The 71,444-nt window shown below is 33.2% G+C and overlaps 7 protein-coding genes across 11 annotated transcripts; 4 read left to right on the forward strand and 3 right to left on the reverse strand.

The window, feature by feature from the left end:
• Positions 1-18,853: 18,853 nt before the first annotated feature.
• Positions 18,854-20,181, forward strand: LOC107413794 (L-type lectin-domain containing receptor kinase VIII.2). The gene has a single exon (XM_016021839.4). It carries the CDS (start codon positions 18,962-18,964, stop codon positions 20,027-20,029), a length of 1,068 nt encoding a protein of 355 aa, XP_015877325.3. The 5' UTR covers positions 18,854-18,961; the 3' UTR covers positions 20,030-20,181.
• Positions 20,182-26,408: 6,227 nt separating this feature from the next.
• Positions 26,409-30,699, forward strand: LOC107413805 (proline transporter 1). Its single transcript, XM_048470134.2, has 7 exons — positions 26,409-26,875; positions 27,422-27,646; positions 27,761-27,855; positions 28,144-28,333; positions 28,998-29,122; positions 29,959-30,174; positions 30,268-30,699. The coding sequence occupies exons 1-7, from the start codon at positions 26,779-26,781 to the stop codon at positions 30,643-30,645; spliced, it is 1,326 nt and encodes a 441-aa protein (XP_048326091.1). The 5' UTR covers positions 26,409-26,778; the 3' UTR covers positions 30,646-30,699.
• Positions 30,700-32,525: 1,826 nt separating this feature from the next.
• Positions 32,526-34,994, reverse strand: LOC107413796 (uncharacterized). 3 transcript variants are annotated; one of them, XM_048471071.2, is made up of 3 exons: positions 34,839-34,994; positions 33,654-33,909; positions 32,526-32,794 (listed from the first exon to the last, which is right to left on the reverse strand). In XM_048471071.2, exon 2 carries the CDS (start codon positions 33,903-33,905, stop codon positions 33,672-33,674), a length of 234 nt encoding a protein of 77 aa, XP_048327028.1. In that variant the 5' UTR covers positions 33,906-33,909; positions 34,839-34,994; the 3' UTR covers positions 32,526-32,794; positions 33,654-33,671. The 3 variants fall into 3 exon arrangements, with proteins under 3 accessions (XP_048327028.1, XP_060675613.1, XP_060675612.1); XM_060819630.1 differs by lacking the exon at positions 34,839-34,994 and adding an exon at positions 34,603-34,751; XM_060819629.1 differs by lacking the exon at positions 32,526-32,794 and adding an exon at positions 32,815-33,050.
• A 21,685-nt stretch (positions 34,995-56,679) lies between these two features.
• Positions 56,680-60,309, forward strand: LOC107413789 (syntaxin-81). Its single transcript, XM_016021835.4, has 7 exons — positions 56,680-57,008; positions 57,103-57,186; positions 57,302-57,406; positions 58,001-58,141; positions 58,410-58,652; positions 58,782-58,913; positions 59,558-60,309. The coding sequence occupies exons 1-7, from the start codon at positions 56,931-56,933 to the stop codon at positions 59,699-59,701; spliced, it is 927 nt and encodes a 308-aa protein (XP_015877321.3). The 5' UTR covers positions 56,680-56,930; the 3' UTR covers positions 59,702-60,309.
• A 423-nt stretch (positions 60,310-60,732) lies between these two features.
• LOC107413790 (O-fucosyltransferase 19) lies at positions 60,733-64,600 on the reverse strand. 2 transcript variants are annotated; one of them, XM_025071299.3, is made up of 8 exons: positions 64,042-64,600; positions 63,859-63,931; positions 63,681-63,751; positions 63,421-63,509; positions 62,964-63,096; positions 62,629-62,861; positions 61,652-62,128; positions 60,733-61,400 (listed from the first exon to the last, which is right to left on the reverse strand). In XM_025071299.3, the coding sequence occupies exons 1-8, from the start codon at positions 64,426-64,428 to the stop codon at positions 61,172-61,174; spliced, it is 1,692 nt and encodes a 563-aa protein (XP_024927067.3). In that variant the 5' UTR covers positions 64,429-64,600; the 3' UTR covers positions 60,733-61,171. The 2 variants fall into 2 exon arrangements, with proteins under 2 accessions (XP_024927067.3, XP_015877322.4); XM_016021836.4 differs by having other exon boundaries at positions 64,039-64,600.
• A 1,338-nt stretch (positions 64,601-65,938) lies between these two features.
• LOC107413795 (large ribosomal subunit protein eL33w) lies at positions 65,939-68,412 on the forward strand. Of its 2 annotated transcripts, none has more exons than XM_048470310.2 (5): positions 65,939-66,082; positions 66,203-66,238; positions 66,331-66,559; positions 66,656-66,698; positions 68,169-68,412. In XM_048470310.2, exons 1-4 carry the CDS (start codon positions 66,051-66,053, stop codon positions 66,695-66,697), a joined length of 339 nt encoding a protein of 112 aa, XP_048326267.1. In that variant the 5' UTR covers positions 65,939-66,050; the 3' UTR covers position 66,698; positions 68,169-68,412. The 2 variants fall into 2 exon arrangements, with proteins under 2 accessions (XP_048326267.1, XP_015877326.1); XM_016021840.4 differs by lacking the exon at positions 68,169-68,412 and adding an exon at positions 67,681-67,939 and having other exon boundaries at positions 65,942-66,082.
• Positions 68,413-68,534: 122 nt separating this feature from the next.
• Positions 68,535-71,383, reverse strand: LOC125421390 (large ribosomal subunit protein uL10). The gene is made up of 5 exons (XM_048470308.2): positions 70,470-71,383; positions 70,309-70,377; positions 69,639-69,737; positions 69,163-69,555; positions 68,535-69,024 (listed from the first exon to the last, which is right to left on the reverse strand). Exons 1-5 carry the CDS (start codon positions 70,725-70,727, stop codon positions 68,881-68,883), a joined length of 963 nt encoding a protein of 320 aa, XP_048326265.2. The 5' UTR covers positions 70,728-71,383; the 3' UTR covers positions 68,535-68,880.
• Between the last annotated feature and the right edge of the window lie 61 nt (positions 71,384-71,444).

Genomic DNA, 71,444 nt, shown 5'->3' on the forward strand with positions numbered 1-71,444 from the left:
TTTAATGAGGACAGTGTTAGGATTGTAAGATTCTTACTAGAAGGTAATGCTTACAAGATTACACTTGGGAATAGTTTAAGGATGCTTTCAATATGGAGTTTTATCTTTCTAATTTTAAAGAGGCTAAAAGATTAGAGTTTGAGAACTTGACTTAAGGATGCATGTTTGTCACTGAATATGAGAAGAAATTTGGAGAACTATTATATTTTGATCTTTTTATGATTCATGATGACTTCATAAGGAAACATTGACTCTTAAATGGCTTAAATGAGTGTATAGCATTGTGTGTCTCAGGAGCTCATTACCCTACCTACCAGTCCCTTCGAGGCAGCTTTACAATTTGAGGGATAAACTCCTATGCACAGACCTTAATATCGACCTTTGAAGGGCACTTTTTTAGCGCCCTTAGTTAAGGGTTGTCCAAGAGGGGCAGTTACAATTAAAGACCACCTAGTAGTTATGGCTTTCAAAGATGTAGTCAGGGTGCCAATAGTAGTGGAATTTAAGGGAGTACACGAAATCATGGAATTATCCATTAGTCTTCTTGCAATGGTAATGATTTTTGCCATTCTGAGTAGTACAATGGTCAGTAGGGTGGCCGATCTAGTGGGCCATATCATGCCTTTTATAGCATTTATGGAAAATTTCATACAAAGGTATACAGAGTGGTGAAAGGTGTTTCCACTATGGATGATGTGCTCATTTTACGAGGTAATGTCATTTCATTTCGGAAGTGAGATATGAGAGGTATTAGGTCCAGCTACCGGCATCAACAAAACGGATCCTATTAGCAAGCCGATTCTAGCTACTCAGAGCAGCAGATTAATGGTGCTGGCATGTAGGGTGCTTAAGTCAAGCAGTTGACGCTACTTCTTCCAATAGTAGGACATCGATAGCATTTAAAATGTTCAAGTAGTGGTTAGTTCGGACGACCATCAGTCAAAGGTAGAGTCTTTTTTATGATGCAATAGAATGCTTTAGCCACACCTATGTATGGTTACATGTATAATATCAATTCTTAAAGTTGATGCCCATATTCTTGTTGACCTGAAGCTGCACATTGCTTGGTATCATGTAGTCTAGTAGCACAGGTGAGTAGAGATTGTATTCTCTTATATTCAACCATAGAGGTTTCCACACCCACAAGAAAGTTCTTATGGTCGACTCAGGTATGGAAAGAGTGTGTGATCACCATTATTGACCAAGAGATGAAGGCAAATTTTATTCTAGAGCTTCAAGAGTTAGATATTATTTTAAGGATGGATTGGCTTGCTGCCAATCATGTTTCAGTGGACTGCTATAAAAAGGAAATTGCCTTTAGAAAACCTAGATTACTTAAGGTTGTATTCCATGAGTTCTTCCATCTGGGTTGATTTCCGTTATGTCTACTCATCATTTACTTTGAAAAGGATGTAAGGGGTACTTAACCTATATCCTTGATACTTAAATTAGTGATGTTAAACTCGAGGATATTCCTATGAGATATGACTTTCTGAATATGTTTCTTGATGATCTTCTAGGTTTGCCTCTGGAAATAGAGATAGAGTTTACTATTGATTTGGTCCCCGATATAGGTCCTATCTTGTTACCACCTTATAGAATAGCCCCAATTGAGTTGAAAGTTCAATTAAAAGAGTTAGTGGATAAAGGTTTTATTAGACCTAATATCTCACCCTAGGGCGCATAATCTTATTTATGAAGAAAAAGGATGGTTCAAGCAAAACAATGTCGATGATGAATCAATATCCTTTACCACTCATTGATGATTTATTTGATCAACTTCAAAGTATTAAGGTGTTTTTCAACATCTACTTGAGGTTAGGATATCATCAGTTGAGAATTAAGGAGTTTTTTGTGATGTATTTTGGATTGACCAATGCTCCTACAGCTTTTATAGACCTTATGAATATGGTTTTTTTGCCTATTCTTGGATTTATTTGTCAGAGTCTATATTGGCGATATCTTGGTATATTTTCGAAGTTATGAGAAGCATTTAGGGTTGATGTTGCAAACCTTGAGGGAGCATTAGTTGTATGTTAAGTCTAACAAGTGTGAATTTTTGTTAGATAAAGTAGGTTTTCTTTGACATATTATTTTAGTAATGGACATATATGTGGACTCATATAAGGTTAAGGAATGAAGAATTGGGAACAGCCTACTAATATAATTGAGGTACGGAGTTTCCTTAGATTGGTAGGTTATTAACATTACTTTGTTAAAGGTTTTTCCAAGATAGCTACACCCCTTCATTGTTTGACCACGAAAGGAGTTAAATATGAATGGAATGACAAGTGTGAGCAAAGTCTCCTGGAGCTTAAAAAAAGGTTGACTTCGAAACCTATCCTAATACTTCCTGATGGTAATGAGGGTTTTGAAGTATATAGTGATGCCCCACTACAAGTTTCAGAATATATTTTGATGCAACATTATAAGTGGTTGCTTATGCTTTTAGGCAGCTCAAAAAGTATGGGTTCAACCATCCTAAACACATTTTGATGTTTGCTGTCATAGTGTTCGCATTGAAGGTATGGAAACTATAGAGCTATTTATCAGATTTTCACTAATTATAAAAGCCTTAAGTATCATTTCAAGCAAAAAGAGTTAAACTTAAAACAAAAAAGATGAATGGATTTACTTAAGAACTATGATTACACTATTGAGTACCATTTCAGTAATGGTACTGTAGTAGCCAATGCTTTTATTAGAAACAAGTTCTTTGGCTCATATGTAATTAGTACAACTTCCTTTAATGGTAGAGTTGAGAAAGTTAGGATTTGAGTTGAATATGGACACAACGGGAGTTCTCCTACCTAGTTTTCATGTTTGATGGATGCCCATCAACCGGATTGGTGATGCTCAGTTTTATGATCCTCAAATGCTAAAGTTGAGATATAAGGTTAAGAAATGATCAAGGATAGAATTCATAATTAAAGATGATGGAACTTTGGTTATAGGGACTAAACTTTGTGTTCCCATAAATAAAGAACTCAAAAAAGAGATTCTTGATGAAGCATACAGTTCGACCTATGATATTCATCCCAATGGTACTAAAATGTATCATACCTTACTCAAGTATCATTGGTTAAATGTTCAGTTTACCAACAAGTAAGGGCCGCTAGACAAAAGCCTTCATGAATTCTATAGTTGTTACCTATTCCTAAATGGAAATGGGAACAAATGACAATGGACTTCTTATTTAAGCTTCCTTGCACTCAAAAAAGATCATGATGGTATTTGGGTGATTGTTAATCGATTCATGAAATCTGCACACCTTTTACCGATTTGTGAGACCAATATCTTATAGATATTGGTCGAGCTCTTTTTAAAGGAGATTGTGAGTTTACGTAGAGTTCCTTTGTCTATTGTATCAAATAAGGACATACGGTTTACATTCAGGTTTTGACAAAGCCTACAAGACGCTTTAAGTACTAAATTGCAATTTAGTACTTTTCATCCTCAAACTGATAGACAATCAAAGAGGACTATATAAGAAGATATGTTGAGGTATTCTATTTTATTGTTTAAAGGAAGTTGGACGACTTACTTACCTTTGGTGGCGTTCACCTATAATAATAGTTACCATTCAAGTATTGAAATGGCCCTTTTTTAGGCATTGTATGGAAAACAATGTAAAAGACTTTTTTACTAAAATGACGTTGGTAAATGGAAACTCATAGGCTCTGATTATGTATAGATGACAGTAAACAAGGTCAAAATCATTCATGATAGGTTGAAAGTGGCTCAAGATAGATAGAAAAGTTATGCAGATGTAAGAAGAAGGGATCTCGAGTTCAAAATTGAAGACAAAGTGTTTTTAAAGTTGTCACCTTGGAAAGGTGTGGTACGTTTTAGAAAACATGGAAAGTTAAGTCTTAAATATATTTGACTTTATGAAATTACTGAGAAGGTTGGACTAATGGCTCGTAGACCTGCCTTGCCTATGGATCTTTAACATATCCATGATGTTTTCCATATGTCTATGCCTTGTAAGTATTCACCTGATGCTTCACATGTGTTGGAGACTCAACACTTTAAGTTGAGAGAAGACTTGACATATGAGGAACAACAAGTTGGGATCCTAGATTAAAGAAATCGAGTGCTTCGTACTAAGACTATCCCTCTAATGAAGATGTTGTGGGGGAATCATGCAGTTGAAAAGATTGCTTGGGAGCCTAAAGAGCAAATGCGATCAATATCTACATCTCTTCCTTTGACCCGGGAATTAAAATGTCAAGGATTACATATTCATAAAGAGATAGATTGTAATGATCCATCCCAATTAGACACCAAGCTTTGAGTTTTTGAATGGTTTGACTAAGTTTAATCAATTGGGACTTATAGGAAGGTAAAAAAGTTGACTTTGGTAAGCTTAGAATTTTCTTTTGACTTTGGTACTATTATATAGAACTCATCGATATGAGTTTTGAGGACGTGTGGCACATGAAAAAAGAGTTACAGTTTGAAAGTTATGGCTAAAATAGTGAAGTCATATTTTCGTAAATACAAACTCGTGACATCTCAACGAAACTCGATCTAATTCAATTCAACTTGACCTATTTTGAGATTTTTTAATAAATTTCAAGATTTCTAAGGGAGCTTTTCAAATATAAGCAATTTTGGCCACAAGATTACCATTTTCATGTTTTCTCTAATTTGCCATCTTCAAACCTTCATATCTTACACTATTGACCTCCATTTACTTCATTGTTAAAATCGTTGGAAAGCTTGTGAAGCGAGGAATATATTGGTACCAAGCTTTCACCAGCTGGTGATCAAAGTTGGCTAGAATTTGGTCAAGAAGTTCCAGTAGGAACCATTTTTTGATTGCCAGAATTTGATAAGTTTTGACGATAAGTGAAGGTTCTTTCCACTAGTCCTTAGCCTCTAAATCCATTTTTGATGTTATGTAAGCCTAAAAATATCTCTATTTCATCAAATCTCAAGATTTAGTTTTGAGGTCAAACTTTCTTTAATTTTTACAACAACCGATTGACATCTTTAGTATTAATCGAAGGTAAATCCAAATTCTACATCTCTCGGGCTTTTTATGTATAATTTTTTGAATTTTGATTGAGTTTTAAGGAAGACCCATTTATGAGTTAGAGTGTTTCAGTTTTGGAACAATTAGTTAACTATGGAGTGTTTTTTATAGCAATTGATGGTTAATATAAGTTCTAACTAATGTATAAAAGAAAACTCACACCTTAATTTTAAGGAATTGAGAAGATATGGAAAATACTCAATTTGGACATATAAGGACATCAGGTTTATGTAAACTTTGAAGGAATTAGTATGTAAATTCATAGTTGTCAAGTTTTGAGAGCAATATTAGGGTCTTGTGCACACAGACACAACAATTAACATTTTGTTCCTTAGTTTAACAGTATATTTTGATATTATTTTAGGCACTGAAGTGGGTTGAAGGTGATTCGGTGGCTGTGGATCATGTTTGAGCTATCTCTGTGAGTGAATGCTTAATTTCAAAAATATTTTGGGTTACGATCATGCTTTTACATCATTATGTTTATATTTTGGAAACATGAATATACAGATATATATATATATATATACATATGATTTTAAAACATGTGATGGATGATTTATTTTATACATGGTTTGGTATTTTTTTTATGTTGTTTTATTATTTTAAAGAGAATTTCAATGGTATTGATTAAAGAGCTTGTAAAATGATACATTTACCTTATATATATATATATATATATACATATGTATATTAATATGTTTTTAATGAAGATGAGTAACGGGTGAACAATAATATTGGGTTTAGTTGGGTTGTCTACAGTGAATATATTAAAGACTAGATATTGGCTATGGCCAGAATATATATATATATATTGCCATCCTCGACTACAGCGAATGATGATGTGGTTCTACCACAATTCCCTGAGGATGCTGAAGGATCGTAATGATGTTTTCATCCCTTCCCCTTGTAATGCTTTAAAATACCAAGGGTCAATTAACGACACTAGATATATAGTATGGTACAAGAGTTTTATGAGATTGATGTCTTGTATGCATGTACATGGGTAGATGGATTATATGCATGTACATGGGATGAATAGATTGTATGCATGTACATGAAATGGATGGATTATATGTATATACATTGGATTGATGGCTTATATGTTCCTATATGGAATTGATATCCTCATGGATTGGATTATCTAAGGATTTCGATGATGTTAAATGTGTTTTAAAATGTCTTCAAGAATTTTAATAATGTATTATATAATATTTGAAATTTTTATGGAATTCGATGGTTTTCAATGAGTTTCGAAATTTCTTATATTTTATTTTTAGGGACATACTTATGTTAGAGTTTGGTGTGGTTTTAGATTCACTTGGCCAAAAGTGTTGTACACAAGGTGTTAGTCTTGTGCACAACCTTTAATCCAGTTTTTGGTTTGATGTTTAGGTGATTTTTGTGTTTATTTTTTATATGGTGATATTTAGGATTGTTAGGGTTTTTGTTTTGAAGGAAGAAGAAGAATATGAAGAAGAAGAGAAGATATTATAGTAGGCCACACAAAACTAGACAGTACACTAATTCATATTTGCTTTTAATTTATTTGTTGCATATATAAATACAAAACTTGTCTCATACATATGAGTGTGTGTGGGACCAAATGGAAGTTTTTAAAATGCAAAATTTACACATTTTCCACTCAAAATTATGGTACATAACCATTCAACCATCAGCTTCACATGTGAGTGCATAATTATGACAAGAGTTGGTGAGATTTTGAATTTCAAAAAACTGTCTCTACCTAATCCTATACTACTACTTTGAGCAGATGGAAGGCTGGGATATCTTCATCCAAATTGCTTGAATTTTGGCATGTGACATGTTTAAATATCAAGGATGAAATCTGGAAAAGATCAAGTCCAAAAGAATTGGGTAAGGCCTCCAATTCATCTCAAACCCGTAGACCATAACTGCTGGAAATCGCAGCAGTTATGGTAACTTGCAACTTACATATCTTGGGCTTCCCAAGGCCTTTTTGAGTCATTCTTTTTTCCATATTTTCATCTACATATCTATTACAACATGTGAAAAAATCATAACCTCCTTCTAAAAGCTCAGAGAATTCCACTCCCAAAAATGGACCTATATTACATAGCCATTTTACAAAATAAAATCAATACCCAACAAAGAGACAATTCCTAAGCTAAATACAATAAAACTTAGGCATTCAAAAGACATTACAAGAAACATAAAACATAGACATAAATATTGGATTAGGTCATTCAATAAAATATTTCTTTTAAAGAAATAAAGAGGGTACGAACCTTGGCGGATTTTGGTTTGCACAAGGTGGCAAGATTACTACCTTTTCAACACTTGTCCTTGGTAATCTTGCTAGAGACATTAAGGAGAGTCCTTCATGCCTTAAATCTTGTCTTTTCAAGTGGCTTTATGAACACATCTGCAAGGTTCTCCTCCGAATTCACATACTTCAAAGAGACTTCTCCAAAGTCTTCAAACTCCCTTAAGGAATGATATTTTACCGGAATATGTTTTGTTCTTCCGTGTTGTACCAGGTTCTTGGCTATTGAAATTACTGAAGTGTTGTCATATTTGATGATGGTTAGACTTTCTTGAGTATGACCAAAGTCTACCATCAACTTCCTTAATCAAATACATTGGTTTGCACAAGATGAGCAAGCAATGTATTCGGCTTCCATGGTGCTTTGAGCCATTGTGCTTTGCTTCTTTGCATTCCATGAGAAATGACCACTCCCAAGTGAAAACAAGTAGCCCGAAGTATTCCTCATATCATCAATGCTGCCTGCCCAATCACTATCTGAATAGCCAACAAGCTTCAACTCACCCTTTGTTTCATAACAAACTCCATAATCACTAGTGCCCTTAAGATACCTAAGAACTCTTTTGGCACCTTTAAGATGAGTTTGGATCGGTGCTTGCATGTATCTTGAAAGCACACACACGACATACAAAATATTCAGTCTATATAAGCACACATAAACCAAACTACCAATTAAAGATCAATAAAGAGTAGGATTTACCTTTGGTGTAACATCCTCCTTTTGGTACTTCTCTCCTTGGATCATTGGATTGCATTCTTCAAGATTAAATTTCTCCAAAAGATCCTTGATATACTTTTCTTGTGATATAAATATTCCTCTTTGGCATTACATTACTTCCACACCAAGGAAGTAATTCATGAGACCCAAGCTAGACATTTCAAACTCCTTCTCAAGTTCATAACTTGGCTTATCCAAATTTCTTGGGTCCTCACCGGTGACCAGCAAGTCATCCACATACAAAGAAACCACTATCATGCTTCCTTCAATCCTCACATACAAAGTGGGTTCATTTTGGCTCCTCCTAAAGCCATGTCCAAGCAAGTAGCCATCTATCCTTCCATACCAAGCCTTAGGTGCTTGCTTAAGACCATATAAGGCTTTGTGAAGCTTATAAACCTTATCTTCATCTCCTTCAATCACATAGCCCTCGGGTTGCTTCACATACACTTCTTCTCGCAATACACCATTCAAGAATGCCGATTTCACATCCAAGTGAAACACACTTTATTGCTTGGTAGCCTTAAAAGCAAGGATAAGTCTAATGGTTTCCATCCTTGCTACGGGTGCAAACATCTCCCCATAGTCAACTCCAGCTTGTTATGCATAACCCTTGACCACTAACCTTGCCTTGTGTTTGCAAATGGTGCCATCCAGATTGTATTTAATTCTAAAGATCCATTTGACACCAATTGCTTTCTTGTTTTTTGGTTTAGTGACCAAGGACCAAGTCTCATTCTTCTCAATCATCTCCATGTCCACATCCACTGCTTCCTTCCACTCTTTCTTCATCAAGGCCTCTTGCATACATGTAGGGTCACCACGTGCAACATTACACCTTTCATAAATCTTGGAAAAAGATCTTTCCCCTCTAACACCATCATCAACCTCCAAATCGGCTCCAATGATTTGTTGGAATTGATCATCATCCTCCTCATTGTCTTCATCATTGTCATTTTCATTATTGTTGTTTTGAAAATTTCTTTCTTCATTTTCTTCTTCAAACTGTGGCTCATCGTCATTCACTAATAGCTCCTCCTCACTTCAATCCCATTTTGCATTTTCATCAATCTTCACATCTCTTGTTACCATAAGCTTTTTGGTCTCTAGGTTATAGACCCTAAAACCTTTGGTAACCTCACTATATCCCACCAAGACACCAACATTAGTGTTTTTGTCAAGCTTATCTCTCATGTGTGAGTGAACATGGAGAAAGCACACACTACCAAACACTTTAACATTCTCTAAAGATAGTTTCTCTCCAAACCACAACTCATAGGGTGTCTTCCCTTCAATGGATTTGGTGAAGCATCAATTTTGAATGTAGGAACTAGTATAGATAACCTCGGCCCAAAATTTCTTTGGCATTTTCTTTTCATATATCATACACCTAGCCATCTCCATCAATGTCCTATTCTTCCTCTCACATACACCATTTTGTTGTGGTATGTATGGTGTGGTAAATTGATGAATTATTCCATTTTCTTTGCAAAAATCTTTAAGAGCTAAGTTAGTATATTCACCACCATTATCGGTCCTCAAGCACTTCAAAGTGAATCTACTTTGATTTTCAACCAACTTCTTGAATTCTATAAATTTTTCTAGAACTTGTGACTTATGTGTGAGAAAATAAATCCAACACATCCTAGAGTAGTCATCAATAAAGGTGAGAAAGTATTTATGACCATTCAAGGAAGACACACTCATAGGACTACACACATTCAAATGAACAAGTTCTAACTTCTCCTTGGCTCTCCATGCACCAATTTTAGGAAATGGCAACCTAGTGGACTTTCCAAGTTGACAGACTTCACACACATTTTTCACATCATCTATCAAGAGCTTATCATTCACCAAAGCATTAGTATTCTTCATTGCACCATAACTAGAGTGACCAAGCCTTTTATGCCAAAGTTGAGAAATGGACTCAATTTTACCTTTCAAAGCTTGTTCACCATCTAGTAAATTCAACCTATAACTTTATCTTTCAAGGCAACTTTAAACACCTCATTTCCAAAAGCATCCGATATCAAACAACCATCACAACCAAAGTTCAAAACATATCCCTTTTCAACCAATTGTACAACACTCAACAAGTTTTCACATAATGAAGGCACATACAGAAGAACATTTTGGAAAAGTTTTGTACCTTTATTGGTGTTAAACGAGATGTCTCATTTTCCTGCTACATCCATAAAGCTTCCATTCCCAATCTTCATCCTTGTCTTGTAGGACCGGTCAAGCTCCACAATGTTGGTTTCTTCAAAAGTTATGTAGTGTGAACAACCACTATCTACCAACCAACCAAAACCACTACTTGTAGTTTTAAGGCATATAGCCACAAATAAGGTCTTGGCCTGCTCATTTACAACATTTGCTTATTGCCTTCGTTGCTTGCATACTTTGCCAACATGTGTTTTTTTTCCCACATTTGTCACAAGTTGCATCCGGTTTCCAAAAGCACTTGTTTGGTGCATGTCCATGCTTCTTGCAATGGGGGCATGGTGGATAACCCCCATGATTTTGTTGTTGTCCTCCTTGTTGTTGTCTTGCATTGTTGTTGTTGTTGTTCTTCCTTTATTCTTATTGTTGTTCTTTTTATTCTTCTTTTTGCTTTTACTAGATATAAACTTTCCAAAGACTCCTCCTTTCTTATGGCTCTTCCTTGTTCGATTGCTTGGAGGGCATTGATAAGTTCACTCAAAGTAATCTCACTAAGATTCCTTGATTCCTCAAGGAAAAAATCTTAGCTTCAAACTTTTTGGGTAAGCTCACCAATACCTTCTCTACAATCCTTTGGTTGGTCAATGCTCTCCAAGGACTCTAATTTGGTTCACAACCTTTAGCAGTCTATCGGTAAAGTCCTTAACTAACTCATTTTCTTTCATTCTAATTGTTTCAAACTCTCTTCTTAAGTTTAAAACTTGCATTTGTCTTATTCTAGTGTTTCCTTGAAATTCTTCTTGCAACTTTAACCAAACGTCTCTAGCAGTTGTACAAGATATGATTCTAGTGAAGATAGAGTCACTCACTAAAAAATGAAGGGCTGTCAAGGCCTTGAATCCTTTAGCTATCTTGGTCTCATATGCAAGTCTTTGTGCTTGTGTGGCATTTGCTCTCAACTCCTCAACTTCATAACCTTCTTCCATCACATCCCAAAGTCCAAAGGCTTGTAGGTAGGCTTTCATTTTTATGCTCCAAACGGATTAATTATGGCCCTCAAATTTTGGTGGAGTGGGAGGTGCAAAACTTTGAGAAGCCATGACACAAAATCGGATTTTTGAAGAAAATGTCTCTTGGGTTGAATTTTTGGTGAGTTTTCTAGCTAGATTTTTGTACCACTTCAAACCAAAAATGAAAGGAATGAAATGGAGGGTTCTCTCACAAGAAAATAGGATAGAAAGAAAGCTCACAAGGTCCCTCAATGGTTCAAAACAAAGCTATAATACCATGTTGGAGTTTGATGTGGTTTTAGGTTCACTTGGCCAAGAGTGTTGTACACAAGGTATTAATTTTGTGCGCAACCTTTAATCTGGTTTTTGGTTTGATGTTTAGATGATTTTTGTGTTTGTTTTGTACACAAGGTATTAATTTTGTGCACAACCTTTAATCTGGTTTTTGGTTTGATGTTTAGATGATTTTTGTGTTTGTTTTTTGTATGGTGATATTTAGGATTGCTAGGTTTTTTTTTTTTGAAGGAAGAAGAAGAGAAAATGTTATAGTAGGCCACACAAAACTAGACAGTACACTATTTTATTTTTGCTTTTCATTCATTCGTTGCATATATAAATACAAAACTTGTCTCATACATGTAAGTGAGTGTGGGACCAAATGGAAGTCTTTAAATTCAAAATTTACACATTTTCCACTCAAAATTATGATACATAACCATTCAACCACCAACTTCACATGTGAGTGCATAATTATGACAAGCGTTTGTGATATTTTGAATTTCAAAAAACCGTCTTCACCTAATCCTATACTACTACTTTGACCAGATGAGAGGCTAGGATATCTTCATGCAAATTGCTTGAATTTTGGCATGTCGCATGTTGAAATATCAAGAATGAAATCTGGAGAATACCAAATCCAAAAGAATTGGGTAAGGCCTCCAATTCATCTCAAACCCATGGGCTATAACTGCTGGAAATCGCAGCAGTTATGCCAATTTGCAACCTACATATCTTGGGCTTCCCAAGGCCTTTTTGAGTCATTCTTTTTTCTATATTTTCTTTTACATGTCTATTACAACATATTCAAAAATCATAACCTCATTATAAAAGCTCAGAGAATTCTAGACCCAAAAATGGACCTATATTACATAGCCATTATACAAAATAAAATCAATACCCAACAAAAAAACAATTCCTAAGCTAAATATAATAAAACTTAGGCATTCAAAAGACATTAAAAGAAACATAAAACATAGACATAAATATTGCATTAGGTCATTCAAAAAAATATTTCTTTTAAAGAAAGAAAGAGGGTGCGTACCTTGGTGGATTTTGGTTTGCACAAGGTGGCAAGATTACCACCTTTTCAACAACTTAATGGGTTTTGTGAAAGTATTTTCTAAAATAAAGGAACCTCTAAAAGAAAGGAAACAAGGTTTTGAGAGAAATGGATTTTTGGATATATCTATATGTGTGTGTGTGTGTGTGTGTGTATTTTCCTATATATTGATATTCACTTATTGAGCTTGTCTCATGTTGTATATGTTTTCAACCATTTTCTTAGGCTATTTCTAACAAGTACCACACCGCTGCCAAAGTATATATTCATATTCTTTTTTGCTATTCTAGTGGACTTGTACTTAATATATATATTCTCCTTCCTTGTATCAAATACTTGTACTTCTAAAACTACTCTAGTAGACTAACATTGGAGTTTATACTTGCTTATGATATTTAGAAATACATTCAAAGTTATAATAGGCAATAAGGTTGTTGTTTTTTAATAGTATTAGAAGTGTTCTTATCCACAAGTATAATTGGGGTTACGTCCAACTAACAAAGAGGTTTTATCGAATTTTTGGTAGAAAATTTGGAAAGATTGTCCTCAGGCAGGACCCTTTGGATGTCCAAAAATGAGCTCGCGGATGGCCTTGTCATTGTGATACTCTTCCTTGCTTTGACCTGGCATACTATCACTGGTCCATTCAAATATTATAACCATTTAAACTTAGTTTGTAGTAGGATGTGCGAAAAACCCATTAACCCACCCAATCCAGCTTAACTCAATTGAATTTGGGCTAGTTACCTGTTTAGTCAATCAATTTTGAATTGATGGATTTTTTACCTTATATCCAACCAACCCATTTGATATATAGATATGTCTATATATTTTCTAATTTTTTTAACATAAAATTTTAATTATCTATCCTCAATTGAAACCTTAATCTTTTAAATCTCTTTTTACCACACAAAGCTTAGATTCTCATTAACAAAATCCAAAACGTAGCCATAGCTTTTTCTCTTCTTAGTCTTCATAACTTTTTCTCCCAATCATCAACAAAAGTCAAAATGCAAATCAATAGAACATAGCCATCACTGCTTTGCACCTATTTTGGCAATTTAGATCGGTCATCAACAAAACAATTTTCATAGTTCATACCTCAATAAAATGATCTTCACATATTTTTTTCACGTCACACCTCTTCTTTTTTGCTTCAAACCTTTTTGGCTATGCAAATCAACCATCAACAAAGTGATCTTTGTACCTCAAGAAAATGAGATTCACACCTCTCTTGCCAACAACATCTCTTTCTTCTGCCTGTCATCTCTTTGCCAACCCAATCAAACCATCTGAAACCGACCAAGACATGATTGATTCAAATTGATACCAACTTGACTTGGTCAATTTGGTGATCAAATTCAACCTAAAACTCAACCAACCCAACTCATAAGCACTCTTAATTTGTAGGGCCCACTAATTAATGCGTATTTCATAATCATATTTAATTATTAATTACCATATTTAATAAGGCTTACCATATAATGTAAACAAATAAAATTTTAATATTTCATTAAAGTAAGGAGGAGTGTCTCCACCCTTGTGTAGAGGTAAGCATTTTCCTTACTAATATGCTTTCCAATACCCAACCATTCCCCTTATGATTGCTTACAATTATTAATATTTTTTCGAGTATACATGCCTCATTTCTTCTTAAAACTCACATACAGTTACCACTTAACTGTTATATTTGTTTCTTTTTAAGATAAAAATTCAAATGAAGCTTTCAAATAGGTTTATGCTTTCTGGTAAGATTCAAAAATGAAATCTTACAAGTATTCCTTTTCGTTGTACTATCAAGAAGACTACTCTATTAAGTTATTTGCAAAAGAAAAGAAGACTTCTCTTATTTTATTTATTTTGCTATCTTTTTTTCGTTCATGTTTTTTATATACAATATATATATATATATTTTACAGGAAAGTTACTTGAAATAATGGCTAAAGGTTGGTAAATATGAAGCCCCAATCTAATCTACTATTTGAAAGAGTAAAATTCTACATCCTCCATAAATATGGGGTTGTTATAAGAGGAAGTGTTTTAGTTTTAGTTCAAGGTTATTTGAAGTTAGTTCGAGTTTAGTTCTAGATTCTAGGTGATTAACACATATACATATATATATATATATATATAGGGAGAGAGAGAGAGAGAGAGAGAAAGAGAGAGAGAGAGAGAGAATAATTATCTAGTCAGGATATTCTGATTTTATAAGGTCAAGATACAGTACAAAAAAGTCAGACTGAAGTGAAAATAATCGATTTGCCCTAACTGATTTAAACTATATCCTGATTTTATAAAATATGAATATCCCGACTGGATCAAAACTGTATATATATATATATATTTAATATATTCCTAGTAATGACGGTTTATTAAAACTAGGGAGAACCAATTTGAACTAGAGTTAATTACTAGAATTGTTGCAATGAGTAACTATATTATTATTTCTATTATTATTACTTATCTTCATAAATTAATTATTACAACTATTTACTTATTTAAGCAGTTGTTGGTGCATTTCCTTATGCAACCTTTTAGATATATTGCACTACTTCAAAATCTAGGGAAAAGTTGTTGCATCATCTAGTCAAAAATTAATTGATTTCGCATTAAACCCTAAAGGTACTGATGTGAGGTTATGGATAAAGTCTAGGTTTAACTACATACAAATACATGGCAACATTATGAAGGAGTTTGATTATTCATACATGAGAATACGAAACCCAAACTTTAGAATGCCTTGTAATAATATAGTGATTTTAAAATTTGATTTGATTTTATATAATAACGTATTTTTCTTCAATAAAATAAAAGAAAACTCCACAAACTTTTTGCCAATTATAAGCTTTCAACTGAAATGAAAGATATAATGAAAGTTACAGAAAACAATCCACTATTAGTTGTTTTTGCCTTTGAGGAACTCCTTTTATTATGTCTTTACTTGCTAAGTTTACATTCTATAATATCTATTTTCCTAATTTTTATTTAACATTAGTTTACATTTTAACAAATAAAATATCATACTATTTGCACTGGATGTTTATGAATGTAAAAATAGGTAATCTAAAAAAAAGATATCCTACTACTCTTTTGTGAGGATATGGAAAAATAAAAAATGGCATATATTATTGGATAATAAAGAATTTATGAGTACTAAACGGAGAGAAGTTTGTTTTGGTCATATATCTCATAGTCCTTTATTTGAGCTTGATACATATGATATAATCTTGGCAAATACAAAACGAGAAAAAAGCTGCAAACCTCTAAAGAATTTAATGGGGAAAGAAAAGGAGAAGATGGGCTTATGGTAAGGGTTAATTTGATCTACCTCCCTTGATATTGATTTAAATACAATTTAATACCTCTAGTTTTAAAAATATCATTGACCTCCTCTTTGATTCCAAAAAGTTATCATCTTTCCTACGCAATTTTTTCATTCAAACCCCTTTTGAATAATATTATTCACACTTCTTTAGAGGTGTTGGTTGTAACATTCAAAACCAGAAAGATTAACTTGTAATTAATGTAAATCTTAAAAAGTTCAGATGTAATATTTTCTTATGGTGATGATGGTTTTTTAAAGGGCATATTGCATCTACCTACTTGAGATTTGATTAATTGCATTGCACTCACTGAGTTTTTTTTAAATTCCAAAGACTTCTTTTTCCATTAAACTTAATTGTAGAAGAGTAATGTTGTCAATTACTAGCTGACATTGGATAGTCGGCTAAATTTGGTGCTAGTTATATCTAGGTTGCCCTTGTGGTTGAAATCGTGGCATGAACAATGAAAACTAATTCTGGATCTTTAGACAATACAGTCATGTTGATGATCATGAAAGTACCCTATTTGGCACATCAAACTATTAAAGCATGATTTCTCACCACCATGAACAACTGTATAACCTGTATAAAACCTACTTGTATGCTTACAAAACAGAGAAACTATGAAGATTTCTAAAACACCAGTATGATGCCAGCCAAAAACACTTTGATACTCAAGTTAGATAGTGCTTTGAATGCCAAATCACTTTTACAATTAGCAAAACTAGATGTACCTTATGGGAAAGATATAATAAGGTATTTATAACCTTATTTTGATATGTGCTTTTGTTATTCCTTAAAGAAACCAACTCTGAATCCTACTAGGCTGGACTATAGAACCGTATAGTAGGAAACTATGGTTTCCTAATAATCTTTGGCTAAAAACAACATCATATTATGATTTCAGAAAATAAGGTGTTTGTCACACCCTAAGTTCATGATTAGTAAATTATTGTCCACTTCAGATCCATAACCCACAACTTCCAAGATCGAAACCTAACTTCGATGCTGTTCTGTTACACCCTATGTCTATTATCCAACTTTATTAGTATGATATTGTCCACTTGGGACCAATCCCACATGATTTTGTTTTGGTTTAAACCTCACTTGACTTGTCCAAAATGCTTCATACTAGTAGGCCCCACTGGCTTGCCCGAAAGACCTCAAACAAGTGGAGTGGGTTATGAACCTAGGGTATGACAATGTTAATCTATTTAAGTATTTATCTCGACATGTTTAACAAGATGATGGATTCAAACAATTTGAGGCAAGCTAAAATCAGTTCCCTAGATTACATGGTGCTGCCTCTGTAACTGTTGAAGCCTTAGATTTTTGATTATGTATCAAATCTTAGACATAACATATGAAAATACAAGTAACGAATCACCTAGGCTTAGAAGATCAGTTTTTCTACAAAGCGGGCTTGGAATGGCCGAATTGAAACTCAATAGGACTTGATCTAGACTTGTTCTTTTTCTAGTCCACTCTCGTATACCTTGGCTTGTCAGCTCACTTAATGTGTCATCCATTATCTATGATAATAGGTGACTCAATTTGGAAGTGAGATTTTTCTCCTATAAATCCTATCCACAAAATAAGTATATTTTTGAACTATATAAACCCACCACAGAGAGATTTCAAAATTATATTTTGGTTGAGTTTGAATTCTCAAAAAGCCATGAGAATAGCTTGTGACAATCACGAGTGTTTTCAATCAAAAAAATAAATTCCCAACATTGTCTTCTATTTGAGAATAAAATCGTTGAGGAAATTGTATCAGATCAAAGTTTTTGAATCATCACTAAATGCATCTTATATACATATTTTAAAAAAAAATTACACTCGGACACTTATTGATGGAGTCCAATAATGGCATCATCATAAGGAGAACATTACCTGGCCTTAAAAAATTATTCCCTTACCATAAAGGAGAATAGTTGACTACTTTGTGGGGGAAAAAAATGGCAAATGTGAAGTTTGATATTGGATAATGAATTTAATGTTGGGGAGCTTGAAGCAATTTTGGTAATCAAGATTGTATTTTTGCAAGTAAGAGAAAAATATTCTATCATGACTGAGGAACACATAAAAGCAAGCCTATAAAACTTAAGGGCAAAATAGGAAGAACAAAAACAAAAATATGAGTTATTTGTGAAAAATAAAATTAAAAATTAAAAAAGGGGATCACAACAATAGTGCCATCCAAAAAAGTAATGCATAGATCAACTTATTTATTTCATAATGACAAATATTAAAAAAAAAAAATAATGTCTTTAAATGTGGATATATTATAAGGGAAAAAAAAAATCAGTTGTATCAATTATTTAAAAAGATATAGTTATTCATATTTAAAATATATTAAAATTTAATCAATAATATAAATATATCATTGTGCCATATCAACTTGATAGATATTTTAATACTTTTAATATTATTCATTTAAATTAAAAGCCAAACAATTAAATGATTGCTTAACAAGAAATGGAATATGACTTAAAACAGTAAAAATAGAAAAAAAAAATTTGTTGAAAATAACAGTAGCAAATTATTGCATGTAAAAACAATTAAAAATATGATTTAGTTATATATATATATTTTAATCCTCTTCTATCCATTGATACAAAATTCAATTTTTTTAATAGCTTTCTTATATTAAAATCAAAATAACTGATATTAGCTTTCCAAAAAATATAAATTAAAATTGATTGATAAATTATATACGCTTATATTTAAAAATTTATAAATTCGAAATATCCATACAAGAGAAATTATTTATAAATAATAATAGTTAAAATAAAATAATATATATGTAAATATAATAATAATAATAATAATACACGTTTTAAGGGGCAGCGGGCAGCCGGAGGCAAAGGACAAAAAGCTAAAGCGTGTGATGATGTAGAAATACTTGAAGTAAAAAAGAAAATACCGCGTTTAAAACCTTTGTATACGTATGATTACAGAGCAAAAAAGAAACAAACCAGCTCTGACGAGACTCAGAAATGAATTCACTTGGATCTATCACCCATTAACTGCAAGCAAACATAGTTTTGCAAGTCATGGTTGAATTCGCTACTTTGAGGTACGGTTTCTGTTTCTCCTACCTACTTCTATTTTCCTCCCCAACTCTGATTGCGAAACCCATTTCCTCTTCCTCACTCCAATCGTTGAATAACAACACCCCCAACTTCGAACGCCATATCGCGCTTTTTGGCGATGCCCAACTCGTCGATGGAGGCGGCTACGTGAAGCTCACGCGCCCCTCTGTTTCGAGCTCAGGGCTTCTCCTGCGCCGAGAACCCTTCAGTTTTCTCGATCCAAACCTCCATACCCCATCATCTTTTTCCACGGAGTTCACATTCTCGATCTCACCCGGCAATGGCGACGGCATTGTTCTCGTCTTAGTTCCCAGCGACTTTGGATCCAAGTTCTCGGGTCATGGGTCGTTCGGGCTTTCACGGCAGAATAGGTTTCTGGGTGTTGAGTTTGATACCGAAATGGATGGTAAAGTAGGGGATGTGAACGATAATCATGTAGGAGTTGATGTGGGTAGCCTTTTATCTGTTGCTGTTTGTAATGTTTCGTCGATGAATTTAGTGCTCAACAGTGGGGAAAAATTGAAATCTTGGATTGATTACGATGCCAGTTCCAAAAGATTAGAGATCAGATTGAGTAAATTGGGTGAACCAAGGCCTTATAATCCGATTATTGCTTATGGTATTGATCTGTTGGCAATGTGGAGAGATGAACCTGTCTTGGTGGGTATTAGCTCTTCCAATGGCAAGTCTTTGCAGATCAGCAGCATATATTCATGGAAGTTCAGCTTAAGAACTTATCCAAATAGGATGCATTCTCTACCAGCTGATCCAAGAGGTTTTTCGGATGAGCATGGTAAGCATTTGACCATGCGTCAAAGGCGTGTTTGCCCATTAACAATTCTTGCCGGACTGATTTTCGCGACGGGTTGTGGAGCATTGATGGCTTTTGTTGTGCTTTTCCTGTGGGCTGTGGTTGTCAATAGGAACATCATCTTCCCCGCTGAGTCTCCCCTGCACCCTGTGGATTTCAGGTATGAAAAGATCAGTGTTGTTGTAGGGAAGGGCAATGATGGTGTTAATAAGAATTAAAGCAGAGAAAAAGAAAAGATTGTAAGACCTTTTGTTTGATTTTGCGTGGCTAGTGTTGCTGTATGTTGTATTATCTATGATGAACGTGGACTGCGCTGTGCCTTCTTGTAGTAAAGTTGATGCTATTAACTAACTAGCTTTCTCTGTTACAAGTTCTTATAACTATCTTATGGATTGTATTGCCAACTAACAAGTATGAAAGTCATAGTAGTTAAACTGCCATTGTGAATGGGTATATTGTCCTTGGTAAATTCTTTTTGATTATCTCCAGAAAAAGAAGCTACCTTACCCAAAGAAGGAACATAGCCTGCAAAAATACTTCATAGCCTGAACTCCTCTGGAACCTTGCTTTTGAGATTGAATGCAGAAATTAACAAAATTGTTGAGATTGCCTCAGTATTGACTTACTGTAGAATGATAAACTTATGAACTGTTACAACTTATGACTAGAAAACCAGTAGTAACTTTTTTTATATTTTTACATTATCAATAGCTTGAGCGTTTAGAAAGATTCTCTGTATTACAAATTAAAATTATCCTTTAGCTTTAGAAAATCATTTTCATATGCAGATACTTTATTCTTGTTTTCAATGTGCAAATTAGAATAACACGGCTCTTTTACCGTGCATTTTGTAAAAACAAAAGATTTTCAGTTATTTGTTGGGCTGGAACAATAAAAGGAATGGAACGCCATCTTGTCTGTTTGTCGATAAGCACATCTGATGATTTGAATAATTGGAAGTTGGTAATTAGTTTTAAGTAACCTTAGTTGGATTTGTCAGAAGATAGCACTGGCAGCGTTCATGTTATTATGGTTGTTATTAATATTTGAACCATTCATGTTATTATGGCTGTTATTTCAATATTTGGACCCATTCTTCTGCTTCTGTAAACATCATAGCTATCATGTGATGGTAGTGCCTCAACTTAAGTTTGAAACCAGTTTGTTTTCGACTGATCCTCATTCTTAATAGTTTGAAGCCAGTTTATTTTTTTAGTGATCTTCTTCTTCTTCTTCATTTTGCTAGTCAGAAAAAATTTTGAGGTCAAGTATTTTTCTGTAAACTTCTTCTTCTTCTTTGATATTTTGTTAGTCAGAAAGAAATTTCTTCTTCTTCTTCTTCATTTCGTTAGAAAAAATACTGAGGTCAAGTATTTTTCTGTAAACTTCTTCTTCTTCTTTGATATTTTGTTAGTCAGAAAAAAATTTCTTCTTCTTCTTCTTCTTCATTTCGTTAAAAAAAAAATACTGAGGTCAAGTATTTTTCTGTTAACTTCTTCTTCATCATCTTTTTCATTTTGTTAGTCAGAAAAAAATTTCAGGTCTAAGTATTTTTCTTTAAGCATCATAGCTTTCTTGTGATGGTAGTGCCTCAACTTAAGTTTGAAGCCAGTTTATTTTCGACTGATCCTTATTCTCAATAGTTTGAAGCCAAATTATTTTTTACTGATCCTAATTTCTTATTAGTATTTTATTGTCCATCCCTAAATGATTGCTTTTGTTAGGAGTTATTCACTAAACAGGTTTTCTAGACAGGAACTTTTGGTTATTTGTTAATTCCATACAATCTAGCTTCATGAAGTGCCTATTTCCAGTTTAATGGATGACTATGTATTTAGTTGCCAACTTTTCCTTTCTTGGATTGGACTCGCTAAGGATGCTAGAAAATTCTAACTTTTTTCATCTTGCTGCCTCTGATATATAAGATGCTATATATCTTGAATTTTTAGTTGCATATACTTTATGGCTGCCTTGGTTTGTATGCATGCGTAGTATAAAAGGTGGCATGAATGACGATCTCATATTTTGCATATGCATATCTCATGATTTACGGTCCTGATCGGTCATCCAATTGTTGGGAAAAAAACCTCGTAAGTGCCCTTTTTTTTTTATTTTATTTTTTTTTTTGGGGGGGGGGGGGGGGTGGGGGTGGGTGGGTGGGTTAGGTGTTGAAACGGGGTATTTTTATATATGCTTCTTCCATGCTGGGCTTTAAAATTCCATTACCTAACTAAACCTATAAACCAATATTTTCCTATGAATTTTTAGGTGTGCATGTAAGGTTTTTTTTTTTTTTTTTTTTTTTTCTCTTTTGGTAGATCGCTTTCCTTATGTATAGCGGCACGAACATACTTCTGCTGTGATTTAATCACTTTAGGACTCCTAAGCACAGTCAACGAAGTCCTAAAACCAACTTCTGAGTATAATTTGTTGGTTCTTAAAACATCACGCTGAAGAAATTTAGTGATTTAGGATGTTCAATAAGTCCCCATGCTACATAATTAGCATGTGTAGTTGGTCGTAAATACCACTTGATCATGTGAACTCTGCCTTACTTTCCTTGGTTAGCAGTTTTAGACAGAATTTAGCAATTAAATGTCATTTCCAGAGAATATTTGGCTTGAGGGACGACTCTTCCTTACCAAATATTCAAACCGTGGGGTATCACGATCCAGCAGTTTTCGGCCATGTCATGCAATATCTCACTCTTTTTTTTTTTTTTTTTTTAACCTGAAAGAAGTCGTGGGTTTTGGTGTGCTTGAGCTAATCAACAGTGGTGGTTTCTTGTCGTTTTTCATTTCTCAAATTTAGTTTCCCTGCAGTTCAAATTGTAGTGTTATTGACCCAACCATCTATATATAAAAGAAGCCCTGACAATGCGTGTTAATGTGGCTATGTATCTAATTAGTTGTTTGTTGCTTTTCCGTTACGCAAGTAAATCTGTGTTTCCAGTTCGGTGACAATGGCAATCCTTCGCCGTGTCTGTCCATGATATATGGGAATATATGACGATGTTGCACTGGTACAATTCCTGGTCATTGCTCATACCATTTGGACTACATTAATCTTATCATATTGATTTGAATATGATAATGGAATTGATAGGATTAATGTGAATGAATAATACTAGATAAACTAAATAAATCTGTAAAAATGTATATCAATTATCATTATGTTAATATTTCATTGTTTTAAAATATTTAATTATCTTTATCTTTTTTAAAATTTATTTATTTAAAATTAGTTTTGATTAATATATTAATTAATAAAATATTGACATATAACACTTGAATTTATTTCTAGCTTTACTTGGATAATAATATTAAACTAAATACCTACTATATCTATTATTACCAAAAGGAAAAAAGGAAAAAAAAAATTGACATTAAAAAAACTTATTATATAGATTTTAAAATTTTTTAAACGTTTTAATTGATTGACTTTTTTTTCTTTTTTTTCTTTTTTGGTAATTAGGTACTGGTGTATTAGATAGGTATGATAATGGATTTGTTTTGTGTTTTTGTTGGAAAAAAATAGACTAATTGTAATATATCTATATATATATATATATATATATATATTGTATCGTAGCTAATTTGGTCCATCTATTAGTAAATAGAATAATTTCGATGTCATGTTAAATTGAAAAATACAAGGAAAGAGACATCTTTGATTTAGAAAAGAATCAAGTCCAGCGTGAACACTTGGTAGATTCGAAAGATCTTGTTTGATGCTCCCACTACAACTAACCTCATGTTGGAGTGGGCATATATGAAATGGGTGGCTCTAAATATCGTAGATTTGACAAAAGCTTGTAGAAATTAATGAGATGGATCAGCAGGGGAAGAATGTAATTCGGTTTGAACCAGAGAGACTTTAATGTCCCCCTAAAATAATAATAAATGAATAAATAAATAAAAAAGACTTCATTGAATACAAAAGTAATGATAGTAGAAAATTGAAATTAACAATAAACTAGTTTGTAATTATCAAAATAAAAGGCGATTCCAATCAAGCTATTATATTAGTTAACTAGGTCCACAAGCCATTGCCGAGAAATAATTGTTTCTTAAATCAGACATTATTAAAGTTTCTTTAGATCTGCAGAAGCAATAACCTCCACTTTTTCTTCCTTATCTACTTTTTTTTTTCTTTTTCCTTTTATTTTTTCGGTTTATTATTGAAGCCTTTGCCCTTTAGGAAAAACATATTTCTTTATTTCTGCAACCAAAAATAAAACCAATAAAAATATTAAAGCAGCCTCAAACAGTCTTAATTCATTGGAAGTTTACAAAGACTAAATGCTACTTTTTCTTATTCGTCAAAAAAAAAAAAAGGCTACTTTTTCTTTTAGCCAAAAAAAAAAAAAAGCTACTTTATCTTTCATTAATCTAAGCCCCCGTCTTGGGGTTCAAGTGGATGTTAAGTGGGTGCAATTCCATTCCACCAGTACTAGCTAAGATTATTTTCTATATATGCCACTTTATCAAGTATCAAATACCCAATTCCAAAAAATAAGTTTAAAAAAAAAAAAAAAAGGTTCACTCAATGATTGATTCACATTATGCAAATAGTGGTCTTCCTTTTGCATAATTTTGTGCATGAAGCTTTCGAGGGAGTATGAACAACTACATATATAAAATTCATTCTTTTTTAATATAATATATGGTGAAAGGATTCATTATAATTTTTTTAAACCCACTACCCCTCCCAAAAAATAATAATAATAATAATAAAGGATTTATTATACTTTTTGATAATAACACTAAATAAAGCGCCTTTATAAAAATCACTATATTTCATACAAGAAAGTGACTAAAAATATCTTTCTTTATCCTATATTATGTTGATTTTTTTATTTTTTTTTTGGGGGTAAATTATCGTATATTATATTGATGATGGACACAAGGGTAGTCAATTATTGGTCACTAAATAAAACTCATTGTGATTACCAAAAAAAAAAAAAAAAAAAGGGAAATTCAAAATAGCTATATGGTGGTTGCTTCTTCATGTGGTTGTTGTTGTTGTCGCTTTTTTGGAGGAAAGCGATCCGTCAATGCAAAGTGTGACAATCAACCTTGAATAGAATATGGTCTTGGTTATTTTTGCAGAATTCAAAGAAAACACGATTATAAAGATAATTTTTAATCTATTGGCGGACTTAGGATGGGAAGATAATATAAAGCCAATTATTTATTTTTAAAATTTTCTCTTTGCTTTTTTCCTGTTGTCTATGTATTTCTTTTTTTTCATTCAATTAAATATGGGGTTAATTTCCCTTTTAGCCTTTTTATTTTAAACTCTTGCACAAATAAATTTTTATTGTGAAAATTTTCACTATAACCCTTCATATTTTATTTTTGTTTCACTTTAATTCCCTTTTATTGTGAAATTTTAGTCAACTTATATATTTTACTGATGTTTCAAATATATATATATATGTATATAAATTACTGAATAAAATGACAATTTAAACCTATTCATATTATGAATAATTCATTTATTATTTTTTTTATATTTGTTTCAAAAAACAATTATAATTTTATTAATGGGGTAGCTAATAAATAAAAAATATATAATTGGTCTTTATAAATGGTTATGTTATACATGTGAACAAATAAGATGCTCAAATGGTCATTTTGAATAAAATATTTAACTTGCCTTAAGTTGAACCAGAAAAAGGAACAAAGGGAAACATTAGAAAACTATAGTAAAAATTTCTAAAATAGAAATCCAGGAAAGAAATCCAAAACAGAAAGGGCTAAAATGAAATTTACACTTAAATATATATATATATATATATATATATATATCTACACAATGTTTAATTTAAATTTAATTGTCTTTTTGAATTTTTTTTAATAAAATGATTTAATATTATTCATTGACTTAGCAATCCATTAAAAAAAGAAATAGTAATTCAAATTTTAAATTGAAAAAACAATTGCAAGTTTTCTATGTTTTATTATTATTATTATTATTACTTCCTTGGTATGGAATTCATTCCAAGCCTATGCAACAGAATCCTGATCCGTCTCTACCAATTATTTGCCTAATCAAAACTTTGAAGCGTTTGCACCGTTTCGAACACGATGTCTTCTAACTATGTCCACAACCCCACAAGATGTGCCACCTTCTTTTTAACCCTTTTGAGTCATTTTGCTTCCAAAATAAAATATTGCAAAAACGTTTTAATCGTTTTTTTTTTTTTTTTGTTCAAGTTAAAAATGTTTTGTGGGAGGTAAAAAAGTTTCGCCACAAAAAAGGATCATGGAATTCGTGACAAAAATGAAAATAAAATCTTAGACAGATTCTTCCAACATAATCAAATCTAAAATGAAAGATTTTTCTGGTGGTAAAAGAGGGTAAATGCTCTAGTCCTCTTAAACCTACCGTGGCACATTTCTATCCCTTAGACTTTCTATCAAACGGTACTAATCAAAACTTGGGTTTTTGACCAAAAATTATACAGAAGCTCTACGGCTACACACACTGAATCCAAACCCCGAATCATTTGGCACGTAATACAATGATGATGTAATGAAATCCCCATGTAACCAAAAAGAAGGAAGAGAGGTTGGCATTCTTTGCATTTTAGATTGTGCGTCTTTTTGGGATGTGGATCTTCTTTGAGTCTGAAAGTTCCTACACGTTGAGACCCAAAAAAAAGTTTTTTAACACGCTCTGATTCGTTGGTAGTCTGAGAGAAAGAGAGAGAGATTAATTGAAAAGCATTAAACATTCTTTTTATTTCCATTATCTAAAATTGGGTGATTCCATTTTGCTGGCTGTAATTAATTCCTTTTCGGTGTCAATTTTATGGATGCTTGAATTGGAATAATTATTGTAAAAGGTGAAAGGAGGGAAACCATAAAAGGTTACGCTGGCTTTCTCATATATATCAGAGGAAAACCAAGAGATCCCATTAGTATGTGAAACACTGCCACAAATACACCAAGAACTTCATATGGATTCTAGTGAAGTAGAATCTGAACCCAAGAAGGTTGACGATGAGGATTACTTGTCTGTGACCATCCCAGAGACCGCTCATAAAATTAGCACAGGTTTTTCAAGAGACCCCACTTTTTTTTTAGTTCTGTTTGATTGCGTTTTTATGTGGGTTTGTTTTAATTTTCATTGCCTGTTGGGTTTTTTGCGGGATTATTTGCTGGAGAAAGAAAGGGTTTTGAAATGTTGTGGAAGATGGGAGTTTCTTATTGGAAATTCTTTGTTTATATCATATACCAAAACCCCAAAAATTGATACAAATTTAAGTTTTTGATTGGCTTTTTTTTTTTTCTTTTTTATTTACAATTGTTTTGTTGTTTGTCTGAAATGGGACAGTGAAAATGGAATTCTTTTTTTTTATTTTTGGTGTATATTGATTGGAAGAAGTTTTATTTCTTCAAATTGATATGCCAATTGCATTGCTTTTAGGTATTCATCACATATTGTCTATCTAAAAATTCTGTCTCCAATGCCATAGGAAAATGTCCCTCTTCTTTTTTTTTTCTTTTTTTTCTTTTTTTTTTTTTTTCGGGGAATACTAAGTAAGAAGAATGATGTTGGATTATTCTCTCTTACTGCATATTACCTCTTTTAACTTGTAGATTCATGGTTTCAAGTTGGTTTTGTCCTCACCACCGGTATCAACAGTGCATATGTTCTGGGATACTCCGGGACTATAATGGTACCTCTGGGTTGGATATGTGGCGTAGTTGGTTTACTTTTAGCCACAGCAATATCACTATATGCAAATTCTCTTATTGCCGACCTTCATGAATTTGGGGGAAAGAGGCATATCAGATATAGAGACCTTGCAGGATTTATATACGGTATGAGAATATTGAAATCAGCAAAATATATATATATATATATATATATATTGATTGTTTTTTCTTTTGTTGTCAAATTCATCTCATTAAATATTAATATCACTTTCTTTGCAGGTAAAAGAGCATATTCTCTAACATGGGGATTGCAATATGTTAATCTTTTCATGATAAACACTGGATTTATCATTTTAGCTGGTCAGGCCTTGAAGGTCGGTTTAAAACTTGCTTTTCTGAAAACATTTGCATGTCAGATAATTACTTCTTTTATTGTTTTTGCACCATGGGAAGGAAGACTTTAATATATAGCTGTTGATAAGTAGACACTTGTTCCTTATTATTTGTATTAACAGAATATGGATTATCATAAGCTTAAGAGTGTCTCATCATCTATGTTCTATATCCCCCACTCCATTTTTAAGAATTCCATTGACAACATGATGTGAGTTCTGGAATTTTTTTTTTTTCTGATATGTTTAGTTCATGCATTTGCAATGCAGGCTGTTTATGTTCTTTTCAGGGATGACAATGTAATGAAGCTTCCATACTTCATTGCCATAGCTGGGTTTGTATGTGCATTATTTGCCGTAGGAATACCTCACTTGTCAGCTTTAAGGATTTGGTTGGGATTTTCAACATTTTTCAGCCTAGTATATATCATTACAGCAGTTGTGCTGTCACTTAAAGATGGTAAGCATGGGATTTTTCTGTGTCAGATGTGGTTTCTTATGGAAACTTATGTCATTGCCACTGTGAACTTGTTCTTATTAGGGAAAGAAGACAATGTCAATGCTAATTTTGGTGATGGAGATGCCAAAATGTGTCAATTTTATGTAACTCTTCAAGTTAGAAGTGATACTTGTAACACGAATTATTTGTCACCTTTTATATAACACGAATTATTTCTCACCTTTCATATATGTGGCTCATGCTTGAAAATACATAATTTATCTGGTAGGCTTCTAAGCAAACATGTGGGAATTCCTCCCTAAACTATGTTTATGTATATTCTGATGAATATAATTATGGGAGTACTCATTGTCCTTGATGAGTGTTACTTCAGTTGAAAAAGTTAGTATGCAGTTCTAAATTCCTTTGTCTGATTCTTGAATATTCAGAATGCTATCTTTGGTCCATCTACATGGTTCCAGCTTCTGAGGACTAGCTGAAATGCTAGTCTCTTGATTGCCTATGATGGATGCTATATTTGGTGAAGGACCAAATTGCTTGCAAAAAGTTTCTCTTGTTGATTACCTGGCCTTGTCCTTCTTCGAGTTTTATTTGGAAAGTGAATATGCCATTTTTGCTTGATAGTTCATATTAACAATTCGTGGCAATCACATTGGTATTCTAGGAATAAAAGCAACAGCCAGGGATTATGACATCCCAGGAACAAAAACAAGCAAAATCTTTACAACAATAGGAGCAGCTGCAAATCTCGTTTTTGCATTTAATACAGGAATGCTTCCAGAGATACAGGTATGCCTGTAATTGAACTCCTCAGTTTTAGATCATGATATGTTCTTGACGATTAAAGATTGCCACATCAACTCAAACCAGGATTCTTTAATTTTTTATTTTCTGCACAGCTGCCATACATCTGAGTGTAAAAAATTCCTTTCTCTTGCTGTTCATTAGTAAAGATTTAGGAATTTTTGTCTTCATTGTGTGTACGAGGGAAAATCATCTTTTCCGCAGATCTGTTTCCCTTACATCACTCACCTATCATTTCCTGATTGCATGTATCAATTTTTGGACTTCTAAAATATTTCAATATCACCATGGAATTTTTCTTCATGTTTGTTAAATACCTAGCAGTGAACTCAAGCTCTGGCAATCAATCTGGTCATGGATGTTTTGTTCATATCTTTCTAATTTTGAGGACTTCCTATCTAATTAAGCCTGGACATTGATTATTCCCATCAGTACACCAGCCTCAGATAAAACGTTGGCAGTCTTCTTTTTTATCTTTTTTGGTAGCTTTTGTTTGAGGGAGAACTATTCTTTTTTTATTTACTAGAACATCTGTTATTCATGATCACTGTCATACATTTTGAACCTAGTTCCTTATTCAGATTAGAATCTTAGTCAATGGAACCTAAGGCTCTTGAAATATAACCAGTGCTTGTATCAAAAATGAAAGTCAAGAGTTATGTTTACTACAAATGTCAAAACCTTCTTAATCACTTTCATGGTTATAGTTTTTGCAGAAGCTAGAAAAGTATGCATGTATATATAAACATCTTTCTACACATGACCTATTATCTAACTTATACCTCATTTCCCTCTTTTCCTTGGCGATGTTCTTTTAACAGGCAACAATAAGAAAGCCTGTTGTTGGGAACATGCTAAAAGCTCTATACTTTCAGTTTACAGTTGGTGTTTTACCAATGTATGCTGTTACTTTTATGGGTTATTGGGCTTATGGATCTTCTACATCATCCTACTTGCTCAACAGTGTTAATGGTCCGGTTTGGGTGAAGGCAATGGCCAATATTGCTGCCTTCCTGCAAACAGTCATAGCTCTGCATGTAACTTTCTTTCATCCTCATTTCTTCAAATCTCTCGTTGTATTTCTTCTTGTCGTACTTTACTTTATTGAGTTACATTTGTTGCTTATATAGATATTTGCGAGTCCAATGTACGAGTACGTGGATACGAAGTTTGGAATTAAAGGAAGTGCATTATCGTTTCACAACTTGTCGTTCAGAATCATGGTAAGAGGCGGCTACCTCACTATCAATACATTTGTGTCAGCTCTTTTGCCATTCCTCGGAGATTTCATGAGTCTCACAGGGGCTATCAGCACATTCCCTCTCACATTTATCCTTGCAAATCACATGTACATGAGGGCAAAGAAGAACAAACTCAATTCTTTTCAAAAGCTCTGGCATTGGCTCAATGTTTGTTTCTTTGGTTGTATGTCAGTTGCCGCATTAATTGCAGCCTTGAGGCTCATTGCAGTAGACTCTAAAACGTACGATGTATTTGCTGATGTCTGAATTTATTATGGATTTCTTCAATAATTTATCTCAATTCTTAATTCTCTTATAATATTCATAATTCTCCGATCTAGAGGGGTTTGTTTTTGTCAACTATAATAGTTATTGTTGCCTTATGGAACAAGGAAATAATAGTTCAATTGAGGCTATTATCATACATTCATTGAAGGAAAAGAAAAATGAGAGGAAAAAAAAAAAAATCTTTTCGTTTCACAAACTAAAACATTTCAGAGTTTGCCCAAGGAAGATAAATAGCAAATTGCACATGGGAAGGTGTGATAAAGTTCGAATCTCCAAACTCCAAAATAAATAAAAATATAAATGAAGAGTTAGAATATTATTAATTTGGGCAGTAGCCAAAGCAAATTCCGCAGGAGTTTGGGAACAAAGTAGTGGAATTACATTAGTAAACTTGCTAGTTTGTACAGAGCATTATACATTTTTTTTTTTGTTATTATTATTATTATTATTTGGGTCAAATTATACATTTGGGTCATGGACAGCACTTGAAATACTACATACCTTCATAAATTCTTACAAATAGTGATGACCTCTTTAGTAGCAAACCTAACAATATATATTTATACTAGGCCTTTTAGCTATCTAGTTATTGAGTGACTTTGCCGATTGTTTATTTGGTTCGGCATTATTGTCAACGAGGTGACTTGAATTGAAAAACAAGTCTTGTGGTAGCATCAGCTTACTTGAATATACAAATCTGGATTTGATTGTTACGTGTTCCTCAGTCTTTGGTAACAAAAGTCACAGGGTAGAGCAACAAAATTACACCAAAAAAAAAACCCACCAGGACGAAGTTGCTCTGATCAAAGAATTGATCAGAGCTAAAAAGGGATTTTCCGAGTTGGTAATTAATTTTCAATAGACTTCATTCACGTCCTGTTTCTTGCTTGTGCATGCGTTGCCTAAAATTGAACTGGTACGCTATGTGACATAATTTTAACAGAGGCGCTTATGAAAGTGTGAGAAAGAACTACCGCTATAAAGTTGCAAATAATTAAATAGACAGTTTTGATAGCAAACAAGTTTTGGGTCAATTAAAGGCACAAAATTAAAAATCGTCGCAAAAAACACTTACACTAATGAGTGGCCTGGCCATGTCTGTCCCGTCCAACAAGGTACAGAAATTTTTATTACCAAAATAAAAAATAAAAAAATAAAAAAAGGCACAGAAATTTGGAAGAACGATATATGATTAATTTATTACACATAAGAACATATTGTACATCTGGGTTTAATAAAATACAAGAAGCTAGACTCCTAATTACATAGAATTCTAGTTACACCAGCCTAGCTATCAATAAATTCGGGGTTTTGTGGTTAATTAATTATGATATACAAGTTGAAATTAAATTGGTTTCCTTTTCTGCAACGTGTTCGATACTGAAACTCTTTCCAAATATTTACTCACCTTTTGCTACTCTGTACTTTTAGATATCAGCCAGAGTTTATCGGAAGCTGGCATGACCTTAATTGGTATTGAAATTGAATTTGCATCAATTGTTTCACGGATTTTGGATTTTTTTTTTTTTATTGGCTTATTAAATAGTTGGTTGATATATAGACAGTCAGTCTCTAATCAGAATGTTAATCAAAATGTTTTGATTGATGTTCTATCAACATCTCACTTATCAACTCTTTGAATTTTTTAAAAGGTTAAAATTTATAATCATATTTAAGATTTTATATAAACTTATTAAAATACCAAAACTCAAGCAAGGCAAAGTAAACCCTATCACGACTCATATAAATCTGAAATGCAACTTTAAAACTTAGCCCTCCACCTTGATGAGAAACTGACTATATATATATATATATATATATAAATTAAATCAAATAAGTATAACATAATAACCAATACATATAACAAATTCACTCTTTATTTCTAAATTTGTTCAAGTATGAGAGTAATTTAGCACTGCTAACAATGTCGAAGCAAGACGGGCAAATTCTCTAAGAAGAACAGATTTGTGATGTCAGTTTTTCATATGCAGAAGTCATACAATTTGATGCAGTCATTACATTGGCTAACCTATCACTTCAACCTTTCAATAGAAAAAAGATACAGAAAAAGCAAAAATAAAAATCTTTCGTAGACCCCCAGAACGTCAGTCGACAACGTTCATGATTCCTGCAAGCATTTAAAAAGAGCAAAAAACATAAACATTCTTTTGTCTGTAAATACTAGTGCCCACTTTTTGTCCATTTTGTCTTCCAAGGAAGATTGAAAAGTTACAGATGACAGGAAAGAAAGGAAACTAAATTAAAGTCAAGAACAAAAAGATAGCATAAACCCACACCCAGAATAGAGATAGAGTTACTTGAGATAAAGGTGAGGAACTCTCCCGTGAAGAATATAAAGGTGATGTTTCTCTTCTGACTAAAAACTGTGGAGTCCAGAGAGAAACGAAAAACAAAATATCTCAGTCTCATTGTTATGTCCTCAAAGAACTACTGAAGGAAAAATATCATTACAATCGGTTGTCACTAATTGTTAATGTTATTAGTATGAGTTATGACCTTCAGTTCCCAAAGTAAAGATGTATCTGTTTCATCATTCTTCCCAAAGGAAGGATACCTCTATAATTGGTTATTTCTACTTGCTATGACCATTTGTGTAAGATGTGCCTTTTTCATTTCATTATTTCAAGAATGACTAGAAAAACAAAAAGTACCAACTCCTTGTTCTCACACACCACGAAAGTTGTACTAATTAAAACTACATATCACCAAGGTTTTAAATGAAAGCTAACCAGATGAACGCTGAACAAATATAGTCTGAAACAAATAAGAAGAAAAAAGGGCATCAGGAAGATGTGCACTGGTTTTAAAAAGCATTGACTTAATAGTGGATAAGATTTTATGGCATATCTGTTATGTATCACAGCACCTAGACTTCAACACCATACCAATAATACAAAGTTCTTACTAAAATTTGACAAACAAATTGAAAGAAATTCTTTCTTTAGACAAAGATATATGTATGTCACCTTCTGGCTTCAGTGGCATCATCCGGACACCAACTTTACCACAATGAAGACTGAGTTCAGCAGTATGAGAGGAACTCTCAAGTATTGGGTTGCATAAATGAGACCTATAAGCTGTCCCTTGAACGACTTTGTCTTGCCCCCTGAGAATTCCGAGAAGCTCCACCCCCTAGGAGCAAGGAAGCGATCCTCATTTAATATTGCTAGTGCATTTGCAAGAAGCAGGCAGCCCTCAAGTAGTGTCCACAAACCCATTTACCTGTTAAATAAGAAGACATATTCAGTATAACCTCATGTGTAGGCACACTCACCCTCCACTCTATCCCCCTGCCTTTCTGTTTAATAAATAAACAACTGAGAAACGAGCTAACATATTTTCTTATTATGGAGTTGCACAAACTCATTTGCCATTAACAGGTATGACATAATGGAGTAATAACTTGATAAATGTAGCTGCTAAATTGCAAAACAGATAGAGCAGATGATCCCATCTATTCACTACTTATAATTATCGTGCATAATGGATGCACAAAATTTTGGGCAGATTTCAACATCAATGTAGCATGGAACTTTACTATTAAGGTAAGAAAGAAAGACATAATGTGCCCTTGTATTCCCAGAAACTTTTAGCAGTGAAATAACATGATCTTTGCCTTTAATTTTGGCGTAGAATCAAAACTGAGAATACCTTCATCATGGTTGACGCTAAACAAGGCCAATGATTACTAAGATCTTATAAAGAATGAGCTAAGTATTGGATCACACACAGAGTATAAACTACACGAAACTCCCACGCCCAGCCTCATTACACGAGACCGAAAACAATTGTACTTCCATTCAAAACTCGTTTCTTAAACTGAACCATTTCTTCCATATTCCAAACACAAGTCCTAATAATAATATTTCATTTCCAAAAATATAAATCAAGCCCACTCCAATTTAACCGATTCACCTAAAAAACAGCCAGTCTTTATTCATAGCACGCTACAAGATGAATAATTGAAGAAAACCAAGAATACCCATCTTTTATATAATCGATTTCAAACTACAAATGCCATCCCAGGATGCTTCAATGCAATTCAAGATGATCCAGATTTGAAAATTTATCAAAATGGTTGTGGCAAAAATGAATGAATGAAGAACAAATCATAAGATTTGGGATAGCATTGGAAATTGCTTGCTACTAACCTGACGCTGGAATCTGATCCAAAGAGAAACTTCGTGGTGTGGGAACCGAAAGCGAAAGGGCTCGAAAGAACCAGGAGTCGAGGAAGCAGTAGAAAAAACGTACTCCGTTTTTGCCTTTCCTTTCCTTTTTTTTTCCCTTTTTTTCTGTTTTTTTTTTTGCCCCATAATGTAAAATGTAATTTTTTATTTTTTTATTTTTTGGAAATAAAGTTTGTGGCTTGTTATAATGAAAAATGACCACCATTTTCATGTTAAAAATAGTGTAAACAAATTTCCACTATTATTTTTTTTCATACTAATAATTTAATAAATTGAATTTTATTGAAACTTTTTCTTTGAAAAATAATTTTATTGAAATTGAAAGTATAAAATAAAGATGGTACAAACAATTTGACATAGAAAAAAGAAGACAGTATTCAAGCAAAAAAAAAAAAAAAAAATGAAGACAGTAATCATCGGATATTTTAAGTAAGTATTCTATGCCATTGAAAGAAAAAAAAAATGTCTTATGTATTCCATGCCATTAGAAGGAAAAAGAAATGTCTATCATTAAGGAAAATAATAATTTAGATATATATATATATATATATATATATAATAAAAAAAAAACATATGCTAAAAATTATGATAAAGAAAAAAGTTCGCTAAAATAGTACTCATAAGCTTGGTCTGGTCGTTATACCACTGAGAATACATCATATTGTAAGAGAAAAATAATAATAATAAAAGAAAAAAGAAAAGAAAGAAAAAGAAAGGAAATTCATAAGAAAAAGGGACAAGCATATCCTAAGAAGAAAAACCATATACTAAAATTTAAAGAATATATATATATATATATATTATAGATAAAATAAACTACGATAGCATAGAAGAAGCATGATAGATATAATAAAGCTCGAATATATATATATATATATATATATATATATAATAAATTAGAATAGTAGAGAGACAGTGTGGTGAACTTATAACTCACAGATTTTATGTTGTAATTTAGCTATATGATTTTTCCTCAAGTAATACTATATATATATATATATAATAAATTGGGATAACGCAAAAGAAGTATATATATATATATATATAATAAATTGGGATAACGCAAAAGAAGCGTAGTGAGCTCATAACCTATAGGTCCTGAGTTCGAATATTGGCTTAAATATATGGGGCTTATAATTTATATGTATGCATATATTATAATTATTAATAGAATATATATATATACACACATATATATTATACTTATGATAAATGAGCGTAGCAGTCTTGACTTTGATATATGTGGTTTGAAGTTTAGCCATATTATTTTTTCTCAAATAATACATATATACATACATACATACATATATAGGGTATTTTTACTGTATAGACCGTCCGCATGCGGATCCGCATCTTTTACAACAAAACAGTCATCAAAAGTGTTTCTATGTAATGACATTGATGACGGATTTTTCAAAAATCGTTGTCAAAAGTGTAGATCCGTATGCAGACGGTCTGCACCGTAGACTAACCCCATATATATATACATATATTATAATAAATTAAGGCAGTGCAGAAGAAGCATGATGGACTCATAATCCATAGATCCCAAGATCGAATATTGGCTTTGACATATATGGTACATATATATACATTTATATATATATATATGGTACAAATATAATATATATATATATATATATATATGTATGTATACATATAGAGAAATTCTATGATCAGGTCCGACCTAATCAAAATAGTGCGGTCAAAAAAAGTGGAAAAATGCCTAGCCATTGGATTTCAACTTATCCAATAAACGGCTCATATATTACCCTGTCACACGTAAGAAAATTGCAAATTCAAAAAAAATTTCTTTAACCTTCCCACTTTAAAAAATCCTTTCCTTCCCCGCTCGCACCATCATTTCACACAGATTTGACCATTCCAAAATTCCCAAATAAAATCCACAATCTCTCACCATATCAAAATTTCCAAATAAAATCCACCATCTCTAAGCGTTTCGAAGTTTTCAAATAAAATCCACCATCTTCTACTCTGCTCGCACCACCTTTCCAACCCCAAATATTCTTCTATTACTTCCAACGCCCAAGCCTTTTCCCCGACAATCCCAAATCCATTGAGGGCTTGGGTTAAATGTTAGTATTTCTGAGCTATCAATTATTTTTTTCCTTTTTGTGAGCCTTTGTTTATTTATTCTTTTTTTAAAATGTGAACGAAAGACTTATTAAATCTTGCATTGTCTTTTTCAGAAGTCACGACTAGAGATTAGTTATGTAAGCATGTCAACAAGTACTAGTGAAGTTCAACCGATTCGGATGCACTCATGTGGGCAATATATACATTTAAAAATGTTAAGGACAAATAAGAACCCAAATAATCAATTGTGGAAATACTTAGACGGAGAACAGGTCATACAGAAATGTTAATTTGTTGAATTTTCATTTGTTTTCGCTTATAAAATAAATAAATTTTATATTTTTAATTGGCATAGGAAAAATGATGTGGTAAATTCATTTGGACAAAAGAAGGAGAACCTAAGCTTGACAAAATGGATATACTTATCGGTGAAATTGGTCGTTTATCTTTGCAAGTGGACAAATCTAATAATATTCTTGAAGCAATTAAGAAGAATACTAAGAGGAGCCACCAATATGACCTGAAGATTGTTATAGCTATTGTAATTTTATTATTTAGTTTGTTTAAAATGTTTGGCTATTGACCTAGTGACCATATATGTGTCTGTTGGTAATCTTATTATGTACTAAATTCTGCAATATCCTTGTTAAGCATCATATGTATCCCACAAAAATATGACTAGTTTTGTTGAAATTATGTTAAAATTATCTATGCAATATGACTTATTATGTTCAACTGTTTTGTTAATTAAATGATATTTCTCTATTTGTTGTCAGAAAAGGGTAGTAATTGTTAAATATTGACGCTGGTTTATGTAAAACAAAATGTTATCGAACTAGTTTTAGGAGTGCGGTGTTGATTGGGTTGAGGTCAAATTATCACTGCCATCTTGATGGCTCTTACTATTTCCGCAATACTTCCAACAATGTTTTACTGCATTAACACAATGTCTTAGTTATGGCCTCCAAATCTAATGATAATGAAAATGTTGACTTTTGTAGCATAAAATAGTGGTGCATTTGATGTAATTTTGTAGGATGAAAGCTAAATGATATTTAGACTCTCTATTCCACAAATCATTATTTTTCTTACATGTTTGTACTTGAAAACATTACCAATAGCAATTAAACATCACAACGTTCGTTTTGACATATATTTTAGAGGGTTAATTAAGAGGAAATAAAACACACTAGTATAGACTGTGGAACAAATAGGCAAAGAAGGAACGAATTGAAAAGCCCCAAATTTTTTAGCTCCTTTGCATTTTAGTTCAAGTTAGGTCTTCAAATTAAAAATAATAATAAATAAAAATAAAACAAAACAAAAATCAAAAAACAAAAAAAATTACATTCTCAATTTAGAAAAACATTGGATCAAACTTCAAAGAGCCACGGTGGAATACCAACTATAGAAAAATACCAAAATTAAAAAGCTATGATGAGATGCTAGATGTAGAAGAATGCCTCCTTTTTTAGATTTGAAAAATGGACAAAAAATGTTTGTTTATTTGGAAATTTGGAATATGTGGGAAATTAAAGAGACATGTGGAGTTTTAGAAAAATTAAGGATGTCGTGTATTTAAGTTTATTTTATTTTATTAAGAGTATGATAGACATATTTTATTAGTATAGGAAGTAAAAATAAAATGTAATGTGGCTAAAAAGTTTTGTAGTGTGAATAAAATCATTCATTTTTTTAAAAATATTTAAAACTATGTTTCAAAAAAAAAAAAAGTGTTTAAAAGACTATTAATTTTAAATACCTTGATTTTATTGAATTTTTAAAAATCTTTGAAGTCTGTATTGAACATTCTATGAACTTTTGTTATGTAACAACTCGTACTAAAGTATCCCTGTTGTACAAGTTTGACCAGGTTTGACCAAGTGGACAGTATATGGATCCAAAGTTGACTTTTTCTATGGTTAAAATTTTTGGTTTGACTGATGTATCATTCCGTAGAGCTCACTGATTCAAGTTTGTAAGCTGGCAGCATGCCAAATTCTAAGTTATGGATAAAAAATTATGGTTTTGTAGAGTTTCAAATATCAATTTTATGTTAGTGTCCAAACCAGTCCCAAGTTTTTATCTATTAGTAACCCAACACTCTATATAAATGTTAGGAAGCATGCCCAGCAGGAACAAAGTCCTAAAATATCCATTTTGTCTCCAAAACCCAAAAAATTTATCTCCAGACCCACAAGTCTAAACTAGATCGCCATAAACTCGTTTAACGATCAACTTGGTCATCACCGTTTTGCCTAATTTTGGCCACCATCTAGATGCATGTGCCAGCCATCATTGTTACCCACCTTGAGATGACCATGCTGGCCAAATTTCATGCCAAACTGCTGGCCGATGTGCTAGGATCAGCCATTTGAAGCTAGCAACGACCATTTAGAATTTTCCTTACTGTTTTTCTACTCTTCCAGGCCAACCCATAAACCACTCCCCCCATTTTTGGATCCTCTGAATTCATTTCCATGCTCCGTTTGCCAAGATTCCTCATCGTTTGCGAGATATGTTAACATGGAGTTTGACTGAGTTTTGCGATAAGTTTTTCGGCCACCGATGACACTTTTGGACCAAGGTGAGTGTACCATTGCATTCCTTATCTGTTGGGCTTTCCATTGACACAAATTTTGTGAATTTTGGATGTGTTTGATAATTTTTCCATTTTTGGGTCAATTAGTTAAACATTGGATAAATTTGGATTGTGTTTAGACAAAATTGGTCAAATTGAACAAAATTGAAGTTAGATTAGTGAAATTAGATATTATTAGGACCCATTAAAAGATTCAATTTTGAAAGATTAGCCTGTTGAGCTTGGAGGCATCCTGCAGGGGAGTAGAAGTGAGTATCTACAGTACTGTGAGTGATTATATTTTTAAAATGTTTTGGGCATGTAGTATAATATATATGGTTCGGTTTTTTTAAATATATATCATTTTATTTAAATGATTACTTTGTGCATATATGAATGTCAACATTTACATATATGTGTTATTATTTTATGTGGATTTTGATAAGATTTTAAATGGTTTCTAACTCTGATAAGTTCATAGTGAACTTGTGGATCATATTATTTAAATATCTTGTTATTTGAATTGAGGTTTTAAATCATTTTGAGAATTAATTGATTTGAGAAAGTAGATTGAAAATTATATTATGTTAAGCATATTCAAGTATTTTACAATTTTATGTGCTTAAAATTAGTTTATGGTGATATATATTTCACTGTGGTATTTCTAGTTTTAGCATGAAATAATGATTTGAAAATTTTGAAATATTTAAATAAGCGGTTGAGTTTGAATATTAAATTATGATTTATGATACAATATTGTTTTGGAAAAGTATGATCTCATAAAATTGTTTTACGGATACTGTATTATTTATTTTTAATTGATGTACCATATAGTACCAGTGTTTTGGATCAGTATTATATTATAGTGCGCGGGTTTGTCACGATGCCGTGAGAGTGGGTTTATCCCACAAGCTTATTATTGCCACGGTGCCGTAAAGTTGGGTTCATCCCACAGGGTTAGGGATGGCAATTTACCCCGCACACCCCAAAAACCGCAGTGCACCGTCCCTAACGGAGCGGTTTTTCCCCCAAAAATCAGGATACGGCGCGGGCTCGGGGCTTTAGATGAAAAATCGATTCGGGGTCGAGCCGGGCCAGGGGAATAAATACCCCGACCCGAACCGCCACCTGCTAACAAAACATTCCCAAGTTTATTTTTTTATCATTCCCAATTTTTTACTAACAAAACAACCCTATCCCTGTAACCCCTGATTTCATTTTCTTCTTGCCCCGATACACACTGCCGCCACTTTCAGCTGCTGCTTAAGCCTTCACCGCCACCTACTGCAACAACACAGTTGAGCTCCTTGTGCTACTGGATCTCTCTTTCTTTCTTGTTTTTCTGTTCTTATAAGAGCTTTCTCTGCCATTGCTCTAAATCATACATTTTGTTCTTTACTTTTCCATTTTTGGAAGGCGTTTGGGGTTTGCAGATTGGGATTGGGGGTCTGGGCAGTTGACATTTAGGAAAGGGGACCAGCTCGAGTTAGCAAGATGGAAAGCTGTTGATTTTCTGAAATTCTATTTTATTACTTTCCATTTTCTATTTTTCCTTTCTTCTAATTATTTCATTTTCTTACTTTTTATTTTTCATTTTTTATTATGCCCCTGTAACAAATGATTCTAATCCAATTTTTCCTTATTCTTTTTCCAAAATAATAATTTTAAAACATTTCTTCTTTAGTGATTGGATCATAGCATTTCTTCTTTATTGCATTTCTTCTATTTATTTTTATCCTTACAAAATATTTCAAAATATTTTAATTTTATATTTTTCATCCGATTCATTCATTGAAGTATACTTATTTAATCTCTTTTAATGCTATGAAATCTTTGTCTCCATGACAAAACTATTTATATATATATATATATATATGCATTTGGCCACTTCAACAAAACTGCCTAGAATATATAATTGTTTATTTTAATTTCCTCACACACTTGTCATCATTCAACGAAAAAAAAAAAAAAGGCTGAAGTATGTGCACTTGTTTTTTTTTTTTTTTGGTCAGCATCATGATATTGTGTTAATAATTAAACATGGTCTTGCTAAGACTCATTGCATTATGGAAAAAAAGATTGACTCTTTAGATTTTCCAAAATCATTCATGCAAGACCATAATAATTAATTTGTTTGGAAATAATATATTTATATATATATATATATATATCAATTAAAAACGGAGAAAACCGCCCTGTCCCGTCTCCGCCCCGCAAAATCCCTATCCCCGCCCCGTATCTAAAGAAATGGGGAAAACCACGGGGATGGGATTGCAAATTCCCCGCGGGGATAAGGACGGTATTTCAAAAACCATCCCCGCCTTGCCCCATTGACATTCATACACAGGGCTATTATTGCCATGGGCCATAAAGTTGGGTTCATCCCATAGGTTTATTATTGCCACGGTACCGTGAGGTTGGGTTCATCCCATATGTTTGTTATTGCCATGGGTCGTGAGGTTGGGTATATCCCAATGGTTTACTATTTCTACAATACCTTTCGTACATTAAGGATCGTGAGGTGAATGTATCCTACGATTATAGTTTTAGTATATCGTATGTTACATTGTATATGTTCTAAGTATATTAATGGTTTTCCAATATTGTGGTATTATTGCACTTTCATAATTATTTTGTGAAATTGTGTTTATAATATTTTATACTTAATATTTATGTATTGATTAAGACATTTTATAATATTATAATGATCGTTCATTTTATACTTTTGAGCATTATTTTATGATATTGAATTGGGGTACAAGTTTGGGTTTTATGAAATAATTTTTAAATGGAAAACTTTTCAAACGAGTGGAACTAGAGGTCTTGAGAAAATGTTTTACGGAGATAAATTATTATTTTTCTATTATACTATACCACTCATTAAGATTTCTTTATCTCACGTTTTATTTGTTTTAAATTCGTTCCCCTTGGTCTAGGTAGTTAGTGGCAGTCTACCTCGCACACCGCTTGTCACTTCGTTCCTTCCACAGCAGCTACAGTACAATAGGCTGGTTGTGGACCATAGTTGTGCACTTTTATGCTGTTGTGGTTTTATATATATATATTAAGGTATTATTGATAATGCATGTGTTCGTTTGTCCACGTTTTAAATGAGATTCCATTGGATATCTTCTAAAAATTATCCAGTGGGACTTCACTAGGCGGGACCACCCGGGAGATCCTGGGAGGGTTCCAGGGGTAGGTCCTGTTAGCTTGGTATCAGAGCTTTAGGTTTTAAATTTCCTCGGGGTTATACATTGTTGTATAACTCATTCTGTGTTTTACCTTCTATACCTACCCTTTTGTTAGGTGTTAACTATATTTTGACTGATTTTTTCATATAGAACTTTTTTCTAATGTTGCAAGGAGGTAGACGTAGTTTCCAGCAAGCTTAGCTAAAAGTGTAGATGTGTCCACTTATTTGGAGTATCTTGTCGAGTGCTTGGCTCGATCAGTCGAGAGGAGTGGGTTTACTAGGTATTCTATTAATCAGGCTCGAAAGCTTGGAGTAGTAGGTTTTGATGACTCCATGGACCATGTTGCAACTTTATCTTAGCTAGTTGAAAGTGGTGGACATATGAGAGGACCAAGAAACATCACGCTTCATATTGAGTTCTGCTCTCCAGCTTTTGTTAAGACTAAGAGACTAAAGTTTAAGCCGCTCACTCAGGGTAGCATAATAGTTTCTGAGTACGAGCGAAGATTCAAGGAGCTATCAAAGTTCTGCTCCAATTTGGTTGTCGATGAGGTTAATAAAAAAAAAAAGGATTCTTGATGAATTGAGCACGCCTATAATGGTGAATATCTCAGGTGCCATTCACCCCAAGTATCAATCTATGAGAGATGTTATCTTGAAGGTAGACAGGCAAACCACAATGCGTAGATCTAAGCACCGATCAGATAATGACATTTCTTTGGAGACCCATAGCTAGTGATCGTCTAAAAAGAACAGCTTTAGTTCAATATTATTAGATGGTAGAGGATTTATAGAGATACACCTATCCTCAAGGACAATAGGTTCCAGAAAAATGATACATTTTGAGGGCAGGACAGTGGACAGTGAACAATAGTATCGGCCATTTTCAGATATTTGCAGTCCGGGGTAGCTTATGTGGCAAGTTTCATGATAGACAGTGCCAGTGAAATGGATCATGCTTTCATTACAAATAGTCAGAACATTTTAAAAAGGATTACCCCTATAAAGGACATGGTCAAGTTAGAACCTTAAAATCGAGTGCACAATTTCAGCAGACTGGTGGGTACAAAGTACAAGATACCACTTACCAGAGGCAAAGTATACGCTATAATCAGTTAGGAAGCACGGGCCACCCCAATGTTGTGACATACGTATTTTTTTGGCTCAAAGACCACACACTCTTTTGTTTTATGTGAATATTCCACATCCACAGGAGGATTCTTTTGACCTCGTTAGATGTTTAAGAGTAGTTATCTTCGTTGCATGGAAATTAAGATCTTATATTAGAATTTGGTATAGACCAAGTTTGTTTGATGCATTCTGATCTTGTGTGGGATAACTTTTTAAGAACTAAGCTGTAAATTTTATAAGTTGGTTTTGTGGCATCCGCTTTTGGGTGATGATTTTAGATCTTGGTTTTGATATTTTGGTTTCCTTAGATATTGAAGGTTTTATGTTGATGATGTTTTATGAATATATAAGGTGGTTGATATTCTCGATGATAACTTAATCTCCTAAGAAATATGATTTTTGGGGCATAGCTAGAATATAAGAAAGTGATAAATGCTTCCTTATGGTTTGAGGATTTAGTAATTAGTTTTTAGTACTTGTTTGTGATATTAGAATTAAGATTTAAATTTCTTTATTGCTCGAGATATGTATTCTTAAAGTTTATTTGAAATTGGAAGAATTTAAGGTCTTTTCAAGAATGATATTTGAGATGATGAGAGGACTTAGACTTGATCTTTTGGTTTCATATTCTTTGGTGTTGACAATCTTGAGGATTTTTATTATACTTTATAAGCAATCTAAGGTCCTCCATTGGAATAAGTATGAGAATTTTTCATTTTATAACTTTGATGAATTTGGTGAAAAGAGCAACGTTTATTGAGGTTAAGAAAATTGGATAATTAATGAGGCGCATGGACCTTACTAGGAGTGTAATCTAAGGCAAAAAGAACAATCTCAGCTTTAACTTTGTGACATTGGTATTTGGTTTTAGGAAATTAGATTTAAGTTCTAAACCTTATTTTTTAATTGATGGATGGATTTTCTTTTAGAAATTTATGAGTTGTCATTTATGCTTCTAGACAGTTGAAGAAGTATGAGCTGAATTATTCGACTCATGATTTAGGGCTTGCTGCAGTGATCTTTATATTGAAGGCCTGGAGGCACTACTTGTATGGAGCTACTTGTCGAATCTTTACCAATCATAAAAACTTTAAGTAATTGTTTACATAGAAGGAATTGAACTTAAGGTAAAGGAGATGGATGAAGTAGCTCAAAGATTATGATTGCATTATTGATTATAATTAAAGCAAGGCAAATGTGGTGGCCGATGCATTAAATAGGAAGTCTACAAGCTCATTGGCTTATGTGCAGACAGTACAACCTCCTTTGATGGTTGAGTTGTAATAGTTGGTGCAAATTTGTGGATGCATATTTCAGTAACATTTTTTGCTAGCTTCTAATTACGACCAATACTTCTGGATTATGTTCTTCAGGCTCAATTTGAAGACCTTTACTTGATGAGCATGAGAAGGAAAGTTAAACAATGGGAAAAGTCAGATTTTGCTATTAGAGGTGATGGAGACTTGGTGATTGGTTCTAAGCACTATTTTCCAACTAATGAAGAGCTAAAAAGGTAAATACAGGAAGAAGCCCATAATTCTACCCATGCTATGTACCTTGGTAGTACCAAGATGTATTGTAACCTGAAACAATATTATTCTTGGGCAGGGATGAAAAAAAAAGTTGTAGATATGTATCCAAGTGTTTCATTTGCTAACAAGTGAAGGTAGATAGACAAAAGCCTTTTAGACTTTTACAACCTTTATACATTCTAGAATGGAAATGGGAATGCATTACAATGGATTTTATATTCAAACTTCCTTCCACAATTCAGAGACATGATGGTATTTAGGTGATAGTAGATCAACTCACCAAGTCTGCATTTTTCCTACCCATTCGTGAAAGGTTTTTTCCTTAGAAGTTAGCGGAACTCTTTATGAATCATATAGTGAGTTTGCATGGGGTGCCAATTTCAATTGTATCTGACAGAGATCCATGGTTCACTTCGAGGTTTTGACGAAGATTAATGAATAAACTAGGTGTCAAGTTGAATTTGAGTACCACTTTTCACCCTCAGATCGATGGACAATTTGAGAGGACTATTTAGACTTTAGAGGACATGTCAAGGAATTGGAATGAGTATCTACCTTTGGCAAAGTTCACCTACAACAACAGTTGTCACTCGAGCATTCAGATGTCACTTTATCTGGAATTATATAGGAAACATTGTCGAACACCATTATTTTGGAATGAGACAAGTGGAATGAAACTTCTAAGTCCTGAGATTGTACAAGCGATAGTGGATAAGGTCAATATTATACGGGCCAGGTTGAAAGTAGCATAAGATAAGCAAAAGAGATATGCGGACTTGCATAGGAAGGATCTAGAGTTCAAGGTTAGTGATCGAGTATTCCTGAAACTCTCTCCTTGAAAGGGCGTAGTACGCTTTGGAAAATAAGGGAAGCTAAGTCCTCGCTACAGTAGACCATATGAGATAGTTAAGAGAATAGATACAGTGGCTTACAGGTCAGATTTGTCGGAGGAGCTTTCTCGAGTCCATGATATGTTCCAAATCTCCATGCTATGTAAGTATATCTCAGACCCATCACATGTGTTGGAGACACCAAAGATTGAGTTGAGGGATTACCTATCCTACGAGGAGAAGCCAGTGCAAATTCTAAGTAGGGAAGAGAAAAATCTTCACAACGAGACCATACCCTTAAAGAAGATTCATTTGAGAAATAACCTTGTCGAGGAGGCGACTTAGGAGCGAAAGGATCAAATGCGGAGTCAGTATCCTCACCTCTTCCAAAACTAAGGTATCATTTTTGTGGACAAAATTTCTTTAAAGAGGGTAGGTTGTAACAACCCATACAAAAATATCCCTATTGTACAAGTTTGACCAGGTTTGACCAAGTGGATATTATGTGGGTTCAAGGTTGACTTTTTTTATGGTTTAGATTTTTGGTTTAACTGATGTATCATTATGTAGAGTTTATCGATATGAGTTCATAGACTGGCGACATGCTAAATTTTAAGCTACGGATAAAAAGTTATGATTCTGTAAAATTTCAAATATCAGTTTTACATTAGTGTCCAAACCAGTCCCAAGTTTTTGTCTGTTAGTGACCCAATGCTCTATATAAATATTGGAAAGAGTGCCCAACAGGAACCAAGTCCTAAAATACCCATTTTATCCCTCAAACCCAAGAAATTTCTCTCTAGACCCAAGGGTCTGAACCAAATCACCACGAACTCGTTTAATGCTCAATAGGGTCATCATTGTTTTGCCTAATTCCGGCCACCATCTAGATGCATGCGCTAGCCACCCTTGTTATCCACCTCGAGATGACCACACCAGCCAAATTTCAGGCCAAACTGCCAGCCGACATGCCAGGTTGGCCTTTTGAAGCCGGCGGTGATCGTTTGGACTTTTCCGGCAGTTCCAAGCCGACCCATACACGCCTCCCCCCATTTTTCCTCACCGTTTGAAAAATACATCAACATAAAGTTTGGCCGAGTTTTGCAACAAGTTTTCTGGCCATCGGTGACACTTTTGGACCGAGGTGAGTACACCATTGCATTCCTTATCTCTTGGGCTTTCCATTGATATAAAGTTTGTGAATTTTGGACGTCGTTTGATAATTTTTCCATTTTTGGATCAATTAGTTAAATACTGGATAAATTCATATTGTGTTTGGACAAAATTGCTCAAATTGGACAAAATTGAAGATAGATTAGTGAAATTAGGACCCATTAGAAGGTTCAATTTTGAATGATTAGTTTTTCGGTGAAAAGCTCCAATTTTAGGTATCGGGTCCTAAGGGTAAGTTGTATAATTAGACCAATCGGTGTCCAATTTATGTAATTTTGTAGTTACATAAATAATTTTAAGATAGTTTGTACACACCAATGTCTTTGGTTTAGTTATTGGAGCCTGAGAAATATTTTATTATATTATAGGCACTTGAGTTGAACCTAGAAATGACCCTGTAAAGGAGCAAGAGTGAGCATCTGCAGTACTATGAGTGGTTATATTTTCAAAATGTTTTGGACATGTAGTATAATATATATGGTTCGGTTATTTTACATATATATTATTTTATTTAAATGATTACTTTATGTATATATGAATATCAACTTTTACATATATGTGTTATTATTTTATATGGATTTTGATAAGATTTTAAATGGTTTCTAAATTTGATGAGTTCATAGTGAACTTGTAGATCATGTTATTTAAATATCTTGGTATTTGAATTAAGGTTTTAAATCATTTTGGAAATTAATTGATTTGATAAAGAAGTTTGAAAATTATATGATTTTTAAGCATGTTCAAGTATTTGACAATCTTATGTGCTTAAAATTAGTTTATGATGATATATATTTCACTGTGGTATTTCTAATTTTAGCACGAAATGATGATTTGAAAATTTTGAAATATTTAAATAAGCGGTTGAGTTTGAATATTAAATTATGATTTATGATACAATATTGTTTTGGAAAAGTATGATATCATATAAGATTGTTTTATAGATACTGTATTGTTTATTTTTAATTAATGTACCATAGAATACCAGTGTTTTGGATCAGCATTATATTATAGTGCATGGGTTTGCCATAGTGCTGTGAGGTTGGGTTCATCCCACAGACTTATTATTGTCACGGACCGTAAGGTTGGGTTCATCCCACAGGTTTATTATTGCCAAGGTGCCATAAGGTTAGGTTCATCCCATAGGTTTATTATTGCTAGGGGTTGTAAGGTTGGGTATATCCCAACGGTTTACTATGTCTTCGATATCTTTCGTACATTAAAGGTCGTGAGATGGGTGTATCCCACGGTTTACAGTTTTTATATATCGTATGGTACATTGTATATATTTTGAGTATATTGATGGTTCTTCAATATTGTGGTTATTACAACACTTTCATAATTATTTTGTGAAATTGTGTTTATAGTATTTTATACTCAATATTTATGTCTTGATTAAGATATTTTATAATATTATAATGATCATTCACTTTATACCTTTTGAGCATCGATTTTATGATATTGAATTGAGATGTACAAGTATGGATTTTATGAAATGATTTTTAAATGGAAAACTTTTCAAACGAGTAGAACAAGAGATCTTGAGAGAAAGTTTTACGAAAATAAATTATTATTTTTCTATTATACTATGCCACTTACTAAGATTTTTTTATTCCACGTTTATTTGTTTTAAATTATTTCCTCTATATCTAGGCAGTTAGTGGCAGTCTACCTCGCGTACCGCTTGTCACTTCGTTCTTTCCACAACAGCAGCAGTATCTATTTTTCTTTATTTATCTTTATATTTCTGGACTTATTTATTACTTATTTGTACTTCTAAACTTTGTAAATGCTCTTAGAATGCTTTGATATAAATATTAGACTTAGTAGATATCATATTATATACATATGTAGTTATAGCTTGTAGTACCATATGCTGGTTGTAAACCATAGTTGTGGACCTTTATGTTGTTATGGTTTTATATATATATTGAGGTATTATTAATAATACATGTGTTTATTTGTCCACATTTTAAGTGAGATTCCATTGGATATCCTCTAGAAATTGTCCAATGGGATTTCACTAAGCGGGACCACCTAGGAGATCTTAGGATGGTTTCCAGGCGAATCTTATTATGTTAACTTTTCAAAAAAAAAAAAACATTAGGCCTGGCAACGTGTCGTGTTGAACCGTTTTCATGTCGTGTTATGTCATGTTCGTGTTAATTTTTTTTTACCCAAACACGATCTGTTAAGTTTTCGTGTTGAGATATGTAAACCCGAATCCATTCATTAAATTTTCGTATAACCCATCAGCCAACCGGTTAACCCGTTAAGTATAAAGGTCATATTTTGATTAGATACCAAAATGATAAAATAAACCCCTTTTTCTTTTTATAAGAAAAAATAATAATAAATGAACATGTTTGTTGATAAACTAAATATCTCTGAAAAAAATTTTAAAAAAAGGTAAAGAAAAGAAAAGAAAAGAAAAAAGCATTCACATATTAAAATTCTACATGCATTAATAATTATCAATTAAAAATATTATAAATCAAACTCATACTAAACATTCATCATAGCTAAAGAACATGGTTTTGTCTATTTAAAATATTCAAAAATTACAAACCAAATCAACATTCAAAATCCAACATAACTATTAGAAAACATTAAATGTAGAACAAAACATCATTGTTTAAATTTTTATAAAGCTGTATCTTTCCACCACTACCATGAGGTATGAAGCTCATAATTCCCTAATGAAGAAAAAAAAAATTGAAGAATATAAAAAGTAAACTACAAAGAAATAACTAAATAATTATACACATAAATATGTATGCATATATATATATATATATATATTTTTACCTTGCAAGCATCAATGCGAACACTATTTCAGCTTTGTTCAAACTTAGATTCCTCAATATTCAAATTGAACACATCTTCTGTTAGTTCTTCAAAGGAAGAATCTTCTACATCTTGAGCTAGACAAATAGCAAATAGCAAAAACAAAAAGAAGTTGTAGTACATCCAATGGTGTATAATAATAAGACATATTAAAATATAATATATCATTCTTTTACCTCCTTTTCCAAAAAGCCAATCTCAAGTACACAACAAAGCTTGCACATTTTCAGGCATTAATGAACTGCGATATTGTTCCAACACTTTACCACCATACTAAATGTAGATTTGGAGGCAACTATTGAAATTGGCATGGCTAATACATCACGGGCCAAACGAGAAAGTATTGGATAGCGAAATTGCTCCACTTTCCACCAACTAAGAACATCTAAATCTTACTTTCCATCTAGTCTTTCTTCATCAAAATATTTATCAAGTTCAGTTTTTTTTACTTGAAGAAGCACCATCCTTGTAAGAAATATCAAAATCCTGCATAATACAATATATTATAATTAATATTTTTAATGAATATAAAAATAAAAAAAAAATTAACTTTTATTTTTACATATAATAAATAAAATAAAATCAAAATTTACCTAAAAAATAAGGTCTTCGTTGTCCATCTGCTTAGAAGTTTCATTCATTGTGGTACTTGTATTGAGAACATGAGATAAACTATCCATATACACCTCAAATGGAGACATTACTGTGCAGCAGACATGTTGAAACTCATGAGAATTCTTACCATAAAGCTTTGTATAAGCCCAAACAACAAAATGAATTTTGTACCGGGATCTAAGATAATGGCAATTGCAAGAATCAAGCTATATTTTAACCAATATTTTTCAAACTTCAAGTTCATACAAGTTCCCATCTTTCTCCAATAGCCATCACTTCCTTTCATGGCTAATTTGATGTTGTGCTGTATTATGAACACTTTAGGGAAAAATAGATTTGATGTGGAATATTTTGTTCCCGAAAATAAACAAGTAACTTCATAAAAATGTCTCAAAAACTTAGAAATCTTTTCTATTTTATCCCACTCTTCTAGAGATGGACAGTAATTGAAATTTGAATCAAACAATCCTAAATTGATTAATGCACGATGATAAAAATAGCACTCTCAAGCATGATATGGGTGGAATTCCATCTAGTTGACACAACTTGTCTCAAGCCTTTCTTAGTACCTACTATTCCTATTTGTGCAACACAATCATAAAATTTATGCTTTCTACTGGAAGAACCTTTAATATATTTGATGCATTCTCTAATTTTTAAAACTGAATCATCAATCTCCTTTAGTCCATCTTGGACTATCAAATTTAAAATATGAGCACAACAACGAACATGAAAGAATTGATGTCAGGACCCGTCCAAAATTCCCCTTCGGAACCCTAGACAAGCCCTGATCCCAGGGAAACCCTACTGGACCCTCCAATGGAAAATCCGGCAGAACCTCCCCTAAAGGTTGGACTTACCACAATTTTCCTGCATTGAAAACACACTTCTATATTCATCCCCTTATTCCTCCCACAATACTACAAGTTGATTCCACAAATTTACAGCACTTAAAATGAATAACAGCAATCCAGTGCATAATTAATACATAAATGTCCGAGACAGTATATAGAGCTTCATGAAGTACTATTAAGCATAGAATACAACAGGGATGAAAGAAATAATACAATGGAAATAAATGAAGACAAAAGTAACTTCTCGAACTACGACAGCGATGGAGATTTGGTTCGCTCCGGAAGAACGTCTACCACCCCTTGCACCTAAGGGAACAGAATTTGAAAACGTGAGATGCTAATCATCTTAGTGAGTGACCCTATCTACTGAACACTTTTAAGATTAATTATATAACAAATAAGGGAATTTAATTAATACCAACAATTAAATAGATAAATAAATAATAAACAGTTGAAAGTAATAATTTCTCTCAAAACCCTCACTATTCACTCCGTTGGAAATGTTCCCTTTTTTAAAACATTTTCGCAAAACTCAATATTTGTATTTCCCGAAAACCAAGGGATCAATTAATTTAATAAACAATAGATAAATACCCCAAATATAAATAAAATGTAATAAAATATAATAAATAATTTTTGAACACTTTGGGATTGAAATTTCCACCCGAAAATTTATACTTGACGCACCATACCATATACCAGTGATGCCCTCCGATACCTAGCGTCTCGAGCATCGACTGGCAGGGAGATTAAAGAGAGAAACTTGCATACGGCACTTCTGCGTCCTGACAGTACTGATGCTAAAACCGTCATCCTGGCCAAGGAGGGGGGCGGCTATGTGCACTATATAAAACTTGCCTGCCCTCGGTCCAATGGCAACTCACGGGAGACATAATAACTTGCGCGCTAACCACATATACACCAGAACACCAATACTATATGAGTGCGTCTAAAATAATTATTAAATTAATTATTACCGTACCGATTTTCCAAAAATCACCGTGGAAAATATACCAGTTTTCAATTTCACCATCCCACATTTTCCTTTAACATACCCGGTACGAAACCATCGATAACAATATAAAAATAATTTTTTTCGTAACACGAGGTCCAACAAATAATATTCCACGGGCATAATTTATAAAATTTAAACCACCAATTAAACAAATATTTTCCTTAAAATATTTAAACCAATTATGTCCAAAAATAATATTAAAATCACATACGATTTATTACTGAAAATACCTTGCTCATGCGTAATAAATAAAATTAAATCACAATAATAAAAATCGGGGTTTTTGGATAACCCAAAATTTCATTTAGCACTAATAAACATACACGTACTTATAAAATAATAATTTTCCACAATTATAATTAAATTGTACCAGATGAGCATAATTCCAAATATCAATTAAACACCAATTAACTATAATTAATTACCCCAAAAATATTTTTAAAGGTGGTTCACTCACCTTAAGCACGTATATCAGCCAAGATCCTCCGCAGGATTAACTCCACTACTCACACATGCACCTAAAACATTCACAGTACACCAAATCAAATATATTAATATTTTAATCGGGTAACACCCAAATGGGTACCCGGGGGAGCGAACACAAACGACAACCAAAAATTACTAGTAATATACCAAATCGAAGCTTGAGTGACGAGGATTACAAATCCGGTCTCACTTCCCGGAGATCAAACCCGAGGTGGCCGGAATCTCGCTGGAAAGCTTTCGGGATTCAACTCTTCGATTCTCCTAAACCGTCGCGAATTGGAGGAAAAGGATGCCGTATTTGGATTCAGAGGGTCGGAATTAGTGGAGAGGGACCAGAGACGGGACTGGGTACTCGCCGGAACAGAGAGTTCTCTGGCGAGCCGTCGCGGTCACCGGCAACCGTCGCCGCCGGAGGCGCATGTTGCGGTTGATGGTCGAGATTTTTGGAGGTTTTGCAGCTTAAAGGGAGAGGGTTGCAACGGTACCGGCGGTGACAAGAACGGAGGCCGGAATGTGGAGATCTCGGCGGTTGAAGGATTCGGCGCTGCCGCCGGAAAAAGCCCCGATCTGGGGGTGTCGCCGGTCGGTTGGCCGTGAAATTTTGGGGTTCGGCCGGGAATGAGGAGGCGCTCCCATCTGGCTAGTGCGTGTAGCAAGAATCGGCCGGAAAATTTGACAACTCCGATGGTCGGCGATTCTCTTTCTCCCTCTCTCTCTCCTCTCTCTCTTTCTCTCTCCTACCCCGTCGTTTTTGCCAAATAAAAGCCACCGTGGGTGACACTGTTCACCCACATGGACCAATCAGGTATCAACACGTGGCGTCACTATGCACTTAAGCCAGATATAATAAAATATTACAGTATCCGGAAAACTTCATACGTCCATAACTTTTTAACCAGATGTCCAATTTAAGCGTGCCGCTAGTCTATGAACTTGTATCGACGAGTACTTTACAACTATACAAAAGTCAAAACAAAATCATATAACTATAAAAAGTCAACTCCCAGCACCTTTTGGACAATATGCACCTCGACTTGTTTTGCCCATAACTTTCAAACCTTAGCTCTGTTTTCAACGTGCTACTAGTCTACGAACTCAGGGCATCATGTACTTCACCATGGTACCACGGTCAACTAGAAATTTCAACTGGAACAAAAAAGTCAACTTTTGACCCACTCGGTCAACGTGCAAAAATTCCGACATGGTTTGGGACGGGATGTTACAATTGAGCACTCATCAAAAGTACACCTCTAAAGGTCAACTAATTTTTTAAAATCTCAACAAAGCAATCATTAACAAAAGCATTGTCCAATGTGATAGAAATATTTTCTTCTCAATTCCCCAATCAGTTAACAGTGAACTAATTTTATTAGATAGTAAAATACTATTGTGTGGTGGGGGCATATAACAAAAATTTAAAATCTTTTTTTGCAATTTCCATTCTTGATCAATAAAGTGGGTTGTAAGAGTAAGATAATCATCAGTTGATATAGAGGTCCATAAATCTGATGTCAAACTTATCCTACCTTGAACTGAATCTAACAAATTATGAAGCTTTTGTTTTTCAGTTTTAAACATCCTCAACATGCATACCTTAACTGTGTTCCTACAAGGCAACTTGAAGTCAATAGAAATATATGAAAAGATAGCTCTTATACCTTCATATTCAACAAAGTTAAAAGGCAAATCATGCTTGATAATTGCCTCTATGATCAAATTGCGAAAAGTTTCATAATCAAAATTTGGAGATTTCATCCAAACATGCCGTTGAGAATTAGATACAAGCATTTGTTTAACATCACCATCTCGTTTTTTAGGACAAATTGGAATATGATGCAACATATTTCTTGTTCCATAAGAACTATCACATAAACATATTATTTCACATTGCTTACACTTAGCACGTTTCTTTTTATCCTCACCAAGTGGTAATAACTCAAATAAATTCCAAGCAGGTGATCTCAATTGTCGTTTTGCACCCTTACCTATATTTAAGCCCTTAGTCTCCTTTTTTGTATCAGTTTCCCTAATGCTCTATGTATTGTCTATAGTAGCACCTACTTTAGTTGGAGCATCAATAGAGTCTTCATTAACATTGAATCCATCTGTATATATTTGAAAAATCAAATATAGTATTAATTTAACATAAATTAATGTTAGCACATGATGTTGATTCAAAAAATATATTATTATTATTATTATTATCTTTATACTTCTTTTTTTTTTCCGTATAAAAGTATGATAAAAAATTTGGAAATTAGTGAAAAATAGATTCAGCCATGGTCATTGATCATTTATCTTATATACCACTCTTATAATATGTGTTTATATATTTAACTCATATAGCACTAATAATTTGGAAAACAAATACTATAGACTTATAAAAATATAAATTTCCATTATGTGCAGTACTGTTCTTTTCTGTGTGGTTATCACTATATATTTATATATATACATGTAATTGAATTGGCTGTCACTTATGTAAGAAAATAAATTTACAATATGTTTAATGGGTTTAATGGGTTCCAATGGGTTCCTCCCATTAACACCTATTTTCTTAATGTGTTTTATTGGGTGGTATTAATATGGATCCAATCCAATATCGTGGATCCAAACCCACAAATTATCGTGCGGGTTCATGTCGTGTTAATAGATTATGTGACATTTTGCCAGGCCTATAAAAAATAATAAAGTTACCAAAATATTAACTAAATTTGTGTACAAAATGATGTGATATTATTTAATTAGTTTATTTTTTATATCAATTTCAGAATTCACTTATGCATATATAAATTATATCAATATATTAACTAATAGTATATTAATACGTTTCATTTGGTAAATATTAAAGTATACTATGTAGCACTAATAGCAATACTACTACATAACTATGATACATAAAGTAGTCATCCAATATACAAAATCATAGGTATATACATAACTCAGACGATTTGTATCCCTTCAAATTTTGTATACTGATTGTAACCGGTTCCATTAGATTATTTAATCCAAAAGAAAACAAAACAATATGCAAAATCGACTATTGCCACAACCAACTCTAATGTGATTGGTTGGTTGGCAAACCCCTAGATGGGATAATTGGCAAACCCTTCTGAAATCAATTTGGGGATTAGGGCTATTGAAGGGTGTTTATCAATTTCAAAGAGAATTAATAGTAAAAATTTATAGTGTATCAATTTAATTTTATTTAAAATTAATTAAGTTTAACATATGGGGTGTAGGTTGTAAAAATTGAATTAAAAAAAAGTGTATATTCAATGTTATGTTATTATTAAATTTTGTAACGTAAATAGAGTACCCATACAAGTATAGTTTGAATAATTTTTTGGTTATTATGGTTATTTGCTTAAGTGAGGTTTTATTTTCTTTTTTTTTTTTTTCCAACATTAACTATATATATATATATATATATTCCCCTCCCCCGCCGGCGCCCAAAACAAGAAGAAAAAAAAATTGAGAAAAGCGCCAAAAAAAAAAAAAAGAAGTTTTTACGCCGTTTCCTCTCACCAATCACCCACAGTGAATAATAATTATAAAAAAAAAAAAAAAAAAATTGTTGCTTTTCTTCCACTTCCTCATTGTTTCTTTTCCCTCATCTCTGTGGAGGAAACAGGGATTTGGATTTGTGGCTAATTAGGGTTGGTTTTTGATTCCTTGCTGCTTAACTACTGTCAACAAATGGCCAAAGTCAGAGACCGGACCGAAGATTTCAAAGACGCCGTGCGGCAAACTGCCATTTCTTCGGGATACGACGAGGTTTGGTTTCGCTGAGCTTTTTGAATTCTTTCATATAATCCATGAAAAGGGTTTTTGTCGCAATGGAAAAAAATTATCGTTTGGGTTTTGGCAGTCCAAATTGGCAGCCATTTTGGCAAATTTCATCATCCACAAGCCACGCCAAAGATCGCCTTTCACAAGAGCTGCTCTGAAAACGGTACGCCAATCTTAGCCTTTGCACTGTTTTTTCAATTTTACTCTATACGAAATTGCTTTTAAAAGAAAATTATAAATTATTGGTGAAATTTAATACAATTTCTTACTTGAGTTAGCTTGAAAGTATTGGAGCTCTAGAACAGTTTATGTTGAAACATCGTAAGGACTATGTGGATCTGCATCGCACCACTGAGCAGGAGAGAGATAGCATTGAGCATGAAGTAAGTCGTACCGCATAATTTGATCTCATTGCTAAATGACATGTTTAACGATGTTGGAATTTTTCAATTCAAATCTTATACTTTGATTAAATTGGGTATAATTTTTTTTATTTTTTTATTTTTACTTTTTTTATGATACATTTCTGTTTTGAGGTTTTGATATCTTTAATTGCCAACGCAGATAGATAAAACCCTTGGAAAAATCTAATTTGTTGATTAAGTACCATTTAGTGCCTAAGAGAGTGTATGCCTTGGATCACTCGTCAAAATAATTCATAAGTGAATCGCAAAATAATTAATAACTGGATCTTTTACTACATTTGTGTTCACGCTGTTTGATTTGGCTTTTGAAGTGATTTAGTATGTTTCTTGAGAATCAGTGTCAGTTTCTATGAGGTTACTTTATCTCATCCTTCAGTGGAAGTGTCTGGATGATACGTTTTCTTTTGCTTCTATGTGGAAGTACAATAGGTAGATCACTAAGTTTAGTATAAATTTTTATTTTACTGAGTGAGTTCTTTGTTTATAGTAACAAATTAAGATGCATGTTTTCTGGACGAATTTAATTGCTTATGCTAATATAATTATATGCAGGTCAGTGCTTTCATTAAAGCATGTCAAGAGCAAATTGACATTCTCAAAAACAGCATAAATGATGAAGAAGCAAATTCGAAGGGCTGGCTTGGTATTAGGGACAAATCTAATGCTGACACTATAGCACATAAACATGGGGTGGTATGATTGTTTTCTAATTCTTATTAATTTCGTTCTTCATATTTTTGTATATTGCAATTTGCCTATGTACTTGATGGTAGAAGCCCTCCTTTTCATCACCCTAATTGAGTTCTTGTGTTGATTATGGCAAGCTAGCCAGTTCGTGTTCTTTTTTGGGTTCTTTTCTCACCCATATTATTGGGTGGCTTTTATTCTTGAACTTATTTTTGAATTTCATATTCCTACATGAAAAAAAACTATTTCTTTTTTCCCTTCTCTTAAACTACAGGTTTTGAGTTTAACTGAGAGACTTCATTCAGTTACAGCACAGTTTGATAAGCTAAGAGCTATACGCTTCCAAGACGCCATTAGTAGAGCAATGCCTAGAAGAAAATTTAACCGGATTACCAATTCAAGTTCTGCAGATACATCTAAATCAAACAATTTAGAGCTCAGGGAACCTGATCAATTTCAACCTGAACCTTTAAAAGTCCAGCAGCAACTCTTGGATGATGAAACACGTGCCCTTCAGGTAAGCAGAATGGTGGCTCTCAGTAAAGTTTTACTTTTTTGTTCCATGTTGTTCCATTCCTGCTTTTAATTCTCACTTGTTTAATTACTTTGAGGTTTTCTTAAAATTAAGGTTGTTCTTGATTGGCAGGTAGAGCTTACAAGTATGCTTGATGCAGTTCAAGAAACCGAAACTAAGATGGTGGAGATGTCTGCTTTGAATCATCTCATGTCCACACATGTTCTGCAACAAGCTCAACAAATAGAACAATTGTATGAGCAGGTCAGATACATGCTCAACCAAAAATCTTTTATTCCTTCTTTCTATTTGCTGGTTGCACTCTCTTTTTTGTCTGAAATTATTCTAAATTGAACTCTGGATTTATTGCAATCATTCCCCATTGATTTTTAGTCTAGCTCTTTTTTCTTTATCTTTTTTTTTTTTCCTTTCACTCACTTCTTCCCTTTGGATTGGACAATAGAGTTGCATGTTACCTTCCCATGACAGAATCTCGCTGTAAATGTATGTTAAAATTCGTCAAACAGAATATTATTCCTGACATTTAAAGCATTGCATCTCAAAAGAAAAAAAAAAAAATATATATATATATATATATATATATATTAGATAATCTTTAGCTCTGAGCCTTTGTGTTTTCCGTTCTGTTTACTTTGTTTAGCTTGTTTGATGGTACTTAATATTTTTTTATCAGGCATCCATTCTCTCTATATAGAGTAGCACTCTTAACGGTATATAATCATGCATGCAGAGCATCAGTTTGTGGTTGTGCATTTTATCATGTTAGAAATAGCTTGTTTTGGCTGGTCTCTGTCAGAAACTCATTGTCAAGTAATTGGATATGCATCTGCTGCTGCATTTTATATCAATCTTATGTGCTCTTTTTATTGTTTCTTTTTCGATAACAGGCCGTTGAAGCTACAACGAATGTAGAGCTTGGTAACAAAGAGCTGTCCCAAGCTATTCAGCGGAATAGCAGCAGCAGGACCTTTCTTTTGCTTTTTCTTTTTGTACTTACTTTTTCAATTCTCTTTCTTGACTGGTATAGTTGAATGGATTGAGTGTTGTCACTCAAGTTTTATTTATTTATTTATTTATTTTTATACATTTCTCTCTGTAATTTCCTCACAGGAAAAGAAAAGTAAAAAAAAAAAAAATGAAGAAGAACAGGATGATTAAATATTTAAGTAGAGTGATTTATTTCTTTAGTGGTCTTAGTGATATAGACAGTATGTTCATGGTTCTTATTTTGTACATTTGAGGCTTTGCTGCCTTTTTACATGACCAGAGGAAATGAATTAAAGCTATATGAAAACTTTCCACTCTTTGCTGTCATTGTTGGATAATGTCACTTAAATTCTTGTGTCATCCTTTTGACAATTAACGACTATTTGTTATATTTCCTTCCGAAAAGAATCATTTTTGCAATGGATATGTTGGAGTAATAAAAATTCAGGTTTTGAGTTTCATTGTTAATTTGGATTCTTATTTTAGAAAATTGATCCTTGAGACAACTTGAAACTACAAAAGAAATAATATCCCATGACTGAGGAGAGGAGATAGAAACGATCATCTAACAGAGAGACATTGCAGGAGCAAAATGAAGGGCTGCTATCAAGGATCAAAAGTGGTTGGATATCACTACTCCTTGATGACAAGGTAATACTATAATCTGTGAATTTAATTATCAAATTTTAAGTATCAAATTAGGTTTTGTCTCTTAGGAATAGTTAAAGTTGTAATAGTCATTTTCTATATAATACCAGTTCTAATTTTAATCAATACCTGTGTTTAATATCTTCCAACTCTTAATTAAATATCTATCCAAGAACAAGTGAATGAATATACAGTTAAAGAGAGAGAAATGATACAATTACTTAAATACGACTGAGAATGTATATATGTACTCATACTTGAAGCTTGATACATTGAACAACCTGTTAGGGAATTCATGAAGTACTTGTTGAATTAACTCTTGTATTTAACTCTTGTATTCTTTATTCTTCGTCATCTTTTTTTCTTAGGCACAGCTCCTGTCTTTTTCATTTTCTTTGACCTTGATGTGTTCTCAATTCTATGACAGAGTAGTTGCACTTTTCCTTACCATCTCTCTACCTTCTCTTTGTATTCCTGGTTTTTGACATGACGTCACTTGATGAGTTCTGGATCGAAAAAAAAAAAAAAAAAAAAAAAAGTTCTTTGATTCATTACAGCAAATATGCCTTGAAAATAGGAACAGAACCTCCTCAGACTGTGTAGTTCATATGGTACAAGATTTTATAAATTGCCTTCTACTTATCCAAAATTTGTATATAAGGTTAAAATTTTCCTTCTACCTTACAAAAAATGTACACCAAAATTAAGAAAAACTCATTGGCTGCCTCAATCTGCTAAAAATGCTTTTATATACATTTTGCATAGCTACCCTGAAGCAATGGGTTTTTGCATACTATATAGTTTGAACCATATTCAAGTCGACTCCTGCTCTTCCCATAATGCTTGGCGTCTTTCAGCTTCCTACTTTACATATTTTCACCTGTATCACTGTTGGTTTGCTCTTTGGACCTCTCACAGATACATCCTGGAAGAGGATTTGCATAGAAGTTCTCCTCCAATTTCGGGGACATTAATTCACGTCTAGGATATGGTCCTCCAGTCCTATTTGCATGTAGGCTCTTAACATTTGATGAAAATGTTTCCCAATTCATCAAACCCTTGTCCAATTTATCTATCAGTGTCACTAATCCTTGTCTGCACAAAGACCGCCATTTTCAATAGTAAAAATGATATTCATAATAACCATAAAGTAATTACCACATAAACCATAGCCATCTCAATATTTTGTGATATAAAGTTTAATAGAGTGCTATAGATTCCGAGTAATATGGCAAGATGATGTGTATTACTTTACTGATAAGCCAATAAAATAATGAGACAGTCATTTTGTCATGGCATTTGGTAAACAATTTGGTGTTCATAGCATTATTGAAAGACTAAATTACCTGTCAGGGTTGATGGTTTTTCGGAAACCTTCGAACCTCCTGTGACCTTGAACTGCTTTGGCCATGTTTCCATCGTAGGAATAAATGAAAACATCGCTCTCTACAGCTACAATGTAGTCTAATGCAGCAAGTTGATTTTGGCGCTGCTTGAAAGGCTGTAATTCTTCATCTGTTGCTAAACTAGAGTGATAAAATAAATAAGGATACTTGGCTTCCAGTGGTCTGATCCCATCTTGACCATAAATGTCCCCTGCAACTATGTAAATTTTGGTATTTGAAGGAAATCCAAGTGCTTCAAGAAACATAGCAACCTCTCTTGGGGTCATGGGACAACTCCCTTGCAGTCTCTTCTGTCGGCCATTGATGTGTTTCACCTTCCAATGAGCGGTTTCCTTCCTCATTTTTTTCAACTCCTCATTCTCAGTTTTGGTCAGATTGTGACTGCAGCCTGTGAATGCAAGCATGTCCATTTCATATCTGCAATTTATAATATGGATGCAAGTTAGCAAAATTCATGGATAAGTACATATAAAATCATTTTTTTCATCAAGTATATTATGATGTATAATAAGGCCTGTATTAGTATTTTTTGGTTTAAGTTGAACGCAATTGTTGTCACATATCTTTACCTTACTAGCAAACCATATTTACTTGAAATCAAGGACAACCTGGTAGCAAAACCTTTATTTTTTTAGGCAATAATCCTGTGTTTGGATCCCATCAAATATTTTCTTTGTAGGTTACATGCATTACGAATGATCAATTCGTTTCTATTTTAACACAGAAGGTCACAAAAGTTATGATTCATTTGTATTGTTACTCTAAGAAGAAGGTTTATTAACCGTATATTTATATTTATGATAGAAAGTTTATCAAATGCGTACTTTGTAATTTGACATAAAAACATATTTTTATAATCATCTTTAAAAGCCAACCAATATTTTAGTGTTCATGAAGAAAAAAAATGTTAAAGACACCTTAAATGAAGAGCAATGTAGGGTGTGCTATTGTTCCTTAGTCTGTGTACCAACTTCTTTCCCAGCTCTTCAATTTCGTTGTTAAACCTTAATGCTTCATACATTGCACGGCAGCGAAGTCTCTGAAACGATGTAGCTACACCATTATTGGCAAGTCGAGAATCGGTATGTGTGAATTTGATAACTTTGTGTCGTTTTAATAATGTAAGTATTTCCCCTCTGTAGTAACTGGGCTGCAGCAAGAGATAACCACCCATTTTTTAGATTCCAAAACAAATATATAAACTAGAAATTTTGAAAGAGAGTTACGAAAGTAGCTATAATATTGTTCATGCCTTTGACCAAGAAACTGGAGCCTTTTGAAGAGGCTTCACTGATTCAAACTCTTGCGGAATTGACTCTACAATTCTTATATCATCTTTTAAAACTTCCATGAAATTCCTCCAGTTGAAAATGTCTTTGAATTCACTAAACCAATCAATTAGTAGTTGATTAACAACACAAATGAATAAATAGTATTAAGAGGTTTTTTTCTTTTTTTCTTTTTTCTTTTTTTTTTTAAAAGAAAAAACAAATGGTGTGAGAGTGTGAATTAACTGAGACTGCTTAATCTACCTAATTTATACATAATTGGATGGTGGGATTTTAGATTGAAAGTCAAAAAATATATATTATATACAAATAAAAGTAATAATGGTCATCATTGGATAAGCCTACATTTGGCATATTAAAATCATATCTAACTACCACAATTTTGTTGACGAATACGGGTAATATTAAAATTCCTCTCACCTTGAATCTATCCAAAAAGATTTATGATCTAAAGAAGGAAAAACCAAAGTAGCATCCATAATCTTTGCTATTGCAACCATGTCACTTATCTGCAACAGTTTCAATCATTCAGCCAAAAAAAAAAAAAAAATCTCATGAAATGGTTACAATTATTTTTCTGTGATGGACGATATCACTAGGTTTATATTAGGTGTTTGACCATCTATTACCCATGTCGTCAAACAAAATACGACTGTATATAAAAAAGTGCTAATCCTTACCCCGAATCTCATTTGATTCAAACCTCCATTGGCATGTGATAGAATATATCCATTTGTTTCATTTCCCCTACCTGCAATAAATGAAAAAACATGAAATTTCAGAAAGATGCATGCTAAGTAGGTTAATTTATGTGAATATACATGACAAAAAGCAGAAGCTGATATTTTGGTCACATACTTTTTTCCTTGTTGGATTGGCTGATGCATTTTTGGTAATTTTTGCTGTTGGGTGGCATCCATACTTCAGGAGTCTGACTACCACAAATCAAACAACGACTAATATCAAAATCCATGTTGTATAATTTTTACTTTTAGAGTGCAGATCTATATTCATGATAATAAGAATGTATATATATACAACATCATTGAGCCGCTGCTGCATTGTCATTTTGTTGACCACATCTTGTTGCTTTATTGAAATGTCCTGAAGGGTAGGTTGAACCAAGCCAGTAATTTCCCTGCTAGTTATCTGACCTTGAAGCATATTCATCAATGCAAACTTAGCCAGCAAAGACAAGAAAGCTAACACCATCAACACTCCAAAAAGCCTTCGTCCCGGCCTTAAAACTTTCCGACGGAACAACGTGGCAGGCTTCATGTCGGACTTGAAGACTTCCGAAGCTTCAAAAACTCGTCTCCTTGAGAACTGAAAAAGTCCTGGTGACACGGGGCCTTCTAGGCGTGATTTTCCTGCAGGCCTAGGTGACATGGGGCCTTCTCGGCGTGGTTTTCCGCCAGGGCTTGGCATGGAGGAAAACGAGAGAGAAAACACGGGAAAATGGGGAACAAAAGGACGGAAGAAAGAGAAAGAAAAGTGTGCATGGGCGTGAATGGTATGGTATTGAATGGAAGCTTGAGGTTAATGGCCAAGCTGCTTTTGGTTAATTTGTTTATGTTCTTTCTTTGTTAATTAAGCTTTTTTCTTTTTTTCTTTTTTTTTTTTTCCCTGTTCTATTGGTTTTGAAATGAAAATGGAAGCGGAATATCAGCCGAGGCATACTCTGTGTTTGTGATATTTTTTGTGTCTCATATTTCTGCTTAGCTTCTATTTCTCTTATGCATGCAAAAAATACATGTGGGGAGACTTAATATACCAAATTAACCTTCTAAATATTCTATTTTTTCTCCAACAAAACTACAATAATGATGTCTAATAATTACAAAATAAGATTTTCTGATTTGAGAAACTCTCAGATCCAACTATAAAGGCTGAATTTTTACCTGAGTAACTTTTGAAATATATATATATATATATATATATAGTAATTTTACGGTGTAGACCGCATCTAAAATAAAAAATATCGATTTTACTATGTATGTGTATACTGTATACAACAAAGTTGATGTTTTTTTAAAAAAGTATCAGCTTTGAATACGATTTACATGCAGATAGTCCGCACCGTAAAAGCTCTACATATATATATATATGACCTATTAATATCTAGACATAGAAATTTGTAAGCATTCTTTTTTTTTTTTCCTTCTTTTTTTGTAAAATATGATCCATTAAGGCTATACAGATTTTTATTTTATTTATTTATTTATTTTGCTTTAGAAGATTCAAAACATAGAGTATCAATTAAGTGGTTGACTCAAAAGGAGCCAAATCGAACAACAAATATTAATAATGTTGCAGACTTATGATATTAAAGAGTAAATATTTAAATTAAGTAAATTAATTAATAACTTTTTATATGTTGAAATAATTAAATAATAGTCAAAAGAAATTTAAATGTCAAATTGAAAATTAAAGATAATGAGTTGACATTGTAGATATAGTTATTTAGAGCACCACTTAATCGTACATTATCAAAATATAGGCTTTCTTTCTTCAAAAGAAAAAAATATATATAAAAGAGTGAAATTTCAAGATGAGTCTTATATAGAAATTTTTATTTTTTTAATGTTATTTTATTTTCATTTTTTATAAATCATTATAACTTTTGCCACTATTTATGTAATTTTCTCACAAGGCTTATTTCATACTTATTATATTGTTTTATTGTCCATATTAAATGTTGTATATTTATTATTAGACAGAAAAACAACGATAATTAAAATAATATATGTCTAATTTCTTTAAAAACATTTATATTTTAGAGAGAGAAAAAGAAAAGGTAACAGGTTTTATAATAAAAATAGAATAGAACTTTTTGAAAAAACAAAATTTAAAATTTAAAAAATACACATATGCAATATTTATTATGAAAAGCATTTGGGCCGGGCTCTGGGCAGAGGGGCCTTACCCATTCGGCGGCAGTATAAATACCTGCATTTAGCGAAATTAGGGTTTTTAGGGTTCTACTTCGCAGCGTTGTCGTCCTCTGTTGTGTAGTGAGCGAGAGCAAAAGCTCGAGATCGTCGGCGAAGATGGTAAAGGGACGCCAAGGAGAAAGAGTCAGGTCTGCGATCCGAGCCCCATTTTCTCTCGCCGGCCTATATAAGCTTGTATTCTACATTTCGTTGAAGTCTGTTTATCATATTTATACTTGCTAATTTTTTCAGTTTAATGCTTTTTCCAGACTCTACGTCAGAGGAACAATCCTCGGCTACAAGAGGTAATTTCTTTTTTCTTTGTGTTATTATCATTTTCTCTGAATTACTTTCTGAGAAATACGAATTTGATGTGTTTGTTTGGATGTTCGTTAAGGTCCAAGTCCAACCAATATCCAAACACGTCCCTTCTTCAGATCGAGGGAGTGAACACCAAGGAGGAAGTTGCTTGGTATGCCGGTAAGCGATTAGCGTACATTTACAAGGCCAAGGTGAAGAAGAATGGAACCCATTATCGTTGCATTTGGGGCAAAGTCATCAGGCCTCATGGAAACAGTGGAGTAGTCCGTGCTAAGTTCAAGTCCAATCTGCCTCCTAAATCTATGGTATTTTTCTATGGAAATTTCGTATTTGTTATTTGTTTATTTATTTTCTCTTTTTAGCAAATGGGTTTTTGATTGTTCTCTTTGCTATCTTTGAAGGGTGCTAGAGTAAGAGTATTCATGTATCCCAGCAATATTTAAGGTAATCCTTCTTTATTTTTTTTAATTTTTATATTTTTATGATACCTTCTCACTTTTGTTTTGTTATCGTTTTTGTTCAATTTGTCTGCCTTGTTATTTTAAAATTTTCATACTGGTGTTTATACCTTTGCTGTGAATTTGCTCAGTATATGTGTTAAGAAAAAAATGTATATAGGTTAAGGGTTCTGCTTTGAATGCAAAGCTCTGCAGTCTTGTTAGGGAGTTGGGTGCATTGTATTTTCCATGGTAGTGTGTGATCTACCGTGTGTTTCTGTAATAGGTGGCTTTTGTAATGTAGACCTTTCATGCAAGTTTCCAATGGTTGTTTGGTATTTTTTTTTTTTTTTCAGGATTCTTATGTCATTTTTTTCAAGTTATTGTTGTTGATGATCTCCTGTATGATTCTACTCTTAGTGTTATCGAGACATCGTAAAAAATGTTTCCATCTGAGCTTTCTATCAGAGTTTGATGTTAAGTATACCACGAGAACTGGTCATAGCCAGAGTATATAATAATTTTTTTTTTATTTTACATGGGTTCACCTGATATGCCTAAGTTATTTTGCTGTACACTTGCATTTTCGTGAGGTTTTATTGGTGATTGGTTGTTGACATGGAATGGAACTTGTTAGTAATTCAAATGCTATCATTATGCTTTTGTTATTGCTTTTACAAATTGGTTGCTTGCTTGATTTTTTCCATTTTGTGGTCCTTTAACGATTTCTGGTTAACATAGTTTGTAGCTTGGATTTGTTTTCTGACAGTATTTTGTCTAATATTTTCACTTAATCGATTCATCCTAGATCACTGAAGCACCTTGTATGAATCTTTTTGCATGTGGGAGACTCTTGGTTTCATTGTCTAGGATTTAGATTTTTCTTTGTTCTGGTTGTTTAAACTGTCTAGAATTTAGATGCTTGCTCTGCAGGTTAGCTGTATTTCTTCCTCCATTTTAACATTATTTTCATTTTGTTTTCTCTGCAGTTCCTCTGGATTTAATGCAAGAAATTTGTTCACATGGGGGATCTACATTTGTTCTTATGAACCGAAGTTAAATGTCTTGTTTGTTTTAGAGTTGAGCCAGTTTTGTTTGTTTAGTATGCTGGATAAAGATTTTTCAAAACTCTTTATAACTAATTTCTGATTCGTAATTTTCCAAATTGCTCCCCTTTTGTTTTGCATACTAAGATGTTTTCGTTGGACCAAGCATAAAGTTTAATTGAATGCAGATATGTTCAGATCATCTTGTGTGGAATTTTTTTCCCTTTGGCATTACAAAGCTATGGTTTTAGTTTACATTTTGGTTGCCATGATAATTCTCGGTTAAGTACTTTGAAGCAAAGATCTTGTATTCTAGGTCGGTGAAGATTTGATTGTTCATTTTTGGTTAAGCTTTTCGTTTTGGTTCTCCAATTGCTAGTTTAAGCTTTAAAAACAAAGTTGCTAAACGGATTGCTGTTTTGTGGCCGCAGCAAACTTCCCCAGTTGGATAAAAATGAAATTGAATTTCCTACATAACGTTCGTGCAGGAGTTTAGGCTTCGCTTCTTGTGCCAATGAAGCTTTTGACCAATATGCTTACTGCCCTATAGATGGACTAGTACAGGAATTTAGGCTGTATTCCCTGTGCCGATGAAGCTTTACTAGTGCCTTGTGGACTGATTATAATAGCTTTTGGAAATTCTGGTTTATAAGATCAACATGAAATTGTTTAAAAGTTGCTTCTTCTTCTTTCTTTTTCTTTTTTTTCCTTGGCTATTACGAATTTATAAGATAAAATTTCTGCTTATAATATGGTTTTTCCGCTGAGAATATGGAACATGTTACTAACTATTTGTCACTACAATGGTTATTAAAACTTATTATCAAAGTATGATTAGAAAGATATATTTAAGATCCACAAAGAAGTCCTAGAGTGAGCCTGTCCTCTAGTAGGCTGCTGGTAGAACTAAATCGCTTTAGTGTAGAGTAGTGAAGCCGCGGAGATTAATCTAGCTGAGCAACTTTATTCCGTGCTAGTATCTATAGATCCTCGAAGAAATTTCGGAAGAATACCTAGTTATCCCCACTTCAGAAAAGTGTTAAAGGTTAATGTAGAACTCTCCAACACAACGAAACAAAATTTTACCAAGCGACTGCTAACATCAACCATCCTAAAGTTTGAACCATCAAAAACATAAAACTTTTAGTCAAATAAACTGAAGCCCATGTCCTCATCTGATTCTTCTGCTGGTTCTTCCTTCTTCTCTTCCTCCTTGGTGGCAGCGGGGGCAGCACCGGAGTTGGCAGCAGGAACTGCTGTTGCAGTTACAGCGAACTTGCTGGGATCCTGCATTGACACCAACCACCATATGTATAATTATTCAAATACCATCACAATCTGCTTTGAAAAGCAACTGCAGCAAAATATGTATAAATGTATAACAGAACAAAAATGATTAAACCATTAACAAGAAAGGCACAATACCTTAAGGTACTCCTTAACCTTGTCTGCTTGTGGGAAGGAATATTCGGTGGCAATAGCAGTGGCCAAAACATTCTTGTAGCCATTGACAAACATGTGTGGTGCAGCAGCAATGGCTGGATAAGAAATGGCTAATGACAATGAGGTAACCATGGAGACACCAGCAGCAAACTTGTGTGCAAGGTCGTCATCAGACAGGTAAAGCACCTCTGGACTAAAGACTGAACCGTTATCGTAAACAGACAGGACAACAAGACCATATGAAAAGGGCCTAATTCCAAGCTTGGCAAGGAGGGCAGACTCAGAAGAGCCAACCTTTTCACCCTTTCTAATAAGCTCAACTGGAGTGATAATTTCAACCGTACCCTTGTTAATTTTGGTGGGTATGTTAAGCACCTAAAAATGTGAAGGGAGTATAAGTCATATCTTCTTAAACCATAGAGAACTTCTCTGGTTACTTTCAGGGTAGATCACCAAACCTGGAAGAAAGAGGTCTGAGAAGGATCTAGCCCAGTGTTGCCAGGAGGAACAACAACGTCGATTGGAGCAATCAAACCGACACGAGCAGGAGCTCCAACCTGTTAATTTTGGAAGATCTGAGCTATAAAAATTAAGCAAAAAGCAAGAAAAAAAAAATCCATAAACAAAAGGGCACTTGGAAATGTAATTTGCTTTTATCCACCAAATGTTACTGCATAGAGAGCACACTCACTCCTAGATTAACTGAAAATTGAAAAGACGAAGTTAAAATTAAGTTTGGACACCACTTTCTTTATACGGAGATAATGAACCGTGCAACAAAAGATATCAAGCTAGAAATCAAAATTCAAATGCTCAAAGTACAAAACATTGTGGAGAAAGAAGCACCAAAGAAAGAAATGGGCCTTCACAAGCATACAACAAAACACGCCTAGAGCTACTCTGCAATTATATGGAAGGCTAAAAAGCTTAATCCTGAATAAGAATTTTATATTTGTCAAAAAAAGTTTCGCATACGATTGCACTCAGAAAAGCAAAAAAAGTACAATTTGATATTATAACATGTATCCATCTCAGTTTTAGTAAAAACACTCAACGAAACAACTTAGCTAGCAAAATGTAAATCCTAAACTACAACATTATAAACAAGATGACTACAATAATGATTACCTTGTACTTGGCAACCTCTTCACTAACTTCCTTCAAATCGCCCTTTGTGAAAATCAGACCTACATTTCCCTGTAAACCAACATTTATTAAAACCAACCACATGGTCCAAACCAAATCAAACCAAGAAATGGGGAAAACCAAACCAAAGTCAAAAAACATACAACGAGAAGGGGAATAAGATTGAGGAAGGCTTTGTTGCCTGTGTTCTCAGAATGAAGTCTGATAGAACGCTTCATCATGGTGTTCTTGCCCATCAGCACCACCGAGTCCCCGCGCAGACCTTTCCTTATGTTCTGAAGCTGGTTGGACCCCACATTGTCAGCTGCCACAACCAGTATCTGGCCGTGCTCATCCAGAAGACGGCACAATTTCGCATCGTAAGCGATCTTCTTCTCGGTCTTGGAAGGCTTGTTCACCATTTTCCAACGTGAGAATGTGAAGCAAATTGGCTAAGCTACGTATGTAGGTTCAAGGTGGATTAGCAAAATGCCAAAGAAGCTCCATTTTCTTTTTAACCTCTTTCTCTAATTTTCAGGAAGGTTTAAGGAAGATCCTACGGAACTACGAAACTCCTGGAAACTAGAAACCGAAAATCCAAATGGCTGGGAGATTGGAAGTTCCGCTTTAGTGGGAGATTAAGGTACGTAGTTGCTGTTTGGTATATTTTTTTTAACTTCTGAATAGCTTTTTGAGAAACTACACATTTCAATGGCTTTGATTAGAATCTCTCTTTAAAAAATTGTTAAATGTTTTTCCGAAGAGTTATAAGAAGCAGAAGTTATACCAAACACAATCAGAGTGTGCTTGGGTTGTTTTAAGATTTGGGCTTCATATGCTCAAAGACATTCTTAATAACTTTTTTTCTTGCGTGAATCATTCTTACATGTAATTCCATATACATTCTGCATACACTACAAAATTAATGATGGAGGTACCTAAAAGGTTAGACAAAATGTGTACAAATCTATTTGTTGTTTGTTACTTTGTTTCATGTTTGAGTGGCATAAGTGAAATGCATATGTATAGCCATTGTCATTGACATTAATGCAAGTTTAAGACAGATCTCTGCTGCAAATTGGAATAACTTTCCTACCATAAGCTAAACCATTTTATCCATCAACAATTCACAAAAGGTT

This window comes from Ziziphus jujuba, chromosome 8 (genome assembly GCF_031755915.1).
Source record: "Ziziphus jujuba cultivar Dongzao chromosome 8, ASM3175591v1".
NCBI classification, from domain to species: domain Eukaryota; kingdom Viridiplantae; phylum Streptophyta; class Magnoliopsida; order Rosales; family Rhamnaceae; genus Ziziphus; species Ziziphus jujuba.

Bases quoted from the DNA above. Each gene is read 5' to 3' on its own strand.
- LOC107413796 (XM_048471071.2), bottom strand. From the start codon at position 33,905: ATGGGTTTGTGGACACTACTTGAGGGCTGCCTGCTTCTTGCAAATGCA.
- LOC107413790 (XM_016021836.4), bottom strand. From the start codon at position 64,428: ATGCCAAGCCCTGGCGGAAAACCACGCCGAGAAGGCCCCATGTCACCT. The intron at 63,932-64,038 runs GTATATATATAC...TGTGGTAGTCAG, and splicing joins AGCAGCGGCTCAATGATGTT to ACTCCTGAAGTATGGATGCC. The intron at 63,097-63,420 runs GTGAGAGGAATT...TGATTGGTTTAG, and splicing joins TCTTTTTGGATAGATTCAAG to TGAATTCAAAGACATTTTCA.
- LOC125421390 (XM_048470308.2), bottom strand. From the start codon at position 70,727: ATGGTGAACAAGCCTTCCAAGACCGAGAAGAAGATCGCTTACGATGCG. The intron at 70,378-70,469 runs GTATGTTTTTTG...GTTGGTTTACAG, and splicing joins ATCTTATTCCCCTTCTCGTT to GGAAATGTAGGTCTGATTTT. The intron at 69,025-69,162 runs GTATTGTGCCTT...GTGTCAATGCAG, and splicing joins AGGTTAAGGAGTACCTTAAG to GATCCCAGCAAGTTCGCTGT.
- LOC107413805 (XM_048470134.2), top strand. From the start codon at position 26,779: ATGGATTCTAGTGAAGTAGAATCTGAACCCAAGAAGGTTGACGATGAG. The intron at 26,876-27,421 runs GTTTTTCAAGAG...TTTAACTTGTAG, and splicing joins CGCTCATAAAATTAGCACAG to ATTCATGGTTTCAAGTTGGT. The intron at 28,334-28,997 runs GTAAGCATGGGA...TTGGTATTCTAG, and splicing joins TGTGCTGTCACTTAAAGATG to GAATAAAAGCAACAGCCAGG.
- LOC107413789 (XM_016021835.4), top strand. From the start codon at position 56,931: ATGGCCAAAGTCAGAGACCGGACCGAAGATTTCAAAGACGCCGTGCGG. The intron at 57,187-57,301 runs GTACGCCAATCT...TACTTGAGTTAG, and splicing joins CAAGAGCTGCTCTGAAAACG to CTTGAAAGTATTGGAGCTCT. The intron at 57,407-58,000 runs GTAAGTCGTACC...AATTATATGCAG, and splicing joins GAGATAGCATTGAGCATGAA to GTCAGTGCTTTCATTAAAGC.
- LOC107413795 (XM_048470310.2), top strand. From the start codon at position 66,051: ATGGTAAAGGGACGCCAAGGAGAAAGAGTCAG. The intron at 66,083-66,202 runs GTCTGCGATCCG...TGCTTTTTCCAG, and splicing joins CGCCAAGGAGAAAGAGTCAG to ACTCTACGTCAGAGGAACAA. The intron at 66,239-66,330 runs GTAATTTCTTTT...ATGTTCGTTAAG, and splicing joins ACAATCCTCGGCTACAAGAG to GTCCAAGTCCAACCAATATC.
- LOC107413794 (XM_016021839.4), top strand. From the start codon at position 18,962: ATGGTTGAATTCGCTACTTTGAGGTACGGTTTCTGTTTCTCCTACCTA.